A 72,089-nucleotide genomic window follows, 5' to 3' on the forward strand; every position below is an offset into this window, starting at 1 on the left:
CGCAAAATTTGGTGTATGTAGGTCTCTGGATTCCAGAGACAAGTTTTCAAAAATGTTCTACGGTTTGGCGGCACATTAGTTTTGTCGCGGAATCCACAACGAGTGGCAAACATAGCTAGTTGTTCCGGATTCCGCAAATGTAAGTTGATTCCGCAAAATATAAGCGAATTCCACAAAAATTCATTTTTCCTGGAATAAACAGTAAGTTGAACGAATGGCAAACTTACAACCAAATTTCAATAATCGAGTTAACTCTTTCCTTCAATTTTGTAAACCGGTGACAAGAAGACACAAAAGCAATGTTGAAAAAATGCGGAAAAACTGTAAGAAAAACGTTTGATCCATACAGTGTGTTCAATCCACAATGCTTGATGAGCATAGCAACGGATTTGGAAAAATTTGGTAACAATTTGGAAAAACTTGGTATCAATTTGGAAAAACTCAGAAGAGGCCTTTAACAACTGTTTTGTACATATTTTCAATAGGTATTCAGTTAAAAATCGAGAGTTGTCATCTATATTGCCTTGTCTATCTAATTTTGTCTGTTTTGTCTATAACATTTTTTTGACGGGACCAAACTTCTAAACGATTACCGTTTTCTCAGAAATTCTGAAGTATTAAAAATTAGTTCCAAAACTAATTAATTGAGTTTATTTTAAGCCATGTTCATATTACAACTAAGAACTCGTTTAAAAAATTTTCTCTTCGCTGCAGCTTGTTTTTTGGCTACAAGGGCTTTTTTTATAAATGATTTAATTTTTCTTGTCACGCTTTTGTGTTATATTCGTGTTATTTGTTTTACTTCCAAAAATAGGCGTAATCCATTAACAAGAACTATAAAATGTTCTATCAGAATTCAGAAGTCCTTCAAGCTTTTCCAAGCTTTGCCTCTGGAAAAAGGTGTAGATCTGAGGTGTTTTTTGACTTTCAACTTAAAACTATAAATTAAGCACAGTAGTTGATTGATTTTTGGAGCATATTTACCTTTTCAATCTTTGCGAAATAATTGTTTCATGAATCATATTAGGAGAAAAACATTCAGACTTTGCGTATAGTAATTTTTGACATGCACTTCTAAAACGAACAACGTATGTAGCACAACGGAAAAAAAACATAAATAGAAAACTAGTATTTCGGACCCGGTTTTGACTATTCGGTGAATATATCCATTTTTCACGCCTCAGTTTGTTCACTATTGTTGTAGAAACTTGTGCTTATTTCGTCCATACTTCGCAAAGGGCTGATTGCATCACGCTCTTCCAGCACTGCAGCTTCGCCTTTGTATCCTCTCTCTGTGTTAGATCGAGTGTTTGAAAGCTTTTTCGACCGAGCGGCGGCGCTGATTTTCCTTTGGTTCATCATGACTGCATTTGCGTTACCTAGTGCACGTTGCTCCTGGCTGTGTTTCATGTATAATTTTAACCCGACAAATAGCATTGGGTTGATTAGGGAGTTCAAATGAGTCAGAGCTATTGCAGTCCGGTCGATGTAGGTTCCAACTCCGGTCGGTTTGATCCAGTGGTACACGTGCAAGCCAGTCATTGCATCTACACTCTGGATAAACTTCATATTGTAAAATGGGGTGAAGCATACCCAACAGCTGATACTAACAACACTGGCATATAGCTGCAGAAACACGTGCGCCAAAATATTGCCCGGATTATTGTTGCTGCTGTTGTTTGTGTTATTGTTGTCACTGACTTGGTTGTTGTTGAAGTTCATATACTGAGCTGAACTTGTGCTTGCTACATTTGACGGCGTCGGCAGCCGATTGGGAGATCTTGATTGCTGAATTTCGATACGGTCGGTCGTGGAACTTGCCAAGCACGGATTTATATCTGAAGCAAAACAGACTCATTTTGTCTCTAGCATATTCTAACAGCAAAGTGTTGTGATAAAAGCAAATTTAACCAATTCTGCGAAATTTAGCATGATCGATAAGATAACATCTGCATAAAATCATCAATTTCTATTAAAAAGCTTATTTTCCAACTCTTTGATAAGTCGAAATTAATCGACGGTTTTATAATATTGAGCGCAGCTTTCAGTTTTTTGAATGCCAGGGCAACTCAATGTCAATGTCAATCAAAACATCAACCAAGTCAACAAAATTTTCAGCCAAAATTTCGTTTATTTCGAAAATTTTGGCAATAATTTTTTTTCTTATTTACTGCACAAATGAAAATCAAAATTGAAACGAACTTTATTGATTTCACTAGTGAATTAAACTCATTTATTGAAAAAGTGACTTAAAATGGTTTGAGTCAAGAAAACATTAAACATCAAATGTAAAAATTTCGAGCATGGCAAATTCCAAATGTTACATGCTTTTTTATCGAAAGTGATTGTATCAAGGCAAAACCCTGAATGTTGAGACTGCTTTTTAACGTCATGGTGGAAATAAATGATTCAAAAAGATTGATAAAACGTCCAAAAAAAAACAAAACGTAAAATTTTCTGTCGTTTTTCCGTTTACCAACGCACATGCTCTGGAAAACACAGGAAGAAACATTTAGCGTCTGATAACGAATTTAAAAAAATTGCTTATATGAGTGCTACATCAGATGTTCGAACTTGACGTTAAACTTGAAACAATGAAATCATTTTATAAAAAAATATATATGAAAAACAATGTTATTGAATATGAAAAAAAAAGTTTAGTTTATATTTTTTAATAAATATTTTTGTCCACCTACACGCTATTCACCTGAGCTAGGTAATTATAAGTGAATGGACAGTAAAAGTTTTCAAGCTTTTTCAGTGACCCAAATCAATTTTAGCGCTCCTCGATTTAGCGCTCCTTCTAATATTAAAAACACCCAATTGTATTCTTGCTGTTAAAAAAACTTCATTGAAAAGACCCTATGTTTTTGTATCGCGCTAAATGAAGCATCAAAACAATTTCCAACGTTTTTAAAATTTAACCTAAAATTTAAAGTATTTTTGCACTTTATTATTGACTTGAAAAAATATTTGCTTCACATGGCTTCATCATTTTTGGTTTTTTAAAAGTTATGGCAAAATTAGCGGATCAATTACTGGCAAATTATAGCAAAATGCTCCTCTCCTGTAGCCCATTCAGTTTTTAAAATGATGCAATCTTTGAAGTTTTGTATGAATAAAATTAGCCAAAATCCGTTATTTTCACGACATAAAACAACAGTTGTTTAATTGAAATTAATTTTAAAACTTTTGCTCAAACTTTTTGGAGATTTCAGCATCCTAAAATTTTGATGGGTTACTCAAGAGGCTTACTTTGGTCTTTGGTATAGTAATGTCCGCAATTAATCTGGTTCTTCTGGTGTACATTTTGATTAACTAAAAAAAGCCAACAATGACTGGTTATGGAGTAAAGGTTTGGGCCTGAATTTCAAAAAACAATGCTAAAATTCTAAACAAGTTCTGTCTTCATCATTTTTTGTCTAAATTTATCCTATCCCAATTTGAGAAAAATTTGCTCATCATTGAAGTAAGTTTCATCCGTTATGCACTATTTTGAGATATTAATTTTTGGCTGACTGGCCCTAAAATTTTTTAAGACGCCTTTAGCGCCAAAATAAAATAATTTTGAAGGGGGAGAGCGCGCTGAAAAAAATGCATTTTTTGGTCCAAATTTTAAAAAAAAAATTAACTAAAAACGCTTTTTTGGCCGCTTTTTCAAAGATCTAAAAGTTTAGTGCAACAAAGTTTGGTCAAAATGAGGTCTTTCTATTAATTTGAACTCCGAAAATCAATTTGGTCGACCTAAAAACAAGAGAAATTGACAAATGTTTTGATTTTTTGGAAAATCCGCACACCAAACACCAAGCCACTGTTTAGGTTTGCTCAAATTTTTTCTTGGTTAGCATTAGGGGCGCATCTAGGATTTTGTCGAACTTTTTTTTGACCAAAATCATTTTCCAAATCACTATAAGGAACTCATTTTAACCAAATTTGCTGCACCGCAGGCAATTTTTTTAAAAACAAACAGCCCCCCCCCCCCCCCCCCCTCAAAAGTACTATATTTTGGCGCCATAGGAACCTTTAGAAAAGTTTTAGGTTCAGTCAGCCAAAAATGAATATCTCAAAATAGTTTATGGGGACCCTTTCGGTCGGCAGGGGGTTGAATCCCTGAGCTGATGGTGGATAACATGGTGAATTAAAATTTATAGGAGCCAAAAAATATATATTTACAAAAAAGCGTTTTTTTTGCACTGAGTTCAATTTTTGAAAAATGTCCTCATTCAAAAATTGTTTTTTGAGTGCTTATTTACGGCGGTATTGTTCCGACGTTCGTAACGAAAGTAACAGAAGTTTTTGAGTGCTTATTTACGGCGGTATTGTTCCGACTTTCGCAACGAAAGTAACGGAATTTTTTGAGTGCTTATTTACGGCGGTATTGTTCCGACTTTTGAAACGAAAGTAACAGAATAGTAGCGGAATACAACGGAAGCTTTTGCTGTCCTAAGCTTGAATTCAAATAAATATTTCCCCTGTGATTATTTTTTCTAAAGTTATGGGGGTTTGAACTTTGCCATTTTGGCCATTTTGGCCGATTTGGGACAATTAACGGGCGATATGTTTCGCTCTATTAACGCGTAAGCGAGGTTTAATTCGTCTTAGAAATCGTTCCAAATTGGTTCAAGTAAGCTTATATGCCATATTTGATTTGTTAATTGGAGCAAAATCCATCACTTTGTGCTTAATGTGGCGTGTGGGGGTGATGTTTTTTACAAAAAAATCTCAAATTTTTTTACAAAAAAATCTCAAATTTTTTTAAGAAAAAAAAATTAATTTTTTTTATTACATTTAGATTTTTCATGTTATTACTGCTCCATAAACCTTAACAGGTAGTCGAGAACATTCAGGGCTTTGCCCTGATACGAGCAGTCTTGTTAATAATCTATGTTTAGACACGGATGAATTTCCATCAATCTGTTGATGTAAAGGATATTTCACTTTTTTAAAAAATAACACCTCCTTCTGATATTTCCGTACTTCAGATCTTAATGAACTGGTCGGAGAAAGGGGAAACTTCTAATGGGAATAAATTACTTATTGCTAGTTCGGTCAAATCTGTTTTTCCTGAACTAGAAAAGTGAAGAAAGAAAGTTTTCACACAATAAAATGAACTAAATAAGTCAATATTTGCCTTTAAAATTGCCAAAAAAGTGTTTCAACAATTTATTGTAACCCTGAGAGCCTAACTTAATTCTACAAACTATATAAAATGCAATTTTAATTGGTTTTTGTTGACCAACTAAATAACTAAATTTCAAATTCTAAATATGAGGTGTTGTAATAATTTTCAGTATCTTTTGTCTGGATTAGAAACATATTTGAGTTTTCAATGAAAATTTGCAGAAAAGGCATGAAGTTTATAAGCTGCAACAAATAGACAGACTGCTATAGCTTGCAAAAGTAATTGAATTTAGTTGTTAAGACAGCAGAGTAATTTAGATTTAATCCAATTTGATGCACTACGTATTGGCGTTGATTTATTTTTAGGTCCTTTTGTAAAGCAAAATGAATTTTTCCTTCAATTTATGGGTCAAACTTCTTTTTAAATTAGGCTTAAATGGATTCCTCACCATTTGGGTTATTTGCCAGCGGGTGAGCCGCCGATTGATTTCCTGGAACTGTTTGCGGTTGAGAATCGGCGGGGGGTATGCCGTTAGGTATCTGAATGCTGGCGCTGTAGCTCACACGTCCCCCTGTCCCTGTCCCTCGCCCACTGCCCCCTGTTTGATTATTGCCTCCTCCTCCCCCGCCCGACCTGCGTCTGACCTCAACTGTGAAGTCCCAGTAGTATTTAGTGACGAGAACAGCTGGCACCAGAAAATCGATTATGTACACAGTGATGTTTGTCAGCAGAAATTGAAGGTCGCCCCTAAAAGATACAATCAGAAATACGCAATCATAATCATAACCTTTGATCAAATTCTTAATTGACCACTTACTTACCATAAGGCACACTTACGATATCAAAAAAAAATCAAACCATAGCAATACAATTTCTACTTGATGGCCACGATGATGTTATTGTTCCGACTTTCGTATATCATGTAAAAAGTATTGTTGTCCTGAAATTAAATGTTATCAATTTTCGTTAAGTTATGGGGGTTTGAAGAGGGCCATTTGGCCAATCTAGGACAATTAACGCGCGATATATTTCGCGCTATTAACGCGTAAGCGGAAATTTGATCCGTCTTAGAAATCGTTCCAAACTGGTCGAAGGAAGCTTATTTGCCATAATTGATTTGTTACAAGGAGCGAAGTTTATCACTTCTTAGTTTATATATCGCGTGGGGGGATGATTCTAACAAAAAATGTCAAATTTTGAAAAAAAAAGTTTCCCATTTTTACATTTAATTTTTTCATGCAATTACTGCTCCATAGACCTTAAAAGGCAGTCGGAATATTCAGGGCTTTGCCCTGATACGAGCAGTGTTGAGTTTATTTAACTTACAATCGCGAAATTTGCAGAAAGTTCGCTCATTGCAGATTCGGGCGACACAAATGTGCCGATAATTTTTACGTTATTAATTTTGCTTGTGGATTTCGCAAAAGTTTTTTTAAGTATGTTCCGTTAACAATTTGGCACACGTTAAAAAACTTGTCTCTGGATATCAACTTCCTTCACGCCCAAAACCGTAAGCGTATCCAAAAACAGTTTGGCCTCGTAACTTTTTCGGAAAATGATTTACCAATTCTGAAGTAAGACACCGGAAGAAAACAGCGATATTTTTTCTAAGATGAGCATTTTGGACTCAGAGAACAAATTGACTGAACATGCAGTGAGGTAGTACTACAAAAGTATAGACCTCAAAACTACCTTGATTTATTTTATAAATTTGTTTTTGATTCATAGCAAACTATTGTAAAAGCGGAATTTTCCACTTCCTCTCCTAACATTTGAATTTCTATTTTAAATTTAGTTTCCTTTCAAAAGAGTTATAACCTAATTCCTTACTTCCTATTTTTGCAGAAGTAGCGAAAGATTATGTTGCTCAAAACTAGCTATCTGTCAAAATTTCCCTGAACAGATTAAATTCAAGTCTGAACTATAATAAAACAAGACTGTTCGTATCAGGGCAAAGCCCTGAATGTTCCAACTGTCCATAAACTGGTCTCGAATAAACTTTGATTAATGAAACAATGACAAACTATGAATTTCAGGCTGCATATTAAGAATCAGGCTGAGTATGGAATTAATAAGATCAATTAGTCTGCCTCAATTGAATTTTTAAAGACTTGGTCTGAATAAAAGAAACCACCCCGGGCAATAATATTCTTTACTTCTTTCGAAAGTCGGATCAAAAACACACGCTTTCAATTGTAAGTAAGAAAAATGATTATATTTTTGATTCACGAAGTCATCGTTATTGCTTTCCTTAGCAATAAATTTGAAAAAAAAACAAAGAGTTTAAATAGAGCATGAAGTTTTACAGATTTGACTGGAAGCGCCAGCTTAAGTAATTCCTGAAGAGGAAATCCTTGTAGTGGACAAAAAAACGAAATAAAATTACTATATGGATGATACGAGTGTTTTTAAGGCAATTTTAAAATTTCATGGTCTAATTATACCTCTAAAAATCTCGTAGCTTATGGAATCGAGAATGATAATTGAAATTGAGAACATTCATTTGTGTTTTTGACAGGCACCTAAAAAACGTGTTTGGCTCTTTTTCCTCCCCCCCCCCCCCCCCACCTGAAATTTTTTATATTTGAAGTTGCTGTTCATTTTGTCCGATTGTCGTGAAAATTGACATGCAGACTAATTAGGCCATAACAAGCATATTTGGTCTACATAATTAACCTTGTAAAATCACTCGTTAGACCATAAAATTCATGTTTGAATGAGGTGGGGGGTAAAATGAAAAAGAGCCCCGTGTTTTTATTTACCTTTCAGACTTCAATAACAACATTTAAGAAAGAAAAATTTGATGATAATTTTTTCAAGCAACAAAGCTAGTCTTTCGTTGAATCTGCATAAACAAACGAAAAAACTGAGGATTATACCTCAAAATGTTTTGAATATTGAAGCAATTGAAATTTTAAAATTTAAATTCAAATGCGCTCTTTCATGTTGTTTCGACTTTCGTAACGAAAATAACGGAATATTTGTGCTCGGGTGGGTTTTTTTTCTTCAGACAAATTTCGACTTTTTAACTAGTCATTTTTGACAGAATTTTAGCCATTATCATTCAAAATGTATTGTCTTGAGCTTAAATTTGAAAGTAAGTCTTAGAAATTTTTCCAAATTGGTTGAAAGAAGCTTATTTGTCATATTGATTTGCTAAAAGGAGCAAAATCTATCCTTTTGTACTTTATATAGCGCGTTGGGGGATGAATTTTACAAAACATCTCAAATTTTAGAAAAAAAAGTTTTCCATTTTATTTTACAACACTTAATTTTTTCTATGTTATTACTGCTGCATAGACCTTCAAAGGCAGCCGGAACATATTGCTTAAACAAGGAAATGCGCCGGAAGAAAGGGGGCGGAATGGCACCAAAGATAGAAAACTGGTTGAAAATCTGCGGCATTGCTAAAAAAAAATTATGTATCCGCCTCGGTATGACCACCTGACAAAATAAAATACTGTTGTTGCGAGCAACCTTAGAATGACATTTCATTATTGACTGCATCATCATGGAAACCCGAGCCAGCAGCTAAAATTGTAGAAAACTTGAACATTTTATTCAACTTTCGACTTTTCAAAAAAAAAGATGTGTAATTTACCCTCTGATAAAACAGGCAAAACTGGGTGCAAGTGGATCTTCTTCTACGGGCACCTCGACTTTCTTGTATTCGTAGAACACCCCCATCGGAACACCCACCACTGCAGATGAAGCCCAAATTCCCCCCATCTGAAACAATCACTTGTGATCCAATATAAAAACTAATCTGACCTGGAAAAGTTGGTTGCTGTGCAAATCTTGAGAAGCATCCGAAGACAGTTATATGCAAGAAATCTTTGGCAACTAACAAAAACATAAAATTTGAAAAAATTGAAAATCAACTTAATTTAATTTTGTTTTTAAAATATTTTAACATCTTTAATACTTAGTGTTTAAATTTTTATAGTCTCTACTTGAATTTACTGACAAAGAAAAATTGGTTATGACAGAAGGCGACGCCAAATGGCTTTTTCCCAAACACTGACAAAATAGCTAGTGAGACACTTTTCAAAAGACCCCCCTCATGGCCTAATTTACCAAAATGTTTCACAGTTTCATCTGAATTTGCATGAAAAACAATCACAACCTAATCCAATCGTGATAATAATAAAAACTAGAAGAATCACAAAAGCAATGGAAGCAATAATAATTACATAGTTATAGAAAAAATAATAATTTCAACAACGTAACAATCAAAATAAGGTTTGTAAAATATTAGTAACACAACTTTTGAACAATGTGAGCAATCCAGGTTTCATACTCAAAAAGGCGTCAACCCAAAAACTACAGAGATGAATGCTTTTCACGAAATTTCAGTGAATCGCATTTCTTTTTTGCGAGATGAGCATCGGAGGAACTGATAAGAAGACGCAAAGTTTTGAGATTTTCGCACCGTTTTGACAAATCAGGTTGGTGAGTTTTGCTATTTTCCTGGAAATGGCAATGTGGAGTTTCGGAGAAATCAATTCGCTTCCACAAACAGTTTGCATCAATTAGCTTGAGCTGGATTAATTTTCTCCATTTGATACACGTTGTAAAATGCTGGAAGTTTTACAGGCAATATTTATACCAAATTAACTAAATTTGGCTTCATTTTCAAACCGCGTAAATTTACGAAAATTGAACAAGACTGCTCGTGTCAGGGCGAAGCCCCCTGAATGTTCCGACTGCCTTTTAAGGTTTTTGGAGCAGTAATAACATAAAAAAATAAAATGTAATAAACTGAAATGATTTTTTTTTCTGAAATTTGAAATTTTCTTTAAAAATCATCCCCCACACGCCATATCAGGTCCTAGTAAAAAATCCTAGTAACAAATCAATTATGGCAAATAAGCTTCCTTTGACCAATTTGGAACAATTTCTTAGACGGATTAAATATCGCGCGTTAATTGTCCTAAATTGACCAAAATGGCAATCTTCAAACCTCCATAACTTTACGAAAAATAATCACAGGTGAAATTTTTTTAAAGCTATTTAAGCTCAGGACAACAAAACCTTTTGAATGATATGTTAGATTATAAGTTGTTCCATGATTTATCGTACAGATGCAAGAAACTGCTGAAAAAGTTCCCAAATTTGGGGAAAGCACTATCAAAACATGCAGAATTTTTCCTACATCGCATTCGTCAAATAGGGAAGTTTTGATAAATTTGCCTAAAACTCTGATCAAATTCTTTAAAAAGCGTTACAATTTGGATTTGGTTTTCGTAAATGTTTTCCACGATAAGACAAAATTTATTTTTGGCTCACGTTTTTGATCCAAGTTTCAGCCTTTCAACTTTTAACCTTTCAAATTCATCAGTCATGTGGTGCTCATCCGTATGCTGTAAAAGTTGCCGATAGCTTAGATAATTTGTTTTTAGTGGTTTTGGTGGCACAATTTCATTGATGGAGTCCATGAAAAAAAAATGTTTATCATACAGTTTCCATAAATTAGATTGTATTAGGGGCGGATCTAGGATTTTCTCGAGGGGGGGGGGGTGGATTTCCGAATATTGTCGGAAAATTTTATCGACGTTTTCTGTAGGTCGACCATATTGATTTTTCGAGCACTCCCACAGCACTGTTTTGTCCATATTTTGGCCAAACTTTCTGCGCCACAGGCAAAAATTTAAAAAAACAGGCCAAAGAAGGCGTTTGTAGGCATTTTTTGGAAAATTTTGACCAAAAAAACGCGTTTTTTCTGCGCGCGCTCCCCCTCAAAATTAATAAATATTGGCGCCAAAGGCGCCTTAAGAATTTTTTTAGGATCCATCACCAAAAATGGATTTTGGAAAATAGTACAAAGAGGGGACAAGTATTCAAAAAATGAGGAAAAAGTTTTTGCTCTCATTAACATACAAACATTTTCCAAAAATTTTTCGCATGCAAAATTTTCAAATTTTAGCCTGTAACGTAGTCCAGACTCAATATTTTTACACAGAAGAATAAAAAATTACAAAAAAGGTTTTTTATGATGTCTGAATTTTTATTTTTGATTTGAGATTATAACATGAAAGCCTATGTATGACTAAAAATTAGGACACATCTTCCATCGTTGGAGATTTGAGAATAGAGGCCTCGACGTTATTTACAAAAATTGCTATTTTTTTCTTGAAATATTCTGTCAAATTCTACAGATCAGCTAAGTTGGCATATCTCAATACGTAGTTTATCTAGCGATTTTGTTGCCGCTTAACCTATTGGTTGTTCCATCTGGAGAAACCTTTGGTTTTTGGGTTTCAGTGCAAAACACAAATATATCAAGCGAAACTAACATCTATGGAAAAAACTCTTGTCACACAATTACTTTTATGAAAAAAATGCTGTTTTCATACAATTTTTTTTTCAATGGAATATCATGGATTGTTTTTTTTTTCCATAAATAAGAATTGTATGACTAGCATTTTTTGTTATCCCTGGGGAGGCATGTCTCAAAATTTTGTGTCATTAGTTTACACGGGTGAAAGCGGTGTTAATTACTAGAAGGGTTGATTGGCACCTAGAATTTTTGTCTCGGAATTTACTCTTTTTAATAGTCTTTTTGGGGGTTTTAAATTACCCAAATTAATTTCCTGAAAATAGTCTATAACATCCTATTTATGGATTTTGGTAATGATAAATTTAAGTGCTGACAACTAAAAGCGTCCGGATAATTGAAACCAAAAACTCAAAAACCAGGAAACGCTAACTTTAACCCAAAACAAATGATTTTTAAAAATTGTTGGCTGTTTGAGTAATGTGACGCATGAATTTTTTGTTTGCTCATGATGAAAAGTTGAACTTGAAAATATTTCACATAAACTTATTCTGATTTACAGCTTGCGTATATTTTCTGCTTTCTTTAGGATGAAAGTAAATGAGCCATATACACCACTAATGTAACATTACAATGGTAGCATGGCACAATAATATACAATGTAGGAACAAGCTTACACGGATGTCACTTATTTCCATTCACTTTTTCCGCCACAATAAATAACTCTGGCACAAAATTTAATTATTCAAAATCTGGCGCAATCAAAATGTATCTACCGCGAACTAAACGTAAAAAAAATGTATTCTATGTTTGACATTAATTGCAAACTCAGCCTAAGAATGCATCACTTTGCGCTAAAAAAAGTACAACTTTATCCCTATTCATCATTGGATTTAGGATTTCTATCCATATTGCTAGATTTAGTTCACTTTTTTAATGCGATAGATATCATTTTTGTGAAAGCAGTATTACTTACAATTTACAACTTGGCAGGCGGCATTAATCAGTAATCATTGTTTAAAAACCGAAATTCTATGGATACTTAAGTTTGACAGCTAATCCTTCAGAAATACAGACTTTAGTTTTTCAAATGTTTTCTCGTCAAACTTCAGGTGCAAAACAAAAGCTCATGCTAAGTTGATACCAAGTTGATAAGTTTCAATAAAAGCCGAATGGGCGTCAAAAATTTACGGTTTGATTATTTGTTTATCGTGAGCGCTTAAAATTGACTCTAAAAGGCGTTTTAACTAATGCGTTTTCTACCCACGGTTTTGAAGTGCAAATCTTGCAAGATTCATGTGAAAGAATAAAACCGTTGCGATAGACCTGAAAGAGTCTTGCAGAATTTTACTCTGTATTTGGAATGCAAATTCTTGCAAGATCTAAATTCCTCTGTAACTATCAAGGAAGTAAGAATTTTTTTTTATGGTGGAGTCTTTTTTATTTATTCCGCCCATAAAACAATGTTTCTGAACTGAAACTATTCTGCTTCAACCTGATTGGCTCAAATAAGCCAATCAAATTTCAGCACCGTCTCAAAATGTTTTTGTTCACAATATTAGGTGGACCGGAAAATGAGCCGAATTGGCCAAAAGTATAGAACTCTTGGTAAACTATTCGAATTTAGTTCAAACAAGCTGCAGATTTCCACCCAGACCGGAAAAAACACAGGAAAAAACTCCAGGGAAAAACGACAACCTTTACAAAATTCGTCCTTGTTTGAAACAGGCTAAATAATAAAGTGATCGCGTTTTTGTTAACCAAACCAAGCAAAACGATCAGTGAGTTGTTCTCTACTTTTATTCGTTCAATATTACAAAGTTACCAAATTAAGAAACTAGCGAAATTAGTAAGAAGACCCAACTGATGTAACAAAATTTTTCACGAATTTACAACCTAAGAGTTTTCCATTGGTTTTTCTTGAGAATGCAATACTTGCAAGAATCTTGCAAGATTTGCATTCCAATAACTACGAAGAATCCTTAGAGATGAACAATAATATATGCTTTTCAAGCAAATGCTTGAGCTTATTTTTATATTTTTTCAACTAGGTTTGTTTATTTTAAGATAAATAAGAGGTGAAAAAGTCCGATTCTCCAATCAAACAATTTTTATTCAAGCTAACTTTTATCAAACTAGTTCTAAAAGTTTTCCCAGTGTTAATTGCGCCATGGTGAAAACACCCATTCCCGGTAAAAGCCTATGATAATATAATGCTGGAGAATTGGTAAAACTATAATTACCTCTACGATTATCCAAGATAACGGAGAAAACCAGGTTAACCGGTTACTGCGCAAGTAGCACAGAATGTTCCGACCATCGAAGTCTTTCAAAAACTACAAAAAGTTTTTTTCGAGTTTGTGTATTTTTTCTGCGTGGTGCGATTAAAGAATCTGACGTAAAACTAAAAATTTGACATACTTGACAGTCATAGTAATAGAGGCAAACGGGACAAAAAAATTGTAGAAAATTGACTAGAAAAACAACAAAAATCGAAAAAATGTTCAAAAAACTTAAAAAACGTTTTTTTTTTCAATTTTTTTGCCGAAATTTTTTTTGAAGATTAAAAGGCACTAAAAACTACAAAAATCAATTTTATTTGCGTAAAACTAAGTTTTCATAGCTTTAGTTAGGCATAAATAAGCTGTTGTAAGCCTTCTCGCTCGCTTCTTTCGCTCGCAATTTAAATAAACAAAAATCACAAATTTTAAACCAGGTTTTCTCAAAATTGAGAAAACATTTTGAAAAATGTTTAATGTCGTTCGAATCACGACTAAATGCACAGCATTTGATCCTGTCCAAAGATTATTCCTCGTGGCTGATTTTGCGTTGAAAAAACTAAAACACACCTCGAATTTTTCAAATGGTCTGAACAATAATTATTCTGTAGAAACCAGCAATTTTTCTACTTCTTGCAAGTAGAGTGAAATTTTAGCAACAATAATTCAAAAATTTTTATAAATCTTGCAGGCCATATGAAGGAACATTAAGTACTTTCTGGAAAATTTTCTTGCCAGAATGTTTGCATCAACGATCATTGAGGTAAGCTTGCAACGAGTATTAGTTAATGGTTAGTATTGCTGTTGCAAACTGTTTTACAGCTTTGCGAGCAAAAATCCGACCTTTATCTTAATTACTCTGGTTAAAGTTAATCGTGTGTCGTCGGAAGTTTCTGTGCTGTCGTGAGAAGCTAGGAAATCATTCATTGATACTATTATTTAATTTGTATATTCCTAATCTTATTATATATTGGGCCTCGCTTCGGTGCACTCCTAGGATTTTAAAAAATGTTCTGATGTTTTTATGTTTATGGATGTTTGTACTGTTAAGTATGCTTTCAGAGGCTAGTGTGCATTCATGGTCTCCTTTGTTACAGCTCGCAAGGTAAGGTAGCTCGAAGACAGGCGAGAGTTCTTGAAAGCTACTTACGCTTTCTGATAGCTACCCCTAGAGCATTATTTTAAGCTTCTCCATGGCTTGTACATCATTTGCGCATCATTTGGAGGTACGTATATCCGGATAAAATTACTGTTCAAATTCTTGAATACCAATTCATTTTTTTATAAAAATCTTACACCTATATTCACATGCTTATAAAAACTTTACATCCAAATTCAAATTCTTATAATATTCTTGCTAGATAAATGCATTTACTTACAAAATTTTTTTAAAGAATTTGTATTTTAATTACACTCGGATTATCTTTTGAAATTTTAATTAATAAATTCCATAAAAAGAACAAAAAACTTTGGCCAAGATTCCGAAACTATTTTTTTTTACAGATATTCTTTTTTTTTTAAATTTTTAACACGACCGTTTTTGGTTTTGTGTACCATTCTCTCGCCACTCCGTCTTAATAGCTCTAACTTTTGCTTTTTATAACAGGAAGCGCACCTCAAGAAAATGCAAATGTGAGAATGAAACATAACCAAAAGGGCATAATTTACCTGTTTTTACCATTTTTCATCTGATCAGACTTTTAAAAATACCTTTCAAAGTCTGATTGATGTGACTGGCGCAAAATTCATTCCAGTCTTTTAAAACTCTAGCGCCACAAATAGCTAAAAACTAATGAAAAAGTGCATTAATTTTTGAGCATCGTAAAGTTCAATTGATTCAATTGACGACGGAAATAATCAATTTATCACGCCTCACGGTATCCCATCCCCCCCTCCATTCTTAACTACTTTTAAAGGGGGTAAGGTAGGATTTTAACTCAAAGTCAAGTTAAGCTTTCGAGGGTTGCGGGATATTTTTCCAGCGTGAGTGAATATTTATAAGCCTCCTTCTAATGTGATTTTTGAACCATAAATCTTTCTAACGCTAAGATTATTCTGCAAGGGCACAAATGCAAATAAAATGAACTGAATATGAAGGAAAGACAGACAAGCGCAACTTGTTGGTCAAAATAGTTTTCACATTGTCAGCATTGAGAAAATTTTGAAAAAATTCTCGACGTTTAAAAACTGACCATTTGGTCTAAATACTTTCCCTCAAGCTTCACATTGGGTTATACATTGCACCAAAATGTTGTACTTGTCTGATTATGAGCCTAAAAACAATTTATTATGATTATTATCAAAGTTTGGACACGAGTCGTAAAGCCCCAACTTCGGCCAAACTTCATCGCTCGCCGAGTTTGAATTCTTAAAAAAAGCTTGATCATCAGTTAAAATTATTTTAAAATTGCAAAAATGTGACCTTGAGAAAAACTTTGCGGTTGTTGAGACTAAACTTTTATTCATTTAAAAAAAATTTCGATATATTTATATATACCAAATTGAATAACTTCAAGGTTAGGAATCAGTCAAAAAAACTAAAACTTAACCTGTACATTAGAACTTGAGTTGAAAAATGATAATCACATTTGAAATTGCGCTAAATATAATATAAAAACCCAATTTTGTGTGAATTGCTGTGTTGTAACAATATCTTTTCACAAATATGTTTGTTTCAATATTTCTGAGCCAAAAAAAATTGTGTACTTCAATTTTTAAATCAAATCTATAAGTTTGAAGCAAGCAAAAAAAACTTCTCAAAAGTTTCTCAAAAAAATAAGTTGACGTTGTATATTCGATGTTCTAAGCCTCAAAAATACTTTATTTGAGAAAACAAGTAAGAATAAAACTACCTTTTCTTCATACTTGTCGACCTTTTTTTTTTTTTTAGGTCGACCAAGATGACGAGATGAATTTTACCTGAAAAGCATGAGTTACAATTTTTTCGAAAAAAAAAATTTTTCAAAACTTTTTTTTAAGCTGATTTGATTTTTTGAGCTGCTCTAAAATTCTAAAAAAAACCTTAGTTTTCAGACCTTTCGCAAAAATTTGATAAGCCAGAACTGAGAAGGGGGAGGGCGTCCCCTCGTCCGTGCTATATTGATTTGTACTTACTATGAGAATGCATCTCTGCCTGGAAAACATCTGGGAGTACTCGAAGGGCCACTTGATGGCAGCCAGCCTCTGAACACACACTGCCAGAGTAGTCCAGATGTTCACGTGCATCAGGGCAATATCATATCCAGGTAGTCTTCAGAACAAAAAAAACAGAAACTTTAATTTGAGCGATGGGTTTAATAATCTATTTAAAAATGGCTTCGATCAGTGACTGGCGTCTTTTGATCATAGAACTGGCTAATCATATGTTCTATTTTTAAAAAGTTAAGTTTAACTATCCTCCCTCGGCTATGGTACTTAGTAACAAATTGGCACCCCTATAAAGAACTAATTCAACGGTTAAGCATTTATGAGCATTTTGTATCTATAGTAACGATTCCCCCTCCCCCTTTGCAAGATGTGTGTGTGTGTGTGAAGGGGGGAGTGAAAAAGTTAAAGAGACCTAAAAAATGATATGAATGAACAAATACTTCTTTATGATATTGTCATGCAGTTTGAATGAGTTTGGAATTGTATAAGAATTAGACCAGCTGAATTTTCCGAGCATGGAAAAATACTGATAAAAATTGTTTCAATTATGTATACCGGTGTTTTTTGAGATTAATTGTTTGTTAAAATACAACTATTTGTCGCATTTTCCCCTCTAACACTCCAAGAAATACCCGGGTCTACTTTTTAGCCAACTAAAAATTTCTAAAGAAAACAAAAGAAATATTGAAAACGTATTAGTCAAACATCTGTATATCTATGACTGCAAAGAGTAGGCATAGTTAAATAGATACGAAAAACTTTCTGAAAAAGTGGATTTTGCTTTATTTTTCAGAGCCTCTAATTTAGTTCGAGATTGTTCTCAGTTAATGAAAAAGAAGTGAACTAAACCATCGGATTAGACAGATGACACGCAGATATAAATCGAAATCGATTTCTTTAATTTACCATGAACTTTATCACGCCTATCCAACTTCTAAGTTAACCTCTGTTCGTTCATACTTAGTACCGTGCTGAAAAAGATACGGGCGGATCTACATGAGTGGTAGATTTATTTCTTAAAATAAACTTGTTATATTTGTTAGTTTGTCCATTTCATTTGACTTTCGAAGAAAACGGAATATTTATGTTTGGGGCGGTTTTTTTATTATTCAGTCACTTTTCGGTGATCGAAATTATACTTTTTGGTCAAAAATTTTTATACCCCATTGATGATATTGACTCCCTGAAATTGAAAATTGTTTGCAAGGGAGTTTGAAAGTTGCAAATTTGGCCATGCTTTTGACTAACTTATGCGCATTTTCAAAATTTTATTCATAATGATGAAAGCGTGAAGCAAATTATTTATGCGTGGCGAATTATCGCGCTCAACAAAATCGTTCCAAATTGAATTGAGGCTAGCTAATTGGTCGTAGTAATTTCGTAAGACTCAAATTTTACACTTTGATTTTATCCAAAAGGTATAGCTTTTCATTATTTTCTTTTCCCAAAAACTATTCGATAATGCTTAAGGGGCAGTCGGAACATTTAGAGTTTCGCCCTGATATACGAGCAGTCTTGTTAGACTTGTTTAAACAAGTTTTATAATGACCCGTCTGCCCTTTACTCGTTCTCCAATAGTTTTTTGTAGAAAAAATACTGAAAAACTACAAATTCTGGACAATATTGATGATCAAGTGTGAAAATATAAGTCGCACAAATTAGTACGAAGAACTAGCTTGCCTTAATTCATTTTCAAACGATTTTGTTGTGGGATAGTTCGCGTTACGCTTTCAGCTTAATGAAAAAAAATTTCAAAGTGCGAACAAATTATTCCAGAGCATGGTCAAATTAACTATTTTTAAACTCCCAGAACTTAGCAAAAAGTCATCGGAGCTTAAATACTTGACCTTTTGATTCAAGGATTTGATATTTTCATTTGGGGCATAAAATTTGGTGTTAAAAATATTTTTTTGATCGCCAAAAATTGACTGAGCAAAAAACCACGCCAAGCATAAATATTCCGTTTTCTTCTAAAGTTGGAACAAAAAAAGAATCGATGCACTATAAAAATTAGAACCCTAGAAACATTTTAGACTACTTTTTTTGAATAACTAATGGCCCACTGAAGCTTTCGAGGAAGAACGCCTTACGCAACTGTCTGGAAAGAATGAGTGTCAATTTTATAGCTAAAAACCTACGTATCTACTTGCCAAAAAAAACAGAAGCCTCATATACAATCTATTTTTACCAATTTCAACCAAAACGCGGAATGGGTTTTTGGGTCATTCAAGCCTATAACTTTTTTTTTACTGTTTTGACATAACGTTCATCATTGATCCAACTTTTTCTTTACTCTGCTAGGATTTGCTTTGCTTACTCGGTAATCGTTTTAGATTGTATTTATTTTTAGAGAATTTTTATAACATCGAGAAAATTTTGATCTTCATATGTCAGAATAAAACTCATAAAGGTTTTGTACGTACGTTTGTGTTTAGTTCCGACTTTCGAAGAAACTGACGGTATACTTATGCTTGGTTTGCTTTTACATTCATCCATTTTTAGGATTCATATTCTATGCATTACAAAAGTTTAAAGAATTATCTTGAGTTTAAAGAATTGAATTAATTTTTGTTAAGTTATGGGGATTTAAAATAACTAATTTGGCCAACTGGTAATAATTAACGCGCAATATTGAAAAATCTGTATTTAAACATGACTTTTAGATGATCAAATGGTTCCTCAAAAAAATTATTTATTTTTTGTTTGATTTCACTTTTACAAGATCTCTTTGACACAATTCTCTTTAATTAATGCTGCAAAAGAGGGATTTTTTGCTGTTATTTTTCCGATATTTTGTTTCTTCTCCCGCGCTGATTAGCAATTACATCCAAATTGCATTCCTTTATTCTTTGAACTAAGACCCAATTACCGTTGAAAAGATCACATTCGAACCTTTCCTCCTTATTTCAAAGAATACTCTGTCATGTGCTAGGTTTGAAGTAAGATGAAGGATCAAGTTAATTAGATTTTCAGAGTACTGTTTTGACTTTCGGCGGAAGAATTTCGACTTTCGACGGCGTTCGTTTTCTTTCTGAAAAACTTGAGTTTAAATTCCTCATTCTGATAAAAATTTTAACACAATGTGAAACAAAAGGCTGCTTGCAGTGCTTAAAATTGAACACTTTTTTTTGGTAAGAGTTTTAAAAAAATATTGGGAAATAAAATTGGGACTATTCTGAATTCTGAAGCAGGATTTTTTCTTTTCTTTAGCACAACTATTTGGCGAGAGTTTAGTTCTTCAAAGTCCGAATTAATACACAGTTTGGTTTTGGACTTCGTAATGTTTAAAAATAATTTTTTTTAAGTTTGTTTGGCTTCTTTCTAAGACCGAGTTGCAAACGCACCTTTTTGAGGGCATTAACATCTCTCATAATTAACCACCTCTTTCTTACCATGTGGCTAAATTCAGTCGAAATCGACCGAACTGAACGATTTCTAAAGGTTACTATAGAATCAAAACACCCACATTCTGGTTGCACAAGTTGAAGCAGATGCCTGAAAAATGCAAGAAAACTTTTCAAACTTTGTTTTTTTCTCAAAGAACCGCAAAGAACTACGTGTGGCAAAAATTGACCAAAGTGCCCGGAACCGTCTTGGCATGTTGTTGATGTCAACTTGGGGCCTTTTTGTGGCTTAAGAAACCAAATAAAATGTTTCAAAAATAACGAATTTTTTTCTGCTTTTCTTTTAGACAATACGATAGCTCCTACTTTTGCAAAAATCCCAGCTCAGCCCTTGGCTATACCACCTTATCAAATTAGGGCAAATGTGTGTCAGGACTCGTTTTGTTGCAGGCTTACAAATTTATTTTAACCCGAAGCTCTGAATTCATAAAATTAGGACAACACAATGAATGCTTTTTTTTACATTCGAATCAATGAAAAAATCAATTTGTCTTGTCTACCTTTCAAATGACTGTAAGCGCTGTTTTTTTAAATAGAAATGGTGAACCCCGATGAATGAATTTATCACATTGGGGTTCTCATGACCGCATCTTTTGTTTCAGAAAAGCTTGAATCAAACCCTTCTTTTTAATCAGTTGAACCAAAGGGTATCAAAGGTTTATCCTACTAGGGCGTTTAATCTAAATGAAGTAGCCATCTCTACACTGATATCGCTCTCAGGTTCAAAATTACGTATCGACTTACTAGGTAGACCAACAATTTTGTTTTAATTTATAAAAAAGAAAGGTCGATTCTAGAGAGAAATGTAATCAAAGATTCTCTATGCCTTCCTTATCTCAGCCTACGCCGTTTGTAATGACATCTGGTTTCTTTTAAATAATTTATTTTGTTTCACTGCACTGTCATGTTTTTCAAATGATGTTAAAGCGACTAAATTTAGAAAAAAATATCAATTGTGACTGTTTTTATGAGTAATATGAGACTTGAAAGTCGAAAGCTACGACCTTTGTAAGCCTAGTCAATCAGGCTGATACTGCGGCAGGTTGTTTCAAATCTTCAAAAGAGAATAGTGTAAAAAGTAATTGGTTGATACTTTCACCTCTCAAAACTCACTTCAGATCAGAGTGTTTTTGTAATGATTTAGTTAATCTCTGTGGTTACCAAAAAACAGAAAAAAGCGGGAAAAAAATACTTTTTTGATTTTTTTTCTTTAAAACTAATAAAGCTATCAAAAAATATGGCGAAACGTTTGTGCTCGACATTTTTTTCAGACATTTTTCAAAAGTGATCATGTTTTCAAAATATTTGGAGGTTTAAAAACTACCATTTGGCCAATTAATGACAATTAACGCGCAATTTTTTTCGTGCGATGAGCAATTAAGAGGCAAATGTCGTCTCAAAATCCCAAAATAACTAAAAGACACAATTTGATCTAATTATTGCTTTATTTAATGCTATTTATATAAGTCAGTACTTAAAATAGCGCGTGCATGAAACATTTAAATTTGAATCAGAAACTATCACAAAATTTGAATCAGAAACTATCACAGAAGCAGAAACTATCACAACATTTGTTTGAATTAGTTCGTCAAAAATTAGCTCATAGACGTTTAGTGAAAATTAGGGTTTCTCCCAAACAGGAGCAATCTTGTTACAAATATTGTAACTATTATAAAATTTTCAACACTGCGTAGTTTCAACTCATCGATTATTTACAAACAAAATTTTCCATAGTTTTGAGCGATTGGTATCCAAAACAACCTAATAAAATTACTTTTCACCTAAGTTTGATTATTTTAAACTTTTTTCAGAATAAAAAATGGCTGTAGAATTCCCCGGTCGACCTCCATACACCAAAAATGCTTACCATACAATTGCATACACCGAAAATATTTATCATACATTTCTCAGCAAATGCATGATAAAATGCTTCTCATACATTTTCCATATATGGAAACAAGCTTATCATAGAGATTTCATACAATTTTCTCTACATAATGAGCTAAATGGAATTGTATGTTAAGAAGTTTTTCACTTCAGGAAATTGTATGGTACACATTTTTTTTTGTTTTTTTGGTTTTGTTTTTTGTACGAGCTATGTCTCTGAATTTTTTCTTCAATCTAATACTGGTATTAAAAAATGCTAACAGTCAAGTTATTTTGAAATATATTGAACTATGGCAACTTAGATTTTTATTGATACAATTAAAAATTAATTAATATGAAGAATGTAAAATTTTGTCAAAACAGGGTATATATATATATATATATATATATATATATATATATATATATATATATAAAGATACAGGGGCGGATTTAGGGGGGGAAGGGGGGGTATCGGACGCCCTCCTCTCAGGGATTCGACCCCCTGCTGACCCAAAGGGTCCCCCCTTTGGTACTTTTTAAGAAATCCATTTTTTGCCGACCGACCCTAAAAATTTTCTAAAGGCGCCTTAGGCGCCAATATATACTAACTTTGAGGGGGAGCGCGCGCCAAAAAAAACGCGATTTTTTTGTCAAGATTTTTCAAAAAGTGCCTAAAAACGGCTTTTTGACCTGTTTTTTCAAAAATATGCCTGCGGCGCAGAAAGTTTGGCCAAAACAGGGACTTTTTAGTGCTTTAGAAGAGCTCGGAAAATCAATTTGGTCGACCTAAAAAAAAAAAAAAAGGTCGTCGAAATTTTCGAAAATTATTGAAAATCGGCCCCCCCCCCCCCCCTCGAAAAAATCCTAGATCCGCCCCGGTATATATAAGTTAGTCAACAACAAAAAAATTGTATGTTAAGAATAAATGCCTAATGCTTTTATCAAACAACACAACATTTATCAGGGATTTTGTATCAGTTTGAGGAAAGATACATCTGGAGCACCATGTCAAGGAAACATTTGAATTAAATGAATCGTATACCTGTTTTTGTATGTATGTTTGTTTTTTAATTAATAATTAGATAGTATTTATGATCCCCAATATGAATCTTTAATATAGACAACGCTGCTTCTGAACGAGAGGTTTGCAATGATACCAGACATCTAAACGAGTACCTCAAGGTGCTTAATAAGTATGCAATCAGATTAAAATTAATATTTATAATTTAAAGTGGGTAAAGGCGGGTGCTAAGATGTTTAGGTTTTTTTTTGCTCATCGGCCTTCTTGCGAGTATCCTAATTTGCATAGCAAAACATCGTTAATCGATACAGAGGCGAATTTAGACGAGGACGCGGACGCTCCATTCCTCAGGGACTCAACCAGGGGTGAAAAAACGCAATGTTATGATCAACAATTTCCACGAAGTTCCCAAAAGCGCCCTTTTTGAAGTTTTTTCTCCAAAAGCTGGGCTATTAGTGATTTGAGAGAGCTCATAAAATCAATATGGTCGAGTATCTAAAAAAAATCTTGAAAATCACCCCTCCGTCCTCGAGAAAATAATGGATCCTCCCCTGAATTGATATCACATAAAACCAGCTCTCTTTAGATGAACGAGGCGAGTCGCCAGTATTGTTGGACTATATAAAAGTTCAACTTCAATGTTTCCTGTTAAACCATCTGGCAATGGTTGATTAGCTTTTTAGCTTTTTTAGTTCAAATTTTCTAATCAGCTTATTCTACAACAGAGGACATGAACAGACCTTTAATTGATTTCTTTTTGCCTATTATTATCTCATTCGCATGTGTTTTGATCCCTTGAGATCATTGTTTCGTGTTCACAACCGTTTTTAAGCAAACAAAATACTCGTTAACTTCTTAAAATAGAATTTATTTGTTTGTATATACGTCCTTGAAGTTAAAATGAAACTAATATTAGATTATTGAGTTTTGTCAAGTATATTCAAAAACTGAATTTGATTTTCTCCAATTTTTCTATTTATGCAGATACGGAGTCTTTTTTTAAAGGACTGATTTGTTTTCCACGAAAAATTTGATTTATTTTTTGTTTGATTTTTGATTTGTGAGTTCTCTTTGACACGAATAAATTCAAATGGTCCTGCGAATCAGAAACAACCGGGTAAATAATAGCGGCTCATCTTTTGGCTGAAGTGGGTCGATCGCATGCCGAAAAAGAGTTTGATTCAGAATCGCCGGTCGAGCAATCTCTATAGACGCGCTTAAAGTCGAAACATAAACTCGATCAATCCTGGACTACGCCTGTCCAGCTTGGTCTTACGCCGCGAGTGATACATCCATAACTTGAACGCATATGAAGCAAAGTGCAGCTCCGCGGAGAGTGACTGCGGGTACTATGATGAGCCCCATTGGCCACCTTTATTCAGAGTGCAAACTAGTTAACGTCAAAAATCACCACAAACTTTTTGCCTCACAATTAGTCCAGAGGACCTACTTGCAAAAAGGTCCCATCCATTTCTACCATACTCGCCCCCAACCGTCAGCAACGAGTGATCATCTTAAATTCTTATAAAGAGGAACTTGAAAAAATTTTACTAGAAGCAAACGAGTGTGACTCTTTTACTGATTTTTTTTGGCTTCGTCTATGACTTTCTGCACTCGGTTTTTGATTATGTTCGTTACAAGTATTTTAAAATTGCTGTTTATGAACGCTTTAAGGTGATTATTAAAGCGTTCATAAACAGCAATTTTAAAACGCTCGTAATGAAAATACACACAAACCAAGTACAGAAAGCCAGAGACGAAGCCCCAGCGTCAAAGTTTCCCCCCTTAAGACCCCCAGAAGTTTCAAAAACTGAATAGACCCTCCCACGCTCGACTAGGCGCAACCTCACCTAAATAAGAAAAAAGATCAGGATACAGCCCCTACTTAAATTCTTATATGTATAGGATAGACCCAAATGTCCCTCCAAACTGTCCTTTCTGCCTTTCTCCCCACACATGTGCGCATTACTTTTTTAACTGTCCCCAAAACAGCACAAACTTCACCCATAATACTTATGGTTTCGGCCGATGGAGGTCGAAACGTCTCTCGAACTCGGCGAGAGGATGACGGACGCGCCTCAAACAACAAGCTAATAATAACAACAACAACAAACTTTAACTCGAGCCGGTCAAACCGTAAAAAGCAAAACAAGTTCGAGTTGGTTGATTCATACAACCCACCGCAAAATCGATTTTGAAACAAACAGTGAAACACAAAAACAAAAAAAAACAGAAAAAACTCAAATCCGAGACTTAAGTTGGCTCCAGTCAAAACATAAAAAGAAACAGAAGACAGTTTTGCCAAGAAAAAAAATTTATTTTAGAATTTGCAGAAAAAACTGTGAGCAGATAGGCATATAGCAAATTGATTTGGTACTTAAAGTGATCTTAGAAAACTACAAAACTGAATCAGAAAAGAGAATTCTATAGACTTTTAGGGTACTGCTTAGACTTTCAAAGAAAAAGACAGAATGATAAAACCTTTTTTGGTAAGTTGTTATGATTTGTATTTGTCACTACTAGAACTTAAATGGGATGATCAAAGCGCTTGAAGTTTTCTACTATTATTAAGTCGTAGTAAATACAGCTAGTTAACCTTGCTCAAAAATTAGTTCAAATTGATTTTATGCATAATAATTGATCCAAACAAAAAAAACAAATGCAAAATGGATCACTTTGTATTTAAGATTAAAATCAAGGGAGAAACTGTAAATAAACGAGCCTAAAACTTTTATCGGCTTAACATAATTGCGGTTTTGTCCTTATACAATGTATTATTGAATTATAGTAATTGCTCCAAATGTCGAAGAAAGTGAGGAATATATATGCTCAGAGCAGCTTTGTTATTCTGACCACTTTACAAAACTCTGCTCTCTCGGGTGACCGATCTATTCATATACATTCGGCCAGCCGAGTGTGCACACCACTATAGTAACTCGCCATGTTTATGTAGAAACTGCTTGTTTTATAATCCCTCACTACAAAATCGTTACAAATTGAATTGAGGCAGCTAATCGATTTTATGATTTCCAAACACAAGTCACAATTGTTTTTGAAGTTATCAGCCTAAAATTCACAGTTTTCCCAATTTTCAATTTACCAAATTATTCGAGACAAAATAAAGGGCATTCGGAATATTCGGGGCTTTGCCCTGATACAAGCAGTCTTGCTTAGTTTTTTAAGATCAATAGGCTTGTCACGAAAATTTTAACCAATACTTGTTGAAATTTGCTTTGCAACATCACTTTGACACAAATCTCTTTAATTAAATCTGCAAATTAGGGAGACTTTTTTTGTTGTTGTTCCAATTTTTGTTTGTTTCTTTCTGTCAAAGAAGAGGGCTTACAAATTTTCTCTAACTAATCTTTGAACTAAGACCCAATTACAGTTTAAAAGTCCTAATCTGAAGATTTCTTTCCAGTTTCAAAGATTATTCTGACATTTGCTACCTCCCAAGTATAACCTCGTAAGATAAAAGATAAATTTCATTAGATTTTCTAGATTATTCTGGAATTTAGGAAACGAATACCATCAATAAATGACCGTTGAAAACATCAATTTCGGGTCAAAGGGCCGTGTTTTTTAGTACTTGGTACGTGTTTTTTTTACAAAGAAGTGCCGCAGTTATCGTAAGCCCGCCAAAAAGTTCCATGGATTTTTACAAGTCCGATAGAGCAAAATGGCACAAAATTTAAAAGCCACTAGTAAAAAGAGTGACATCTTCTTAATGGGACTTAAAAACAACCACAATCAGTTTTCAGAGATGACAGAAAAACAAAAGGATATTTTATCCAAGACAACACGTGCATGAAACTGAGACAGCCCTGTAAAAGATATTGTGTTCGAAGTATATAGGTTTTGGTTTCTCTTTCTTATGGATCGATTACGTGCTCGGCATTGGCAACTAGAGGCTGCCTGGTCCGCTTCGCTCCGCTACGTTTTTTCTCGCCTCTAGTATTACTGTTTCGGAGATTGCTATTAGCTAGATTTTGTGAAAAATAATTATATCAGGACTCACTAATGGGTTCTATAACAAGAATTGAACTTTTTACAAGAGGACTCAGATGGGAATGAAATAAGAGAAAGTTGCTTCTGTTTCAAAACTAGCGTAGTTATGACATAGCTGGGTATGACAAAAATAGTTTTTCAATGCTAATTGAAATTTATTTTGTTTTATATTTCAGTCATTCTTAAAAAATAGGGCAGATGTTATGGCAATTTGCACTGTTTTTACCCTCAATGAACTACTAGAGGGATATGTCATATTCAAGCAGTTTCAGTCGTAATTCGATTCCTAAGAAAAAAAAACTAAAAAAAACCATGTATCTAGAAAAGCTGGTCAAAAATTCCTACATTTCTGAAACAGTTCTTACAGGCACGCAAATATCTATGATCCACGCCATTGTCGCTAGAGAGTGCATTTCTTGCCAGATCTTGCAATATCCTTGCAAATGAGAGTTCTCTAGCAAGATTTTGGGCAAAATTTTTTTTTTTTATATCAGATCATACTTGTCCTGCGAAACCAAGAAAAAAATTGCTCACCTTGCATGAATAGTGTAAGACTTCTGCAAATGTCTAATAACTATATGCCACAAAATCTTTCATTAAAAATTAAAATTCAAAAACTGAAAAATCTGAAGAACTGCTCAAAAATTGTACAAAATCATGACTAAGGATGGAAATTGATCTTATTTTTTTTCGTATCTAATGACGCGAATTTTTCAGGATTCGCGTCATTACATACAGACGCGATTGCAAAATGAAAAGAGATTGGGCTCTAAATGCCAGGCTGAAACTTTTCAAACGAATTTCCTTAAACATGTGTTTGGTTTTTCTTTCAATAATTCACTTCAAAAAAATGTTTCTTTTTTTTCGCTTTCCTCGCAAAATCAGCTGCCACAAATAATCATTGGAAAGAGTTGATAGATATATCATATTAAAACCCTTACAATTGTGAATCGAACAAAATTTTACAAATTCAAAAAAATCCCAGTCTGAAGAAAAACCGGTTGGAGCGAATAAAGCGAGCGAGCAGACAGACTTACAATAGTTTAATTTAATGGCTTAAAAGCTTACAGTATCATAGTTTAAAACAAAAAAAGTAATTTTCTCGAGTACCATTAGTTTTTGACAAATTTAGCGCTTTTTTGGAGCCAAAAAAAAATCAAAAAAACTGCGAAAAAATTTTAAATTATTTTAAAATGTTTTAATTTTTTTTTTCGTTTTTCTAGTCATTTTCTACAAAATGTTTTTCAATTTGCTTATTTTACTATAACTGTCAAACATGCTGAATCTCTATTTTTTCATTCAGCTCGTTCTATCACACCGCGCAGAAAAAAAACGACACTAACTTGAATTTTTTTTGCAGTATTCAAAGACTTTGGTTGAAGATTCTGTGCTACTTGCTCAGTAACCGGTTATCCTTGTTATGATTTCATTTTTTCTTTCGATCTTAAAATAAAAATGATTGCAGACATTTTCCTCATTCTCCTTTAAAACCAATATTTTCGAATTCTTGGTAAAAAAAATTGATATCTTGAAAAATGAAGAGTTTTTCTGAAATTTTTAATCATTCTAAAGAATATGCTTCTCCTTATAAACAACCTTTCAAGATCAATTTGATCTTTTAGGGCAAAATTTTATCAAAAAATATCGAACAATTATGATCCAGATATTATAAGCTGAACATAGGTTGCTTTTTTATTCTAAATCCGTGTCTGATTAATTGTGAAAAACATCTTTTTATAAAAATCGTTTTTTTAATTTTTTTTTGCCATGGTAATTACTCAAACCATTCTATGTCACTTGCAAAACCAGCCACCATTTTCTACGCTTTTTATGCATCAATTGTCGATGTGACAGTCAGTTAATTGAACTTGACTACTAGCTTTTTTACGGTTTGCTAGTTTTTATCCATTACGGCTGTATCTGGAATCTAAAATAGGAAGTTCTATTTTTGAAGTAGAAAACCTGATACATTACATTCAATGAATTTCTATAGCAAGAAAGAGAACGAAATTTCACGCATAATTTAAGTGAAGCTGTAAAAATTTTCTGAAGACTTCGTTAAATATTGAATGCGAATAAATCAAAAATCATTTAGTAATGTCGCTCATAAATTTGAACGAGGCGCCAAAATAACCAAACGCTTTCAGAAATGCATGTTTTTTTTGTGACGTTTTAATTGGTGGCTTAACATCTTTAGAACCCGCAAAACATTTCACTTGATACGACTGTAAACAAATCAGATGAAAAATTTTAAAAAAGGTGACCCGTTTGACCACACACCTCTTGATTCTATTTATACCATTTTTAATATGCAGTTTAATAAAAAAACAGGAGATACACGTTCGTCAAAACAATCAAATTTTTCATAAAACAGTCAACGGTTTTATATCTTGTCAAAGTGAAAGCTTGGCGTCTCAACACGCTGCTGTTTCCGTTTAAAATTATTTTTGATAATTTTTAGTTGAAAGGCTAGAAAACGAAATACATTTATTTTGTATTCCGATTTTTGTCACTAAAAAAGTGAGTTTTTTGAGACCAGATGTGTTATCTTAAGCTTTGTGTTATCTTAAAGCACTTCTTTGTTCAATTTGGATCCCAAAAAGATGTTACAAAAATGATTCGAGTAAGGATTCCTTTTTTGTTTCGGCTTTAAAAGAAACGTCATGATGGAAACATCGCTTTTCTTCGGAAGTACCTACTGATCGTTTGTGACCGGATTCTGGTACATCAAAAAAACATTTCATTGAAAATTGTCATCGGCTTTTTTTAAAATAACGGACATTCAAAATTTGTAAGAATTTCAAAAATTGAACTAAACAATGTCCACCTCAAATCCACATTTGTATGCTGGCAATGCGTAAGCAATGGATGAAACCTTAGACCTACGTCCACTCAAATTTAAATAAGATTAATCGATGCTGATAGGTTTTTTTTATCAAACTTATCAAAAACAATTACCATTTCAATAATAACAAGAAATTTATTTCACCGCCTTTTAAGAGTTAAAATTGACTAATTCAAATTAAATGAATTATTCTTATAAGCAATTGTAAATTTAAACGTTTGACTGAAGACGAAGTGTCCAAAAAATATCGATTGGATAAATTATCTGATAGTAATTGGACAAATTGTCATTTTATAGTCAATCTCTAAATGTACAAGGTTTTTGGTGGCACTAGAGGCCAATTTTTTCCATTATAATTAATTAACTGTTTAGCCCTGTCTGGTCCACCTTTGTAGTTTGGAAGGGAAAAGTTTTCTCAAAATTTCTGTTGAAAAAATTTTTGATTTTTGTTTTTCAATTTGTTGATTTTACTATGACTGCCGAATATACCTAATATCCAGTTTTTTGTTCAGCACCTTTTATCTCAATACGCCGAAATAAAACGACAATAATTTGAAAAAACTTTGTTGTATTTATTAAGAATATGGTCGGATCATTCTGTGCTACTTGCACAGCAACCGGCTATCTTTTTTCAAAAATAGATTTAATTGGCTTTCAGAGAAAAGAGCTTTAATCTTTTCAACACTTTTTTGCTTGAATTTCTCTCTAAAGATTTGGATTTGATTTGGGGTTCTGCTAGTTATGACACGTAAATTAACCTGTAGGATAACTCCAAGCTGTTTGAGAATCCATGTCTCTAGCTCTGTCAAATTTAGAGGTCTGCCGTTCCTGGATGATGCCTCAAGGACCAATAGAATTGTTACTTTTTCAGAATTGAGCTGTGTGAAAAGAAACCTAATGTTGAGAATGGCAGAATGTTAAGAAAAAGGCCAAAAAGCTTTCCTCGCAGTATTTTTGGAGCTAGTTCAAGGCTACATCATACTAAAAAATTGTTTAAATAATCATAGTAACATCTGTCTTAGAACCATTTGGTTGCTTTCAAATTGTACGTTGCTTTCAAATTGTATGAAGAGTAAAGAAGCCCAAAGAAATTGTTTTTGCCAAGTCAAAAAACGTTTGTTTGAGTACAAAAATCATTTTGCGGTTGAAAAAAAAACACAAAAAAAAATTTTGGGGCAATTTCAAAAATACTGTAAAAATTTTTGTTTTCGCCATCAAAAAAATGCTAGTCATACAATTTCCATATATGAAAATTGTATGACTAGCACTTTTTTGACAAAAAGTTTTTCTTTTTTATTTAGTAAGATACACCAAAATTTATGCCAAAACACAATAACTTATCTGTAAAAGTCTACCTTATGGGACATCTGCTCGATGGGCCTTAGGGCCCGTGAGTCGATCCCTGTGAGTATCTTATGACTGATGCTTGTTATTTATATTTGCTCACTAAATAACTCAAACTCAAACTCAAACAAAACAAGAGAAAAGTTCTTCGAAAATTCGATGGCACCATTTTAGCAAAATGTATGAAATTTGTATGATTTTTTTTCTTTCATAAACTTAGTTTATGGAATTGTATGATTAGCATTTTTGGTCTATGGAGGTCAACCCGAAGTACTAGAAAACTCGGTTGCGGAATAAGTAGCTCAAAACGTTTTGATCACACTGGTATAAACAATCAAATTTTAGAGACAAGTTTGGAAAAATTGGAATAGTTTTTGTTTGCATTTACTTAGGTCTCAAATATTTGATAATCACTCGAAAGTGATATTGAATTAGATGAACAACCGAAAAAACTCAGTGCTAACAAAAGCTAACGTAACATTAAAAGTATCTTAGAATTGTGTTGTAGAACTTGTTTATTTAGTCTGAAAACCAAAAAATTATTCAGACCAGTTTTTCAGACATAATTGTGGAGTTTTATGGACTCCAAAATTTTCAACTTTTTTGGATTCCATATTACGGAAAAACCTTCCATATGAAACCACAATGGAACCCTGCTCATTTTTAGGAGGTTATTTGGGAAGAAAAACAATGGCAGAAATTTCGCCTTAGTTCCTTCCGAACGAAAGTAGTGTGGTCCTCCTGCAAACATGCAAACAGCACTTAAAATTTTGAGCATAATTAGTATTTTATTTCTCCCAAAAACTTTATTAAGATTCTATTTTGTTGAATCCTTATTCGCTTCATATAAACAAAATGCCCCTTTAAGCAAAACATATAAGCGATTGATCAGTATGGTATTTAGAGTCATACTAAGATCTATGAATTTATCACATCTTTGTCCGTAGAGAAAATTTATCTTGCAAGATCTAGCAAGGTTCTTAAATAAGAAGAATATTTTGCAGGTTTATGATGAAAACTTTGCTAGTTTTCAAAGATTTTGGTTATTGGTTACTTTGGAATAAAATCACAACTATATGTTCAAATTCATTCATTAGAAAAAAACTCTTAAAATTGCAAGCTCAGCAAATTTGCTCTAAAAATGTTTCAAATCAAGATTAAGGATAAAAAACAATGACATTGAATTGCGCCCATGGATTTTAATTAGTTAATGGATTTCTGAGACGAAAAGAATCCATTATAATCCATTACAGATGTAAAGCTCATCCATAATCCATTATAACTCATTATATTCCATTATTTTTGGCTCTGAAATCTATTTTATTTGTCAAGGTAACCGAATATATTGTCTATATTTAAATTAAAAATCTCTAATAGACCATTAAAATCTATTTTAAAGATTTCAGAAATAAGTTCGATTGTTTTGCAGAAATTTTGTAAGCTTTGCAAGAAATTCTATGCCCAGATTTTTTAAAATTATAATTAGCAACAAAAAGATTAAAATTCAAATCTATTACCGCATCATATTGTTCACACCCAATGTCCATTTTCCTCCACATTCCTTAAATTACCAACCCCGCCCTCCGTTCAACCATCAACAACCCCCCTCCCCCGCAGGAACGTGAGGGGAGGGGTTCAGCGACTGGCAATTTTGGTACAAAGAATTAACGTTCCACCTAAAAAATTGTTTATGTTGCCGCCAAAAGAGGATTCAAAAACCTTTTGACTGATCGACCAAAAAAAAGATGTAAAATAGTATTAACGGAGGGGGGGGGGGGTGTTTATGAGTATTTCGGAGGTCCTTTGGAGTTCGGTGGGAGCGTGCTACCTTTTTTACTGCGCGCTAAGTAATCTGTTTAATAATACTCACTGACAAGAGAAGATGTCGAACACCATGAAATCTTGCGTGACATGTTGTATTGCATAGAGAAACGCCAAAATCACAAACAGAAAGTCACAAACTGTCAAACTGAGGATGAGGATTCCCGAAGATCGCTCGTAGATCATTTTCCGGAAGTTGACCAGGAGATAAATTATAACCGAGAGGTTGAGAATTGAGCCAACAACAAAACAAATGAAATAAGCGATTCCGGTGGCAAAAAGATAGGGGTGAACTTCTGCTGTTGTAAAGTTGCTCTCCTGGTCTTTGGAAGTGTTCATTTTACTCGTTTTTAATTTCCTGTGTGGCTATAACTCTCAAGTAAGTTCAATTGTATAAAACGACTCAAAATATTTTAATATGGTGAAGAATTAATACTTAAATGGAAATCTGAAAAAAAAAAATTGGATGTAGAAACAATTATGGTGTTTTTTTCTCAAAGATCTCCAATTTAACTCTACTTGGTCAAGAAAACCCCATTTGGAAAATTCTCAACTCCTTTATTTTTTTGATGAAATCTGGGAATGTTAACCGGCAAGAAAAAATGGTTAAACACAGGATGCATCATTTTGTTGTTCACTGATTGGACAGTTCTTTTGCAGTATTTTGTTAAAAATACAGTTGAGATGGTAAATGAGGAGCCGTACTAAGGCAATAGAGCCTTATATCTTTGGTATAATTGAGCCATTTAGTCATTTTGTGAAGTGTGTTCTCTCAAAGTCATCATAAAATGAATGCTGCAATATGGTTCACCGAAGCGCACTTGTTTTTTCATTCGCAAGTGATTATTTTCCAGCGAAGTGTAAGAAGTATCAATAAATGCTAAAAATAGACGACTTAAAACAGAAAACGGTGATTAGGACATCTAGCTACCAGCGTTCGAGAACTTTGAAGAAAAAAATGTAATTTCGAACCATAAAAGTATCTTGATTTATAGAACACCGCGTTTTTGATGAACTCGTGGAACAAAAGTCCATATATGGAACAAAAATTAACATATGATATGGAGCAAAATGGCTGAGAATATTTATGAAAAGAGGCTGAGAATGACCTAAGAATCAAGCCACAGCCGATTTAGGATTGCTACACCGCTACTCGAACCTAATGTAACAAATTTTTCGCCGTCAAATTATTTTACTCTCGCGGATCTTTTGATGTAAAGTGCTGTTTTGGGTGTTCCTGTGTTTGCCATCATGGAAACTAATGCGCTACCATACACATCCTTGCATGGTTTGTATGGAAAAGGACAAATCACACGTCGCACAAAAAAAAACTCCATTCTCAAAATAGCTGTTTCACTGACAAAATGACCGGAGAAACAGTTTTGTGCAGTTACAGGATTTTCAAAAAACTTTCGAAATTTTGTCGAATTTTTTTTTAGGTCGACCAAATTGATTTTCCGAGCTCTCCCAAAGCATTGAAAAGACCCTAAATCCACTGGTGGGGCATTTTTTAAAAAAATGTAAATTTTGTCAACCTTTTTTAGGCCGCCCAATTTGATTTCCGAGCTCTCGGAAAACACTATAAAGACACTTTTTTTTTAAAAAATTTCTGCGCTGCAGGCAAATTTTTGAAAACACAGGCTAAAAATTACGTTTTGCGTTAAACAGGTTAAAATTGCGTTTTTTCGGCGCGCGCTCGCCCCTAAAATTTAGTTATATTAGCGCCCGAGGCGTCTTAAGACATTTTTTGATGTTGACCACCCAAAAATGGTTCTCATAACACTATACCAATGAGGTACCCTTTGGAAAAACTTGACAAACAGAACTGAGGGATGCAGTACCCCCCTGCATCCCCCTTGGCACGCGACTGCCTACCAGAATTTCAGTAATCATTTTACAAACAACATTATACACACACAACAGCCAGCATCACAATCATTTTATTTTGCTGAACACTTCAGTTTGTAGGCGTATGATTATTTTGGAAAGCTTAAGCTTCATAGCGATTGTTTGTTTGTTTTTCAGTTTATGTTTCATGCATATCAAAAACAAACGGACTTGATCAGCCCCCTAAATTTTTTTTTGAAAGTAAATTGATCAGCCAAAAAACAATACTCAAAAGGATATCAAAAAGTAACAAGATTAGCCAGTTACTGTGCAAGTAGCACAGAATGTTCCGACCACAGTCTTAAAAAAACAAAAAATTGTTCTTTCAAACTGGTGTAGTTGTGATAAAAAGATATGAACGAAAAAAAACTTAGACGTTTTTGAGAATCATAGAAAACAATTTTTCAAGAACCAAGGCCAGAAAAACGAAAGAAAAAAAATTAAATTATTTGAGAAAATTTTTTTAGGAATTTTTTGAAATTTTGATTACCAAAAGTGCACTAAGAAACTCCAAAATACCTTTATTTAAAGAAAAATAAATTTTTCACGGCTTAAAATTACCTTAAATAAACTATCGTAAGCCTACACGGTCACATTATTAGCTCGAAATTAGATTAAAAGTCAAAAAGTTCAGACTTTTGTTGTTGACACTGTAAAAAATCTTTCAAATTTTGTTAATGTCGTTCGAATCAAGACTAAAAAGGCTTCAATATGATAAACCATTTGACCAATTCCGATGATTATTTGTGGTACCTGATTTTGCGTGGAAAACAAAAAAAAAGAAAACCAGAGAAAAAAAATAAAACACATCCGAACACAAAGCATCCCCTCCCCATTTTCAATGGCCACATCAAAGACTTTTCCTACGCCCCAATGTTCTGGGAGTTAACTTTTTCGTATATTCAAAAAAAACTGACATGATGAATAAGATGGCTACTCCAAACGTAATTGGACCTCCTGTATTACTTAGTAAAAACAACTGATGCAGAGGAAAATTGATGTTATACAAGGCGAAGGGAAAAAGAGCCAATGACAGTCATTGTAGATATGATAAAATTTATTTCAACGGTTAAAAGTTTTACCCTAAATCCTAGAATTAAAAACTTAAGAAAAAAACAATTACTCCAGAAAAATAGGGGCATATCATATGCGACTTACTAGTTTTGTTTTTGAGCGTATTTCTTAAAAAGCGTATGTCTTTTAGAACAAAAAATATCAAACAAATGTTTTAGGGCTCCCAAAGAAAGAAAAAAAAGGAGCCAACGTCTAAATAGATAGCTGTTGTCTAAATAACGATAAATATGTAACCCTTGCTGCACATTTTAAATTTTGCAACAGTTTTTTTCCTTAAACTGCTCCGACTTTCAAAGAACATCCAAACTCATTATTCCGATCTTCGAAGAAACCGGAATACTTATATTAGGTGTGTTTTTTCAGGTGAATTTTTAAGAATCAAAGTCATAATTTTCAACAAAAAACTTTTTTGCCCCATCAAAGTTATCAAGTTCTAAATCAAAGTGTATAAAAATATTTTACCTCCAATTGTCTTTTGCAAAGTTCTGCTGGTTTGAAAATAGTCAATTTGGCCAAGCATGGTCCAAATTATTAATGTTTTGATGCTGAAAATGTAAGTTAATTAACATATTTATGGCGGATTATCCCGCACAACAAAAATATTCAAAATTGAATTGAATTGAGGCTAGCTAAGTGGTCGTATCATTTTCGTACGACTTATAATTTCGCACTCGATCTTCGGTACAATCCAAACAGATTTACATGATTTTTTTTAACCGAAAACTATGCGATATGGATTAAGAGGCCCATACATGAAAATGCTTGAGCCATTTTCCTGCATATAATTCTATTAAAAACTTTTTTTGATGATAATTGTGTATGGAATTAAGTATGGAACTCTTTGTATGGAATTGTACGAAAATAATCATACGATTACAAACACAGAGTTGCGTACACAATTCCATGCACAATTGTTTTACAAGTCTATACAAAAACAAGGTTAGCGATTTACTGTGCAAAATGTTCCGACCATAGTCTTAAAAAATACAATTTTTTGTTTCAAATTATCGTAACTTTTCTGCGGGGTATAAAAAAAACGTGAACAATAACAAAAATAAAGCAAATGCTACAGTCACATGCAAATAGGTCAATTCGAAAACACATTTTTTGCAGAAAATTGGCTAGAAAAGGAAACAAAAATAATGAAAAAAAATGTAAATATTAAGCTTCTCGAGTAAATCTCAAATTTCACGGCTTAATTTAAGCTCAAATAGGCTATTGCGAGCCCGCACCTCTCCTTTTTTGCTCGAACTTGGACTTAAAATCAAAAAAAATTCAAGCTGGTTTTTCTCGCAACACTGTGAAAAAAAATTCAAAATTTGTTAACGCCCTTCAAATCACGACTGAAAGGTTTTTTATATGATATATCATTCGACCAAATTCGATGATTATTATAAGTATCCGATTTTGAGTGGAAAACGAAAAAATAAGAAAAACAAACAAAAAACTAAAACACATCCGAAATCAAAAACCCTACCCATTTTCAATGGTCGGAATAAAAAGTTTTCCCCAATGCTCTAGTATTTAACCTTGTCTCATCTTCCTTAAAAAGAACCGACATGCTGAATAACATGGCTACTCCAAACGTAATTGGATTTCATGTTTTACTTAGCAATAAAAACAATTATTTGATTCATCCGTTGATTTTTGGTGGTACCTGATTTTGCGTGTGAAACAGAAAAAAAAATTACAAACCCGAATACAATTTTTTTTCTCTTAATTTCCAAATAGTCGGAACTAAAACAATTTTCAACAAATCCAGAAAGGAGAAATGTTTGTCATACATTTCCATACACATATTGTATAATAAGTTTTTTTCACATGCCTTTCTACAAATCCAAACATAGTTTTTAAACAAACCTGTGACTCTCGCGTCCAAAACGAAAAACTGCTACTTTTTTGATGATCACGACTGTAAAATTATATAAAAAGTGAATTTTGCAGTTCAATAAAAAACCATAGTAGAAAATCAACAAACTAAAGTTGAGTGTTCAAGGAGAGTCTCGAATCAAAAAGTTTTAGGACTCACAAAAAAATATGAAAATCCGTTTTGTTCCGCCCCTCCGACCGTTAAAACAATAAATTATGTCTGGCAAGTTTATGAGTAAATTTCCGCCTCAATTTTTTCTTTTGAATTTGCTTTTTTGTCCAACATTGTCAAAAGTGCTCATTTTTGTCGCGCCAATTCACTCCATCAATCCAAAAACTTTTTACTCCTCACTTTGCAAGAATGCCTCGATGAAATTTTTAAGGGATCACTAGTGTTAACTTTTCATTTGCAAGCAAGCAAGCAACAAAAGACCGTACAGTTTGTTCATAATAACTACCCTAATTATTCAAAATCTTTGAATCAATAGAACAAGTTTTCGAGCAAGCTTAGCTCAAACCACGATATCCGTCTGACACCAAAACCATTAATTGCAACTTCACAAAAAAGCAAAGTATCATTTAATGTTAATGTACAATGTCAAAAACCGCCACATTGTTTGGCTAATTAGTTCAAAAAAAAATTAACAAAAAGAGAGGCAAAACTTAGAAAAAAACACTAGTTTTTACATTATATTAATTCACTCTCCAGTTTTCGTATAAAAAAATTACGAAAAAATGGCGATGTTTTTTTTTCAGTTTGTATAAACTTCTCAAAAAATTAAGAATCATCAATCAGGAATTAGGAAGCGTATTTTGGAAAAAATCACGAAGGTCGTCAATTACAGAATTTTTAAAAGCAACTAAAACGCATAGTTTTTTTCGTAAGGTATATCTGTCACTTTAGTGTCTTGGTTTGATATCCTTCGGTTCTACAGCTCTGGAGGTCTTGCAGTGGTCACCTCTATTGGTATCAGGCATTCTTTAGATCAAGGTTTTTTTTGAGAGCCTTAGATGAAGAAAGTTGACCTCGGTCAGAAGGCACTTAACTCGCTAGGAAAGTACTCGAAGAAATCCAAACCAAAGTTTCAAAGTTATAACTAAAAATAACAGATTAATTGGAAATGAAATATACAAGAAAATGTTCACAAAAAATTTAGAGTAAAGTGACAAACTGAGCTCCCTGTCCATTCAAAATAACAATTCTGCTTGTAACCTACCTTCAAATAAAACTTATCGGGGCACAATTACAACAGAAAACCAAGAAACCTTAAACCTAGCCAAACATTATTTAAAATCGAAAACAACAGATTACCAGGAAATAATTTTGCACAACAACTGCATGCGTTTGATTCAAAGCGACACTTTCACAGTGCTCGAAACTTTAAAAAATTACTTCGAGTGTTATCAAAGAACAGTGTAACAAAGAGCAGCAGGATAAGCAGCAATAATCATATACTAGTCAACTTAAGTCCAGAAGCTAGCCAAAGTTACTATCGAGGAAGTTGAATAACTAGAGGACGTTTCCAAAATCAGGACGTTTCCAGAGTTTTATAGGAGCTGATCAAAACTGGCCCTAGCACTGGCCCTTTTGAATTTTTGAATTAAACAGGATAGCGCTAGAACTCAGATGAACACGCAGTTACCAACTCAAAAAAAAATTCCGTCAAAAATGGCTAATTAAAAAGTGGAAATTTTTCTGAAGATAAAAACCACCTCGAGCACAAATATTCCGTTACTTTCGGTACAAAAGTTGGAACAATTGGCTCAATATGACCGAGTTTATTCTCCGGGTTTTCCAGTTTTACGTTAACTTCGGTAGAAATTGTGGTGAAATTCAGTCTTCGATTCCCCTGACTAGATTTGTGTTTGGATGACAATTTTTTGTCATTTAACCAACAAGGAAGTCAAATTAGCATAAAATGTCTGCAGTCAAGTTGAGATCAAGATAAGTAACACAAGGAAATAAAGAAAAAAGGTTATCAATCAATGTCATTTCACCCAAAATGGTGTTGATGGAGACCCTTGCCCCCGGGAACAACAGCTATCTTCGCCTGTCAGAAAATCCTGTAAACAAGACTATTCTTGACAATGAGGAGTTAAATTTCCTGCTGTGTAAATCAATCAATACTTTCAACAATAGCGACAAGAAACAGTGTAAATTTTATTAAAAATCTTCAATTTCGTCCAACATTTGAATGAGCAAAAAAACATTGACAAAGTTATTTGAAGCACATTTTGTAAATTTGCAAATTGTTGTAGCTTTTCATTCATGTAGAGTTGTAAAGGGAAAAAATAATGGTTACTGGCAAGGGCAGATCTAGGATTTTCTCGAGAGAGGGGGGATGTGATTTTTAAAAATAGTCGAAAACTTTGTAGACATGTTTTACAGATCGACTAAAATGATTTCCCGAGTTCTCCCAAAGCAGTAAAAAAAAATCGGTGGTTTGGACACATTTTCCCCGCCGCAGGCAACACTTTTTTGGCACACTTGAAGGCACACTTGAAGAAAAAAAGGCGCTTTTAGGCCTTTTTTGAAATTTATTCAAAAATCGCGTTTTTCGAAGCACGCTCTTTCCCCTCAAAACACGATAATATTGGGGGCCAAAAACGCCTTTAGAAAAATTCTAGGGCCCGTCAGCCAAAAATGGAAATCACAAAATACTAAAAAGGCGGCACAAATGGGGGACCAATTGACAAATGTCCAAACAACTTCAAATTTAAAACTTAACTCAAATTTGGAAATAAAATTTGCTACAATGTACCGTCGTCTTTGTCTTCCGGCTGGAACTGTTTGTAAACCTCCTGCCCCTGAGTCATTCCTAACGATGATTGTCCCTTTTTTTCTTCGCCCGACAAGTCCTTTCAATAAGCCACAAAAGTTGCATGTAACTCCTTTCGCTGCACATTATTTCATTTGTTCTCTCGTAAATCCCGGTTAATCGCAGTTGTAGCACATACCACCCGCCATGGTAGTTCTCCCTCGGAATTGTCCTCGCCCTCTGATTGAACCACGTCCTCACCCTCGGCTGTTCCTGTATCCGCCCCTGGTTGTCCCGACCGGTTCCGTGTTGATTTGTAGTCGTCCGCCCGAAAGTCCGCTTGTAGTTGCTCCGCCAACTTCGAGACATACGTCTTTGTGTACTTTTCCCCCGCTCGTACGACAGCGCTATTCGATACACTTCCTCTGGTGTTTTTGACTATCTATATGGCTCATTTAGGGCTTCACGAGTTGTCGTGCTCACGATGAACACGTCCCCCAAAATCTGGATTTCTAGTGTTCCGAAGTTGCAACTCGCCGCGAGACCGCTAAGCACTGAGTGAAATTGCTCCAGAGCTTAGCCGATCCGCTGTTTTAGCGATAGCAGTTAGAATACCTCATAGTTCTCGTTCCGTTTTTTTTGAAATCTCCCTCGGTCGATTCCAGCACCCTTGGATAGCGTCAGGCCGCCAAATCTAAGTGCGGTCCCCCTTTATGCACTTTTTGTCCTTTTCCCGCAGGAACCAGCAGAGATTTGAGTTCAATGTTCGCGCCGATTCCATTCTAATTTTCACGTCCACGTCAGCCGCTGAAGCCCCTATTTGCGCCGTAGTAAGGGTGTCCGCAATGTAAAAACGTGCTGGGTTGATGAAGTGTTTTGCAACCATTCCCCAAGCAATTCATCCAGAATTTTCAGAGCATCGGTGGTTCGGCGTGTTTCGGTGACAAGAATGACGTAATCCCAAGTGTGTTTTCCCCCGCTTTATCCTACTTACTGTGCCATGTTGAAAAGCTTTATTCGATAAGTCTTATTAAGTCGCAAGGTACTCAATTGTATCTATGATCAAAAAGATAATATTTTAGCGGTTACCCGGCAAAGTCAGACACTCCTAAGGCTAGTTCTTGTCAACAGGGCTAGCATGGAAGAAAAATTAAATCATTGACAGATTTAAAAATAGACATGAACTATTTTGATCTTGAAAGACGAATTTAACGTCTGTGGCACGTGTATACTTTTGCATTCTCCAAAGTAAATGATAATGTTTGATTAATTGTTACAAAATAAATTAACTTTTGGTTTATTCACGACTGAAGGTTTATTTTTTTTTGTTTTAGTTTTCTGTTTTTGTGGTGACGATTTTGTCGTTGCCTCGGAAAATTTGCTTAAAGACTGTTTCTGAACAATGTGTAAGCCATCTCGTGACGATCCTGTATTTGATCAGCAAATCTGATGGCCTAGCTAACTGCGCATTCAAAACAACATTTACACTGAATGGTTTTGCTGTATGCATCTGTTTTGTGAGAAAAAAGATCCGATACAAATTCATTTCTTAATCTGCTCAACTCAAGTTTCGACCATGCTCAAGGTATGTTTCGACCGTGCTCGAGATATGTTTTGACTGTGCTCGAGGTATGTTTCGACTGTGTTCGAGGTACGTTTCGACCGTGCTCGAGTTATCTTTCGACCGTGCTGGACTGTGCTCGACCGTGCCGACTATGCTCGAGGTAATATTTCGAATTTATGCTCGACCCAAACTCCTGTCTCGACTATTCTTTTGCGGTCGAGCTCTGATATGTTCTCGACTTTGAAAGAATGTGAGAACCTCGACCTGGGTAGTAGCGCTTAGATGCGACCATTTACCTCTCTGAACCAAATGGTGACTGAGTTATCTTTCACCCTGATAACAAATTAAATTAAAGCTCGCACGGGTTAATCCAAATTAGTTGAGTCAGAGATCCATATGTTTTTAATAATGTCCCCCTTAACCTCAAACTCAAACGGATATCAATGGCGCATGCACGATTCTGCATTGTGTAACATACGAACGAAGTTTCAAAGAGGTATTTTTAAAATTCATACAAAAAGGGTGGAATTAGAAGGATGTATTTTGAAATCAATTTAGCAATTAATACAGCAGTATAGTCAACTATTTTTTAATTAGGATTGTTTCAGCAAACTTATTTTTGCAAACAGGAAAATATTCAACACAATGACCGAAACTAGTTGGTATTCTTTTGGTAAATTATACAAGTTTTGAGTAGACAAGCTGTTATAATTTACTTAGTGACAAAACTTCTACAACTACCATTTCACCAATGTGGGTCTAATTTAAAATGCGGACGAATCTCAAAAGTTCATTACAAACAATTTATAAACCTGAATGCGGACTTCAAGAACGGAACACTCAAATTTAGCTCAACTCAAGCTTACTAATAATTTTTTAATGATTTCTGTGATTTCTAGAGGATATATACAAGGCTATACTAGCCTGTATATGGATAGTACCATCCAAAAAAAGCCAGGCTTTGGTAGCCATAATTACGAAGGTCAATTGAGAGCTATTGCTATGGCAGATTATCTGAAACATGATCTGACTATCTCTAAAAACTAGGGATCTATGTAAATCAATTTGCTTTGAAACTTGACATCCGAGTTTATATTGGTCTCGAAAAGTTTTTAAAATGCTGTGTTTGAATAAACTCAGAGCAAATAAAATCAGAATAAACTGGACGGTTTTCATAATTTTGTCGACCTTTTTTTTGGGTCGACCAAATGGATTTTTCGAGCTGTTTTGAAAAATTTTGAAAATGTCAATTGAAAGCTCAAAAGGCCAATTGAGAGCTATTGCTATGGCAGATTATCTGAAACATGATCTGACTATCTCTAAAAACTAGGGATCTATGTAAATCAATTTGCTTTGAAACTTGACATCCGAGTTTATATTGGTCTCGAAAAGTTTTTAAAATGCTGTGTTTGAATAAACTCAGAGCAAATAAAATCAGAATAAACTGGACGGTTTTCATAATTTTGTCGACCTTTTTTTTGGGTCGACCAAATGGATTTTTCGAGCTGTTTTGGTCAAATTTTCTGCGCCGCAGGCAAAACTTTGAAAAAACAGGCCAAAAAAAGGCATTTTTAGGCAATTTTTGGAAAATTTTGACCAAAAAAATTGCATTTTTTCGGCGCGCGCTCCCACCTTAAAATTGAGATATGTTGACGCCGAAGGTGTCTTCAAAAAAATTTAGGCTCTGTCATCAAAAACGAATATCTCAAAATAGCACAAAAGGGGACTCGTTGGGTCGGCAAGGAGCCGAATCCTTGAGGGAAAAGCGTCCACCCCCCCCCCCCCCTAATTCCAACCTTGATAGCAAAAACGATGTTTTTAGTTCGTCAGAGTGGCCAAAGAAAGTCGCATGCGCGGATGATGTTGACTTCTTCAAGAGAGGCGGTGAGTGAGTATTTTGTATGAGGTCATATAGTTGGTAGTTATTTTAAATTGAGAATGTTTTCTAAAAAGGGTATTTCTACAGGTTGGATGTATTCATGCGGGATGATAAAGGGCCGGGAGTCTTAAATGGGGAAGTTGTTAGTGAGAGGGCAAAAAAATACATTTGGCGGACTGGGTCATTGTTCTGGAGGAAACCGTGGAGGTTAGTTGTTTTAATACAAAAAGTAGAGTTAAAAAAATAAGGAGAGGTATTTTTTGAATTGTTAAACATATAACGGTGGTGAGAAAATCGTGAGGGAGATCTTTGTAAAAAGTGTCGTTGAGTAAAACGAAGAAATTACAAATAGCAAACAATACCCCTCGCTTCTATTGCTGAGTCGGATTGCGGTTGAGAAATTGCTTCCATTAGAAAATTGACTCCAACCATTTTTTTAAGGTGGCTTTCATGAAAAAGCATTTCTTGAGGCAAAAAATTAACGTAAACTATTGAAAAACATGCGTATCATTTTCAACATAGTTCTTACATAAATAATCTGCGACTCTTTATTTAGAAGCAAATTTGTCTCTTTTCAGTTTTAGTTGATCAATTTGATTTTATTTATATATTTATATATATTATATATATATATATATATATATATATATATATATATATATATATATGTGTCTGTGTATCTACTTTGTTTTATTTTTTTTAATTTAAATGAAAATAAAATTGGATCATAATAATCAAAAAATTAAATATATATATTTATTTACAATAGGAAAAAAAATGTGGGAGTGGGTTTGTCTGAAATCTAACTGGTAAATTGATTGGACGACCGCAACGTCCTACATTTTTGTGCAAAGAACAGCAAGAATGCTATTGGCTGTTTATTCTTGTAAACTGCCTTTTAAAACTTTTAAAAAAGTACAAAAAGTTGAAATGTAGTTAAATGACTTCATTTTTGTTCTGACCATTGAAAATGGGGAAAAACACTGGACTCGGGTGTGTTTTATCTTTTTTTCACGCAAAAACTTCATTTAAGCTTCAACGTATCTAAGCTTCATTTAAGCCGTGAAAACTTAATTGCACTCAGGTAAAGGTAGTTTTTGCAGTTTTTAGCGCAATTTTGGGAATCAAAATCTTGAAAATTCAAAAAAAAAATTATTAAAACTTTGAAAAATTTTCGAAATATTTTTCAAATTTTTTTTGTTTTTCTAGTCATTTTTTTAAAAACTGTTATTCAATTGCGTTATTTTACTGTGACTTTCAAATATTTCTATGTTTTGTTTCCGTTCAGATTTTTTAATCAAACGCAGAAAAAAAACGTTACCGATTTGAGAAAACATTTTTGTATTCTTTTAAGACTTTGGTCGGAACATTCTGTGCTAATTGCACAAATACCGGCTATCCTTGTTTTAGTATATTTCCATTAGATGTTTAAGTATGAGCAGTGTGCGTTTTCGTTTTTTTTTTGTTTTACACTTAACCTCTTCTATAATCAATGTTAGTGAAATATTGCTAACATTCAATTCTACAATTCACATTCTAAACTTAGAAATTGAGGTAAGTATTGAACTTTAAAAAATTAGAACTTTTTAAAAAATAAACAATTTTGACAGTTTATTATTTAAATCCAACTGTTGTTTTTTCTTATAACCGGTTTTTCGCTTATTGATGTAAAATTTTATATAAAAACTGAGCTTGAAATTAACAGCACTGCTTTTCTTAGTACTTTATCATTTTTGATTGAGCGATATTTTACTCCAACCGTCTTTTTTTAACTACAACGATACACCTATTCTACAACTTTTTACACTGTTTATTGTCGCTCAGTTGAAAATCTCTTACAATGCACGATGACATTTTTACAGACATGCATACTTCGTTTTCTTATAAAACATTGCAATCAATATTAAAAAAGGATGCAGGAGAGTAGCCCGGGTTGACAAAAAAAGCTTTACATACTATTTCATATTATGAAAAAAATACTTATCACACTATTTCATACTATTCCATAGACCAAAAAAACTATGAAAATAGCATGATAAGCATTTTTTCCATACTATGAAATATTATGATAGGCATTTTTTCCATACTATGAAATCTTATGGTAGGCATTTGTTCCATAAATGAAAATACCAAAAAAAATATTTGTACGAAATTTTGTGTTTCATCCGAAACACTAACCCTGGATTTTTTGTCATAAACTGGCAGTCTTCTATATCAAAAAATTATATGATACGCATTTTTTGACCAAAATTAAAATTATGTATATTCATCCAGAAACATCGTTAAACTAATTTTGAAGATTTTTTTGACCAATATTAAAATCATTTTTTTATTGAGCAGAAAGATTCAAAAGATGAAAATTGAACAGAAGTTTTTCTCTTAAACGTTTAATACAGTTTTTAAATTTAGTATGAAAATTGTATGATAAGCATTTTTTCCATAGTCGCCATATATGAAATTGTATGATAAGCATTTTTCTTTTATGGACGTCAACCCGGGAGTTCAGTTTTAATTTTTTTCTCCCAAAACTAAGAACCTAAGGCGTGTAACTTGATTTACTAATTTAGGTAAGGAGAAATACGTAGGTAAGGCATCTATTTGAACTGCTGGAAAATGTTTGTTGTGAAATTGAGCCAATTGAGCTAAATAAATAATAAGTTGTACCATTACTCAATCATTTAAGGGGAGAGTCTTTGATGAAAGAAAAATCTTTGATCTTCTAAACATATTTATTCCGACTTTCGTAACGAAATAACGGAATATTTGTGCTCGGTGTGGTTTTTGTTTTCAGACAAATTTCGACCTTTTAACTAGCCATTTTTGATGGAATTTTTAATCGCTCAAAAGTTATTGTTGTCCTGAGCTTAAAATGGAAAATATATTTCACCTGTGATCATTTTTTGTAGGTCTTAAAGATTGCCTAGTTGGCTAACTTGGGACAACGGGCGATATATATCGCGCTAGTAACGCGTAAGCGGAGATTAAATCCTCTTTGAAATTGTTCCAGATTGGTTAAAGGAAGCTTATTTGCCATAATTGGTTTGTTACAGGGAGCTTTCACCCATTGTCTTCACCTATTTAATTTGGATTGCGATATTCAAAATGGTCAAAATGGGCGATGTTCATGAATATTTTCCATCTCTTCCTCTAGGTGATTCCTTCAAATTCGGAGCTGAAGTTACGACTTTTTTTCAGACAAGTTTAGACTTTTTGCTTAAAACTGTGACGGACTTTTTAAATCATCTGAACAATATTGATACATTGAGCGCAAAAAATGTTTCGCCTCCTCGCCATTCACAAATGCGGCAGTCAAAAAGTCAAATTATGCCATTCATTTAAGGAAAAAAACTCCAATTGAACCCAAGCAAGCTGATTGATCTTAATTTGGCGTTTTCTGAATTGCTTTTGCCAAAAACAGCATCATATTCATAAAAGGCAGTCGGAAAATTCAAAGCTCTGCTTACAAAAATGATACAAAAATGAGCGATGAAGCGTTTACCAAGGATGGATCGTTTGTCAACTTAACATGGAATATGAAGTTTTTTCTAATTCTGGATGCTTATTTTGGGAATCTGGCCAAGTATTTTATGGTAGCAAGGTATTGGGTATCCATCCTCATTGATTCGATCATGTTACACGCAATATCCTTCTGAGAAATTCTATTTTGGTCGATTAATCTTCTATCTTCTAAAATTTTTCGCTTAATTGTCATTTGAGGTCTCTTACAGACATCCGAAATCACAAACGCTCAATTTTGGAAAATTAGACGTAATTTCGTGACGTAGAAAATTGTTTCCTTTGCCGGTTTTTGGATTTATAAAAAAGTTGTTATCGTATATGAATGGTTGTTATGTATCAAAAAACTGCATTTCGAGTTCAACTTTTGTGCAGCTAATATTTTAATTTGGAAAAATTTTGGTTTTTAGGGATTTTTTGAAAACGGCACGGAAGTAACACTAATATAATACAACACAAAGTAATTAGAACTATATTACTTAAAATCTTATATTTTTTTCAAATTTGCCTAATTTTCAATTTTGGTGACACGATGGCAAATTTATTATCTTGTGCGTACCGCTTCTATGAGTCGTTTCTGTAAGTTGCGCCTGAAACTCGCTATCCTAGAACTTCAAGTATCAGATTAGATCAATATTTTATAAAGCTCTTAGAGATTGTTAAAGAAAAAAGACCTTTTTCTCATAAGAAATGTTTTTCCAAATAGAAAAATGGAAAACTTTTTATTATCAATAACAAGAATCTCCGCATTTTCAGTACAATTCTGAAAACCTCCTGGAAATAAATGAACCATTCGTCATTTGATATAACCCAATCAGGCGCATTTGAGTGCCAAATTTTGTTAGTTAGTTATCAGTTGCTTACTAGTTTAGTACTTTTTAAACAATATGCACAAAATACAAAACAGCCAAATTAACTTTCAAAGGCTAAAATACTTTTTAAGGAGAGTTCTTTATTTTTTTCTGGAGTTTTCGTTTAAAATGTATGTTTTTATAACCTCACTCTGTAGAATTTTGCATGCATACAATTATGAAAATCAAAAAACTAAACATTATTTTTATGCTTGAAGACATTAAAAAACATCAAATTTTTTGTTTTTTGAAAGCATCCATTTTTTTTGCTTTTTTCGTGGTCTATTAAAAGTAAGACTTTGATGTGTGTGAATTTTTGAGACCAAACTAGAATACTAATTTGACCACCATGAAGTTTAAAATTTTGTGCAAGGAAAAGGAAGAGTGCTATGGGCTTGTTGGTTACTTAAACTGCGAGCAATTGTTTTTTTTAAAAAAAAAGACTAAAACTGGTGGAATTTAAGGATGAGACTATGTTTTTTGTTCCATATATTTCAATTGTGTAGACGTGTAGAATTGAGCATGTGCGTTTCTAAAATATTTTGATCAATTATTTCGATTTACTTTTGTGCAGCATCAAGATAAAAAAAAACTAAGTGTAACTTCAAAAACAATGGCTTCGAAATCGAACTTACCTTTTTAACTATATCTTATGTCGATCGTTAACAAAGGGCAACCGAAGCAGCTTCAGCAAGATAGAACCACACTTTCGATCGGGACCTGAACAAAAATCATCATTAGTTTCACATCATTTTAAACAATTTCTGACTCTATATAAAACGTATAATTCTTACATATATTTTAACTAAAAAACTATAAAAAAAATTTTCTGATCATTTGGTTGGAAATTTTTTGAAAAATCATATATGTGAGCACTGGATACTTATTGAATAATATCAAACAAAAAAGCCTTGTTTATGAAAGCTTGATTCTCGTTGGTTGATTTTTAGTTAGCAAAAGCAAATAGAAATATTAAATTGAAAACAATCGTTCCTAGCAATTGTGTAATTATTTTTTTATTCAAAATTTTGACATTTTAAATAGTTGTTATCCTCCAACTAAAACTATTTGTTTATGCGATTGATAATGGTTAATTTTTCAAAATACTTCGAGTCTAAATATGTAACATTTTCTCAGATGCCGTCACTGAAGCAAAATGAGTGAATTCAGTGAAATTCAATTGTAAATGCGGCTTATCAATCTTTAAAAAATTGAATTTTTCGGCTCTTTTCAAGTTCCCTCCCCCCCCCCTTTCAAATTCAATTTTGAAAAGTCGATTTAACGTTGTCACAATGCAATGAAATTTCGCGTGGTGAACAAATCGACAATTCTGAACCAATTTGTTCTTTATACTTTACAGCGTAACATCAGGCATTTAGCCGTAATAACACGTAAAACAAACATATAACTCGGTATTTTGAAAGGGGTGAACTGGAAAAGAGCCCAATTTTCTTAAAACGTGTTGAGATGACTAACTGAATTTTTTCTACATCGTCTACAGTCAAATCAGGAAAAAGCCATTCAGACGCACTCTTTGCACCACTTAGAAATCGTTCCAAATTGGTTGAAAGAAGCTTATTTGCCATAATTGATTTGTTACAAGGAGCGAAATCTATCCTTTTGTACTTAATATGGCGTGTGGGGGGATAAAAAAATTCAGATTTTAGAAAAAAAAATTTATTAAATGTTATTACTGCTCCATAAACATTAAAAGGTGGTCGAAACATTCAGGGCTTCGCACTGATACGAGCAGTCTTGTTGGTTTAGAAAGCCCTTGAACTTATTTTAAAATGACAAGTAAGTAGGAAACTTGTCAAAATCTTGAAATCAGTTGGCTACTTCTATCAGTTTTGAATGAGTTTCATTGAATAAGTGCCACAGCTTCCCATCTTTGTCTCCAACTGCCTCTCAAATTTTCTCAGATTTTTGCTTTTGGTAATAAATTTGACAAATTGTGAATTGTAAATTGTAAAATGAAATCTTTTTAGCAATTTTTTTTAGCAAGTGGTTGGAAATTTTTCAAAAATTGCATTGATTTGTTTAATCTAAAACCAGATACTGATTTTAAAATTCTTTTACATGAATTAAAGTAAATACTTAGCAAAAACTGAGGGTAAACTTCAATCGGATTAGTAAGAATGATCATTAATTTTTTCTATGAAAAATGTTGCTCACTAATTTGACATCAACTAGATGAGCGATTTTGCGAGAAAGGTCATCAATTTTTTCTCTAATTATTGTTGTTCACTAATTTGAAACCAACTAAGGAATCAAATTGGTGGGTTCTCTGTATAACATAAGGTGATAAGTACAAACGGAAAGACCAGTTGACAGATACTAAAAACGTTTTGTCAAACCATATATATTTTTCAAAATTTCCCTAGATCAAAAGTGTTTTTCCGAGAACTCTTTCGAAAAAATTATCTGAGCTCTCAACTTTGTTTGAGCTATGTTTCAACGTAGTTTCAGCTAATTTTAGCAAAGGCTCCAAAATTCACTAACTTTATAAGGCATTTGGCGCTCCAATTCGAACAATTCTCACCATAATTTAAATTGTACATATAAACAAAATGTAGGAAAAAAGTAACATAAACCATAAAATCTCTCATCATTATATCTTCCCGAAACCAGAAAACAGCATAAATGAAATATTTAACTCGGTTAAATGGGTAGAAGAAGAAAAATCGCCGGAAAATGAAGCCGCCATATTGCCTACATTAAGCGCCCAACCATCGTCGCAGTCACCTAAACGGCGACCTCTCATTCGGGAACGTTCGCAATTAACTCCTCCGAAGGCGCCATTCTCATCCTCGCTGGATAAAGCTCAGGACGAAAATTGATTGCAGCTAAAACTCATTGTCAAACTCTCAACAAAACTTCGTATCTATCTTTATCTTTGTCACCATGCATTTTTACGGGATAGGGGTGCTATCTAATATTAATGCTTAGGGGTGCAGTTTATTTATTTAACTTTTGAACAATTTTTGGTTTCTCCAAAAATTTTTCCTTTCCGCGGGGAATGTGATGAGGCGACATTTAGTACCTCATTGTTATATCGCCTTTTGCCAATGAGGCGACATTTAGTACCTCATTGTTATTGCCTTTTGCAGCTATGCTGCAGATATATTATACCAGTCCGCTCAAGGTCACTGGCTTGGCTTTTCTGAGTGACACACTGTGTGTGATTCACTCTTATGTTCTTTATCATCGCTTGTTAGATGTAAACTTTATTCAACACTTTTGTTAAACATATTTCTATTAGTCAGAGTCTGACTAACTAAATCTAAACAACCAAGAATCTAAACAACTAATCAACTAATTCACTATTACGAACAACCTAGTTTTGTCCTTTAAATCTCGGCAAATGTCATGGCGCAGCCAGCAGTTCCTGTGAACGAAGACAGGACTGACCTGTTGGGTTTCCTCCGTTTTGGGCAAAACCTTCGATTAACCCGCCTTTTCTTTGGGAATCTTGGATTGGACAATTCTTCCTGGCAGTGGGGTTAAAAGATAATCTGAACCCGCAGGATGTATTAGCAGAACCCGTGGAGGTTATAGACGAACCACCTCCAAGTGCTGAGACTGTAGGTGCAATGGAAACCGCTGCGGAGACCGATGCACGCCTCCTCAGAGATCAGGCAGCGATTCGTCGTGTTAATGACTTCAATACCGAGCGCAGAAGGAAAGGCCCTAGAATAGGCCTCAACTGGTTTTATCACGAAGCAGAAGCCCGCCTGAAGTCACGTCTGTTTTTCGCTCTAGGAAACGGAGGAAAGCGACGCTTCGCGGATTCTTACCCGCATACGGACATTAGTGTTACCTCGTTTCGGGATTTTCACTAGGCTTGCGAAGTACTATTCAAGATAGAACGCGACTATACTGTTGAGCGCATTAAACTGTACAATAACATCTTTATGTTGGAAAATGATACATTCTCTTCATTTTACGCTCGTCTCAGTGCTCAAATTGCCTTGTGTAATTGGCCACGTGCTCAAGAGAGGGATACTCTGAAAGATCTGTTCGTAGGACGAATTCGTGATGTGGATGTTCAACAGCAATTGATTAAAGCAAAAGCAAACTTAGAGGATACATTTCAACTCGCTCTGGAGTGTGAAAAGGGGGCTAGCACGTCGGCCCAGTTCCAAAAACTACTCCCGCATAACCAGGTTACCGGCATCAAGGTAAAACAGGAACCCACTTTCTAGAGGAAAGCGGAATACTCCTCAGAACAACTATAGTCGACAAAACACACAAAGTAATAAAAGCAACAAAGCATGCTATTTCTGTGGCAATCCTTTCAGTCTGGAACACAGAAAGTCGTGTCCCGCTCGAGAGGTTACATGCAACCTTTGCAAAAAACGAGGTCACTTTGCAAAATGTTGTAATTCATCAAGACGGCGTGTCAATTTGGTAGATGATAGTGAGGCAGTGAAAGACCCCTCAATCGACTGCAACTTTATAGATGAAGATTATGATAGCGAACCTGAATACAGTGTGTTACAGCTAGAAAGTGCGGTTCAGATAAATAGCATTGAGCTCCTCAGATCAAACAAGGGAAAACCAAGAAGTCTTAGTACTCAGCTGCGTACGGGATTGAGTTTTTTCTATTCAACTATCGACACTGGAAGTCCGGTCTCGTTTATTAATAAACGTACTTGTGATTTAATATTACAACGCAACCCGTCTTTCCACTTTCGAGATGTGGCACGGTACCCTATAGACACTCTGTATGTCGATTACAATAAAAAGCCGATTCGCCTCCTTGGCTCAGTGTGTCTCCCGGTATCGTCTAGTGGTTGGAAAGTGGAAGAGGCTTGTTTCCTTGTCTCTGAGAACCGAACAAGAAATCTGTTGGGTCTAGACCTGCAAGAACAACTGGGTGTAGTGACCACCCAAATGAGGGCCGAACGTGTACAGTAACTTGAAGTTCAGAGTCAAGATCCTATCTCTAATTATTGGAACTCTTTCTTCGCCAAAAAATACATGCATGTGTTTAATCGATTAGGAAGATCAAAGAACCACAAAGTGTTTACAAATTTCAAGTATCCTTTGGTACCGCGTCAAGTGAAGGGACGTTAAGTCCCAATTCACATCCAGGATAGAGTCGCTAATGAGATCAAACAATTGGTAAAACAAGGTCACATCGAGAAATTGGATAAATGTACAACCGATTACTTCATAGCACCCATCGTACTGACCGCCAAGAAGGACGGCTCGATAAAACTCGCCTTAAACGCTAAACCGATGAACGCGCAAATCTGGAAATATAAATACCAGATGCCAAATATTCATGAACTTGTCGATTTGGTGGCCCAAATCATCACTAAAGACGTACCTGGCACCGTCTGGTTCACCTCGTTAGACTTGAAATATGCTTTCAGTCAGCTGCCGTTGTCATCATTTACCAGCAGTCACTGTAATTTTAATATTTTGTGTGGAGATGCTACGGGGACTTATCGATTTAAGACAGGGTTCTATGGGTTGACTGACATGCCGACTGAATTTCAAAAGGCGATGGATTGTACCTTGCACGGATTAGAAGGTGTAATCTGTTACTTGGACGACATCTTAGTAGTCACGAAGGGAGATGTTCAAGATCACAATAAATTGGTCGAAAGAGTGATGCAGCGACTCGACGAAGAAGGCTGGGCATCGAAATTCAGTAAGTGCGAGTTCTCAGTAAAGCAGCTAACTTGGTTAGGTTACGTTATAAATGAGCACGGGTACTCTCCAAAATTTTCAAAAATTGATACAGTCCAATCACTGAAACCCCCCAAAACTTTAAAGCAGCTCCGCTCCTTTATGGGGACGTTAAATCACTTGCAACGATTCCTACCTGACCTACACACCTATACCGTTCATTTTCGAGAATCTTTAAAAGCATGCAATAAACAGTCTTTCCGTTGGGGGGAGGGACAAGATAATGCCTTCAAGAGTATTATAAACCTGTTGGCTAACATTCCAAACTTATTCCATTATGACTCTTCAAAAAAGTCTCGGGTAAAATGTGACGCTAGTCATAACGGGTTAGGAGCATGCTTGGAACAGGAAATCGAGCAAGGGGTTTGGGCTCCTACAGCGTTTGCCTCACGCTTCCTCAATAATGCTGAATCAAAATATAGTACGAATGAACTTGAATTTTTGGCGATCGTTTGGGCGTGCGAACATTTTCGTACTTATTTGTTGGGAAATCGTTTTCAAGTACTAACTGACCACAAGGCCATCATTTCGGCGCTAAGCGAAAACTATAATAACAAATCATATCAGTCGCGCCTTTCACGTTGGGCGGACCGGTTACTACCCTTTGACTTCGAAGTTATTCATAAGCCTGGGGTTACGTTAGGCATTGTGGACTACCTTTCTCGACACCCAACCTTCTCAGCTCCAGCGCCATCAATATACGATGAACTTTTTGTTGTAAAGTCTATTGAGGCTTTTAATTCGGCCTTATCATTTATTAATGCATTCAATATACTTGATTCGGCTAGTACAATACGTTCGCCGTCGCAAGAGGTCGTTGTGCCTCAAACTCTGAAATCAAACCGTTTTCTCGGCCAATCAAATCACGTTATGCAAATTCGCGCGTGCGGTCTCTCACCGAGTGAGGGCGTTAAATCATGTTGTTACGAAATTGACCAATCAGAAACCGGTATTCTAATTAATAATCGTAAACCAAATTCGCTTGACTGGAATCATTGTCTCCGACCTGAATTGTTAAAAGATAGTTGCAAATATTCCTTCTCATCTTTTTCTAATTCAAATCAATCTTTTTTATTTCACTCATCTCATCTTTTTCACTACAACATGAATCCATCTAATCCTACTGGTTCCCATCCTACTGCATTACCCCATTCTGCTCTTCAACATACTAATGATACACCAATAACTCAACCAACTAACATTACTAAACCACATCCGTCACACAGTTCAATGGAGGATCAAACAGAACTTCCCTCTTTCGTCGAAAATTTCACCTTGAGTTCTCCTAACTTTCGAAGGCCTAGCCCGCGCCCTTCAGTAAGATCTCGTCAAGTAGGACAAATCTCTTGTTTGGACCAGGTGCGCCAACGTAATCGGACACGAGAGCGTGCGGCGAAGACTCGATTTGTGGCTGCCAGAACTGCCTCTAGAAGGGAGGGACACACTCAGCTCTTGGAAGCTATGAAGAAATGCCGATTATCAAGACCGGGGAGAATTCAACTTGCTAATAAAGTCGGTGTGTATGCCATCAATGGTGGCAAACCAATCGTCTCAGAGTCGAAGAAAGAAATTGTGGGTCTCCCAGGTTTATTCGATGCCGACCTCTTAGCTGAACTCACTGAGGAAGACCGATTTCTGGGCCCGATGAAACGAGCCATTAACAGCAAAGACGTTTCCAGTTTTAATAAGCTCGGATCTTACATGGCCCAATTTTGGTCCAAAGCAGCGGTTGTCAACAACTGTGTGATTATTGACAACAAACTGGCCATCCCAGAGGTTTTGAGACCAGCCGTCCTTGCCCGACTTCATCGGTCGCATCCTGGTCAAGAGGCCATGATGTCCGCCTCAGAGTATATTTGGTGGCCATTCTTGAACCGGCAGATAGTTGACACATGCGAGAAGTGCCGCGAGTGCACACTGTATGGTAAGAACCAAAAGCCCGTTAAAACTTTTCATACCGCACAATCTTTGCCCCAGTTGACGGGGCCGAATCAGGAATTGCAGTTAGATTTTGCTGGTCCTATTTTGGATGACAAAGGTGTGAAAATATTCCTCTTAGTAGCTATCGATCGCTTCTCGAAATTTCCTTCTGTACTTATTACTAAAACTACTGGGGCTAAAAAGGTTGCGAAATTTCTCGAATCTTATATCCGAATTCATGGGTTACCTCATTCTATCAGGATTGATCACGGCTCTGGGTTTAAAAACGACATGGTACAACAATTTTGTTCTAGTAAAGGTATCAAGCATATCTTTTCTCCAGTCGGAGACCATCGTGGCTCTGGTCTCGTTGAACGTATGATACAGACTATAAAACGCAAGCTAGGCACTGAACAACTGGACCCTAACTTCGGTAATTTTAAAGAAGTACTTCATCGAATAATAGAAGATATTCGTAAAAATAATCATTCTACACTTAAGAAGTCACCATTTGAAATGCATTTCGGACGTAAGCCCAATACTGAATGGTCCCAAGCTTTTCTTAATATAGTTAATTCTGATTCTTCAGCACAAGGACTTGAACGAAATCTCTTAACGCCGGACCAAATTGCCAGTCAGGACTATAGTCGAGATCGGGTCAAAGTGGTGCCGAGGGGCAGTCTCAGTCCTCAGATAACTCCGCGCTTCAGTCCAATGTTCTCACTAGAGGGAAACATTGCCGAGAGTGAACCATACAAAGCGCTGGCTGATCTTGCCCGGGCGGCTAATGTATGGACACAACAGAAGAGGAATTTTCCGCCAGATGGGGGAAAACGGAGCTGTCGAGTCGACATTCAGATTTGGCCCAGTCATTGAAAACAGGCCTCTCTCGTAAAACGCTATGCTTCGCGGAAGATCGTTCAGCCACTACGCCTCCAGGGGCTCCGAATACTGTTCATCGTTTACCGACACTTCAACCCCGTCGACAGTCAAAAACAAGTAAACTAGAAAAACTTCTTTTATCCGACCCTAACCGTGTGAGAGTGTTTAGAAAAATTATGGATCGTCAGTCTGGCAAACCACTTTTTAAGCTTGCGAAATTCAAAATTACTCGCATCACCGATCACACCTATGTTACTGACAAGGGAAAAGTTTATCGAAAAACCATGTCTGCCTTAAGCCTAACTTCAATAATACCTTTTCAGCAACACTAGGTGGTCGTCTTCAATCTTCTGGAACATCATCAAAAAGTGGGGGAAAGAAACTTGTTACTCGCGCATCTCATCCAACGATGCTTGAAAAACGGCCAGCTAATACGAGCGTGTCACTGCCGGCGGTGGTAGATCTTACTGTTGATTCGTCCAATGAGAGTCCTCCCGACCAACACGCTTCGCACGAAACTCGGCTATCTACTCCAAGGGAAAAACGAATACGGTTGAATGACGAGTCACCGCCTGTCACGTTTGGAAACTCATTCCTCACACCGGGTCAGTCTTCGATAGATACTAGTCTGCCTCTACCGCCCATCACTCAGCCTGTGGTCCCTACAACTCTGGTTCACAGCCCTACAACTTTGGCCACAAGTCCACATCAACTACCACTTGACGTCGTCGACCCCGAGGGTCCGGATCTTCCAGCTCGTCCAGTTATTCAAGCAAACCCATATTCGTCGCTTCCATCACTCTCTCTCCCAGCTCAACCGGCTACGGATGATTCAGAGGGAACTCGTACTTCATCTCGAAGCAAAAAGGCTCCGAAATTCTATGGCGACCCACTACGACACTCGGTTAAATGGGTAGAAGAAGAAAAGTCGCCGGAAAATGAAGCCGCCATATTGCCCAACCATCGTCGCAGTCACCTAAACGGCGACCTCTCATTCGGGAACGTTCGCATTTAACTCCTCCGGAGGCGCCATTCTCATCCTCGCTGGATAAAGCTCAGGACGAAAATTGATTGCAGCTAAAACTCATTGTCAAACTCTCAACAAAACTTCGTATCTATCTTTATCTTTGTCACCATGCATTTTTACGGGATAGGGGTGCTATCTAATATTAATGCTTAGGGGTGCAGTTTATTTATTTAACTTTTGAACAGTTTTTGGTTTCTCCAAAAATTTTTCCTTTCCGCGGGGAATGTGATGAGGCGACATTTAGTACCTCATTGTTATATCGCCTTTTGCCAATGAGGCGACCTTTAGTACCTCATTGTTATTGCCTTTTGCAGCTATGCTGCAGATATATTATACCAGTCCGCTCAAGGTCACTGGCTTGGCTTTTCTGAGTGACACACTGTGTGTGATTCACTCTTATGTTCTTTATCATCGCTTGTTAGATGTAAACTTTATTCAACACTTTTGTTAAACATATTTCTATTAGTCAGAGTCTGACTAACTAAATCTAAACAACCAAGAATCTAAACAACTAATCAACTAATTCACTATTACGAACAACCTAGTTTTGTCCTTTAAATCTCGGCAAATGTCACCCTGTTGTTTCACAAAAAGCAAAAAAACTTTTTTTCCTACCACTCTTAACCATGGGACTTATAAGGTAACTTTAGTATTTCTATCTCTGATCTTTTTACACTACAGAGTACATACCGTGCCTTAAAAAACAGCGTGGCTTACCAAAAAGTCTACAGTGTGTCTTAAAAATGGGGTCAGCTGCACACCCTCCAGCTCAACCTGAAAAATAACTATTCATTGACTCTGAACAACAAAAAAATTCCAGACAGTAAAGTGATAATTTTTAACATTGACGGCTCTTAGTTCATGCGACGAGCTGAGAATCAATAAATCTTTACCAAAATTTAAATTATATTTTTTGATTCTGAACAATTTTCGAGAAAAAGAACTGATTCAATTTTTTGGCCAGAGTTCATCAGGGGGATATAGCTGACAATTTCTTAACTTTTGAACAAATTTTTTGATTCTGAACATTTTTTTCTTGTTCGTGATCAAGGTCATAATCTATCAGATTTTGAGATTTGAAAATCATGTGTTTTGACCAGGGGCGGATTTAGGGAAGGGGCGGACGCTCCCCCTCAGGGATTCGACCCCCTGCCGACCCAAGGGTCCCTCCTTTGATACTTTTTAAGAAATTCTTTTCAAAACAGCGTCTTTTTAGTGCTTTAGGAGAGCTCGGAAAATCAATTTGGTCGACCTAAAAAAAAGGTCGTCACAGTTTTCGAAAATTTTTGAAAATCCGCCTTCCCCTCCAGAAAATCCTAGATCCGCCTCTGGTTTTGACTATGATGACACTAGCTTCGTTGAAGTCAAAAAAAAACAATATTCATTTTTAGACATAGTTTTTGTTTTCGCTGAAGTTTTATGTCTATCAACATGGCAAAAACGTTAAGCTAAACTTGACAGGTTCTAGGTTTTCAGTCTTTGATTGTTTGATTGTGCACATTTTCTCATGATTAAAAGAAAGATCAAAAATTTCTTAATTAAATAATAGCAATTAGATTTTTTTCCATTTATGATTCATAAGATGAGGTAATCCTCAGCAAATTTTCAAGTTTTCAAGCATAGGTTTTGATTATGTACCACCTTCTGGTTCAAAGCATGAAATAAATTGATGGTCTGTGGGATAATTGACTGACGTGTTACGATCTTGGCAACTCAATGTTCAAAGGACACAACGAACTTTTGGCGTATAATTTTCAGCTAATAAATTAAATTGGCATCACTATGGCGGTGTATCGACTAGCATAAAAATCCAAATAGAAAGTTTAAACAAGGCTGCTCGTATCAGGGCGAAGCCCTGAAAGTTACGACTACCTTTTAAGGTCTATGGAGCATTCATAAGATGAAAAATTTCAATGTAATAAGAAAAAAAAAATTTGAAAAAATTTGAGATTTTATTTAAAAACATCCCCCCACACGTCATATTAAGTACAAAGTGATAGATTTTGCGCCTATTAACAAATCAATTATGGCATATAAGCTTCCTTGAACCAATTGGAACGATTTTTAAGACGGATTAACTATCGCTCGCGCGTTAATAGCGCGAAACTTATCGCGCGTTAATTTCCCAAATTGGCCAAAATGGCAAACTTTAAACCCCGATAACTTTACAAAAAATGATCACAGGTAAAATATCTTTTCAAATTCAAGCTCAGGAAAACAATAGCTTTCGAATAATATAAAAAAATTCCATCAAAAACGGCTAGTTAAAAAGTCGAAATTTGTCTGAAGAAAAAAAAACCCACCCCGAGCACAAATATTCCGTTACTTTCGTATCGAAAGTCTGAACAACAAGCCCCTTGCTCTCGCAAGTGAAACAAATACCGGCAAAAATTTATTTAAACCATGAAAAACTTCATTTTATCAAAATTTTAATTTTTGGACAATGTGTATACACTTAACTCTTAACAAAAAAAAACACATTTCAACCCTTTTTATACCACATTTAGTTAGCATATGATTTTTCGTTAATATTTTATTTGTTTTTATTCTGAATTCGATCTGTCAAAATTTGAGAAAATTTTTCCGAGTGACTAGACACATTGCCAAATCATTCGTCCAGCTGTTTTAGAAAGCATGCAATACCTATCAAACTGATTGCAATCAGTTTGTGAGATGAATGATGGACTGGGGAATTTGCAAAGATCGAAACTTGCCATTGATTTGCTTGGGGCAAAATATACATAGTTATTTATGCTTCTAGAAAGATGAAAAACTTTTGAGTAAAATAAGTATACAAAATTTTAAAAATTAGGTGGTTTTTTGAATTGTAAGGAGCGGATTCTGCAACAAAATTGCTCTCTTTGAGCTTTTTTTCTTCTTTTGTAAGGCTTAGGTACAATTCAGTGTACAAGAAAGTGAGTAAACAAAAGAAATGGCCAGGTGAAACAGGTGGAACAACTTAAAATTGTTCTGATCAGTTATTTGCCAGCGAATTTATTGTTTCTTGAGATTTTTCTGCTGGTGATTTCCTTTTCAATGAGATTTATTATGTGTTTTAGTCACTAAAACCCAAATTTGCATATTTTGCTGAGCTGATGTTGGAAGTTAAGTGGCAAATACTTCATAAAGTTGCCTCTCTTATGCTGAATCTTTTACAGTGCTAACTTAAGCTGTCGGTTAAAACGATCTGCCACGGAAATTTTAAACGCATTTTCTAAAACCGGGTTAAGAATAGAAAAAATGAAGAGAGCAATGTATCAAAAAACTATATTAAAATTAAATTGGTGGAGTTTTTTTTGCAAATTTTGTAACCAAAATTTAACTAAAAAGGGGTATTAATCAAAAAACAGTTTTAAATTTGCATGAATTATTGATTAAGTTTGAGAATTTGCTTAAAATTTGTGCAAATTTCTTAAAACTATTTTTAAGCAAGAACTGAGATTTATAATGTAAGACTGACGGTTTTGGCTATCAAGCAAAAACATATTCTCGAACACAAGCTTTTGAAGGCTACACTCTTCATCAGTCCTCCTTATGATGGGCCAAGTAAGAGGCTCTGGTTAAAATGATTTGCTCAAGAATTCACGTGAGAGTTCAAGCGTAATTCTTGACTACTAAAGAAAAAGCAAATTGACCTATTTTGGCTCCAAATTGTTGCTTGCACCACTTTAATTTTGATAAGTTTCTGAGCAGGCTTAAAAGTTTTGCCGAATAATAACCCATTTTTTGGGAAAAACTCATCCAAAGTTTCCAAAAGTGTTTGTTTTGTCTGAACAATTTAAATCAGCAATGTATGCAATTTTGTTCCGACCACGTCACAGCTATGATGATTGGATTTTTTGCACGATGTAAGAAGCACTAAAAAATCTGAGGGTTATTGAGTGCTAGATATGAATGCCCTGTTGATTGTTAGATTCCAAAAACAGTTTTCACGAACAAGTGTCTCAGTATTTAGAAAAGAGGTCTCATTTTTTGAACACTTAGCAAACTAAATCTATAAAATGTTGATTGTTTTCGAGGACTACACGATAAGGTTTAAAGGGTATTCTTTTGCTTTTTTCATACTATTTTTTGTGACTCAATATAATTTTTGAGTTGATTTTTTGTTTTTCAAAGATCGGTTTTGCTATGAGCAATTGCTAGAAACTTATCAGATAATTAATTTCAAACCGATGACAGCAACATTTTATTAACACGGAACTTTCAATACCAAACTTGTCAAAGTCGAATTATGAGAACCTATTGTGTCTTAAATCTCTTCCTTTATGTCTTATGCTGGGCTAATGACAACATTCACCCTGAGACCAGACTGCGAGAAGATTTATTGACATTTGATTGTCATCCGTTAAGTCGCCCTATTCGAAATCTAACCACTGTTACATTTGTGGAGTATATTGGGGGTATTTATCAACTTGTTGGCTTCAACTCAATAGATCAGTCGATAGAGCTGTTGATGTTTCAAACATTGCGCTGGCACAGTGAGTTCTTGAAATGGGATCCAGCAAATTATTCTGGAATTGAGAAGATCCGAATATTTCAAAATAACATTTGGAAGCCTGACATTCTTCTGTATAACGAAATAATTAATTTCGATTATGAGAAATTCTTCTTAATTGAGCCTCTAACTGTTAATTATTCCGGTGCTGTGAGTTGGTCTCAGCCAATTCACTTGGAAACTACATGCTCGATGGAAGTGACGAACTTTCCGTTTGATTCACAAACTTGTGAAATTGTGATGGGATCATGGCAGTACACATTGGCTGAATTAAGACTAGTTTGTGATGAGCTGGATTTGAGAAATTATATACCTGATAGTCTATGGGTCTTGCAAGGTATGATTGAATAAAAATTAATTTAGGGGGAGAGTGGCACAATGGATATCGATTAAGGAAATAATTTTGCCAAATTTTAGCTGGCTTCGACTCCAATGAGTTTTTGGCAAGAAGATGTAACAAAAGTTCGTTTTGTTTAAATAGTTTGTCTATATTTTGGTTATTTTTATCCAAGGTTTTTTTGTGCTTAGAGGCTTCGTGTCGAGAGCAGTTTATGGGAGCATTCAGTGCCGCAGTAATAACCCTGACCTTCAAACGACTTGAAACTTTCTTTGTGATCAATTTAATAATTCCCACTGTTTTACTCCTGGGAATCAGTTCCCTTACTTTCTTCATTCCGGGAGAAATTGGCGAGAAACTCAGCTATGGTGTAACTGTTACACTATCGCTTTGTGTCAACTTGACAATTTTCACAGATTTCATTCCAATGACGTCAAAAACATTTCCCAAGCTGTTCACATTCATTCTATCCAGCATTGTTCTGTCGTGCATATCAATGGTTTTGGCAACATTCTCTGTTAATTTTGATGAGATCAGCAGAAATAGCACAGATGAAAACAAAACTGCAGCGTTTGAATCACAATCTAGTGGTATGGCGTTGAATGAGCTTGCACATCGTGTTTGCCCAGACAAAACTAAGAAGATGACTCAGCTAAGAAAAGTTGACACAGTTATTGGGTTTATATACCTTATGGGAGTTACAATCTACTCTGTGATTTTTTTCATATCTATGAGTCTTTGAATGATCCATGATTGATGTTAACTATAAATATATTTTTTTCTTCACGGGTTGATGTGCACAAATTATATATCAACCGTATGCTTCGACCAAATATCTACTTCTCAACACAAGTTATACAAGTCAAGCAAAAACTGATCCAACATAAGAGTCGGCCAATGATCATGGTCGACCGGGTCAGATAAATAAGTGGGCTGTATATCAAGGGTTGCGAGGGGTCGATAAATGATTCGATCATGGTCGATACATGAGTTGAAGGGGGGTTGTTACTTTAATCAAGGGGAGAATATACTTCATTCAAATGTGTCGAGGGAAGTCGGAAAGTCAGGGTCGATCATAGTCAACACATGCGTCGAGGAGGGTTGATAAAAGAATCGACCAGGGTCGATAAATGAAGGGGGGATTATATGTGTCGAGGAAAGTCGGTACATGATTCAAGCAGGATCGATTATAGTCGTTTGGGTCAGGTTAACGAATTGACCAGAACTAATGCATGAACCAACTAGGATAGATCTAGATCAATTCGCTCAGATAAATGAGTCAACCCGGATCAATACATGAGTCGACCAGTATCGAAACATGAGTTTAAGAGGGTCGACACATGAGTCGAATGAGTGCGTCAGATAAATGAGTCGACACTAGTCGACACATGAGTCGAGGAGGGTTGATAAAAGAATCGATCAGAATCGATCAGGGTCGATCGGAGTCGATAAATGAGTCAAGAATGGCCGATACAAAAGTCGACCAGGGCTTCAGCATGAGCCGACAAGGGTCAGAAAAATCAATTGAACCGGGTCAATACATGGGCAAATGATAGTCGATACATGTGTAGAATTGGTTCAATATATAAATCTAACAGTGTTGCTTCATAAGTCAAAGGTGGTCGATACATGAGTCATAGAATTGAACGAAGATAAAACTCGAGAAAATTTTTTTTTATTCTAACTAAATCTACAGCTTGTAACCAAGTTTCAAGCAAGACTCTCAATCGCTCAAAATCCCTGAAACTGTTTTCAAAAATAAATGATTTTTTAATTACAAAAAAGTATTTAATCATTTAATTACAAAAAACTATGCATGGACAGGATAGTTTTGGTTTCTGTCAGCTCTCAATTTGCAATTAAACTTTTTGAGCAAATTAAAACTCGTACCTGAAAGTTGGAAATAGGTAAAAAATGTTGATCAATTTCCAATCTAATTCAAAATAAACCTTGGAAGACACTTGTTCACTTGCTCATTTTCTGTTCAAAGGAGTTTTTTGTGCAACTCAATTTTAAAACCAAAATATTGAGGAAACTTTGATTCAAAACTCTTTTTAACTTTTTTCCTAGTCATCTAAAAATGACCAAAACTAGAATTAGGGTAGGAAAATTAATACAGATTTTGAAAAAGTTGCATTGAATTGTTAATTTGATATTGAATCATCTTTCACCCAGGAAATTAAAAAAAAAAAGTATCAACGTTGGAAAAAACGTGGCCAAGATTTAATTGTTTTTATCCAGAACTGGTAAATTTATTTAAGCAGCCTGGAAACTATTGTTTGTCAGCCTACTCGCTTTCATCAGCCAGTGTATTTTCAGTTCATATCAAACTGTACATCAACGAGACCTCTCGAATCAGGGCAAAGCTTTGAAGGTTCAGACTGTCTTCTAAGGTCTGTGTTCTTTTTTTTAGAAATGATGAGTTTTTCGCAAAAAAAAAGAAAAAAACTTAAAAAAAACATTGACTTTCTTAAAACAATCGCCACGCCATACAAAAGACAAAGTGATAGACTTTGCTTCTATTAGCGTAGAAATTTTGACAAAAAGACCTCAGCCAACTTGGAACGATTTTTATGTGGGATTAAATTTCCGCATATGCGTTAATAGCACGAAATATATTGCTCTTTAATTGTCTCAAATTGGCACTATTGGACTTATTGTCCCAAACCATCACAACGTTATAAAAATGGATGATCATAATAAAATATCTTTTCAAATTTGAGCCCAAGACAACAATACCTTTTGGCTGATCTAAAAAAAAATCAGTCAAAAATTTCTTTTGTTAAAAGTCGAAACTTGTCTCAACTAAAAAACCACCCCAAGCACAAATTATGTATTACTTTTGTTAAGAAAGTCGGAACAATGATGTATTTTAAGACGCTCTTTGACTAGGTCTGAAAAATAATTGCTTGTCGGCAGAAGTTATCCCAAGATTTTATTTCAAATTGCTCATAGGAAATCATTTTTTCTAATGCTTGTAGCTTTATTTATTTACTTCAAAACTGTCCTTTTCTATTATCTTTTATTGCAAACGAACACCATTTTGCTATTAATTGAATCAATTTTCTCCCAATATTTTCTCCAAAAACTTTCCTTAAAAGTTTTCCGAATGAGAGAGAAGTGAAAATGAACGAACAAAAAAACCACAAGTTATGGCAGAGAAAACCTTATGGCTGAGCTCATGTCAAGTATAACATCAAAGATGCAACTTGCTATTTTGAATGTCAGGTTAACCTATAACAAAAAAAACAATTTAGCCAATATTGTTCCGAAACCATAATTGCATCCATTATCTTAATGCCTGATCATTTTCAAACAGATCTTTGTTGTTATTTTTGCTGTTTGAACTTCAATTAAAATATGCATTGAAAGGAATGTTTTAGTTTTTGTTCTAAATACTATCTTCTAATGTTTTTGAAGTAAAAAATAGGTGACAAATTTTATCATTACGTGAAAATAGGTGACATTTTACTTGCAACAAACTGAAATGAAACAACCTCTTGAACAGTACTTTTTGTTCCGACTTTCGCAACGAAAAACCGGAATATTCGTGCTCGGGGTGGTTTTTTTCTTCAGACAAATTTTGACTCATTTTAACCAGCAGTTTTTGACGAAAATTTTTTATGTCATTCAAAAAGTATTGTTGTCCTCAGCTTAAAATTGAAAAGATATTTTACCTGGGATCATTTTTCCTGAAGTTATGGGGGTTTAAAGATTGCAGTTTTGGCTAATTTGGGACAATGAACGCGCGATATATTTTGCGCTATTAACACGTGAGCGGAGATTTAATAAGTCCTTGAAATCGTTCTAAATTGATTGAAAGAAGCTCATTTGTCATAATTGATTTGTTACTAGGAGCGAAGTTTTTCACTTTGGCCTCTATATGGCGTGTGGGGGGATGATTCTAGCAATAAATCTCAATTTTTTTTTCGAAAAAATTTCCACTTTTTACGTTTAATTTTTTTATGCTATTACTGATCCCTAGACCTTAAATGGCTTTGCCCTGATACGAGCAGTCTTGTGTTTATTTAATTAACGATCGCGAAATTTGCAGAAAAAATGCTGCATTCGCTCATCGCAGATTCCGGCGACACAAATAATGTGCCGATAACTTTTATATTATCAATTTCGCTTGTGGATTTTGCAAAAGTTTTGTAAGTGTGTTGCGTTAACAATTTGACACTTGTTAAAATGCTTGTCTCTGTATTTAAAATTCCTGCACGCACAAAACCGTAAGCGTATCCTAAAAATAGTTTGGTCTTATAACCTTTTCGGAAAATGATTTAACATTCTGAAGTAAGATTTTTATCACTTGTACTTTTTATGGCGTTTGGGTGGATAATTTTCACAAAAAATCTCAAATAAAAAAAAACTTCATTTTTTTTACTACATTTATTTTATGTTATTACTGCTTCATAGACCTTTAAAGGCAATCGGAATATACAGGGCTTTGCCCTGATAAGAGCCGTCTTGCTTAGGCTAAGAAATCGTTCCAAATTGAATTGAGGCATCTTATTTATTTTATTCATTAAGTTGCTGTAGTTTAAATAGCGAAAGGGGGATGGACCCAAAGCGAAACTGTTTAAGCCAATCACTTTCACTTCGAGCAGTCGGAACATTCAGGTAGTTGACCTGGTACAAGTGGTCTTGTTTTAATACACGCTAAACTTATTATTTGAAGAATTAAATCTTCTTTATTTCAATAAACATCACTTTGTTTTCAACGAAATTCAATAATTCAAAGATATTACAGAACAAATAGAATATCTGCCCTGTTGAAGTTCCTTTCAAATTGAGCACTACTCCATAAATTTTAATTTGCAGTTAGGAAATTCAGGGCGACCCTCTGATACAAGCAGTTTTTTTTTAAAATTTTTGCTCAATTTATCAATTAGTACTTTTTTTCCTTTTTTGAAAGATTCGTCAATTTTCTTAAAGAATTATTCAAAGTTTCATAGACGCTACAAGACAGATAGAATATCTGCCCAGTGCAATTTTCTTTCAAAATGAGCACTGCTCGATAATTTTAAATTGCAGTCGGAGTCTTCAAGCCGAGGCCTTGATATGAGCAATCTTGTTTTAATTTTTTTTTTCACTTTTTTTTCAAAAATACATAACATAGGACAGAAAAATAAATAGAAAAATTTTCAAAATAAACCTTAACTGTTAATTACTTTTTCTTGAGAGCTGTTAGGCATCAAAACTTTTATGCTAGTCCCCTGAAATTTTCATTTAATTTATTATTTCCAAGATTTTTCATGTTATGACTGCTTCATAGACCATAAAAGGCAGTCAAAAATTTCAGGGCTTTGACTTGATTCGAGCAGTTTTGTCTCTTTTTGGAATAAACACTCATTCTGGTTTTAAAACGTCGCAGGTTTATATGCTGGAACGTCCAAACGCTATTTCAACATCAAATCTTGAGATCTTGTAAGGTTATTTTATCAATTGGTTCACAACTGCTGTAAAAATACTTCATGCGATACTGGTTTTCCTTAGATAAAACCGTATTTCATTCATTTGCTTGATTAATGCAGTTCATATTAATGCAGTTCATTTTTTTAATCAGTTCATATTTAATCCATTAGAGGGTTTACATTTAATTTACGTTCAAATTGTGGAAGTTAAATACAACAAGACTGCTCGCATCAGGATGAAGCCCTGAATGCTTTGACTGACTTTTGAGGTCTATGGAGCAGTAATAACATAAAAAAATTAATTGTAATAACGAAATGAATTTTTTTTATTTGAGAATTTTAGGGGGAGGGGTGATGGTTAATTTGAGTATTTAAGATTGCGAGTAGGCCGTTCTGCAACTGATTCTGCAAAAAATGTTAAGAGTATAATCAATTATACTATATTTTAAATGAATTTCAATCCATTATAATGGATTCAAATGGATTAGGATTAAACAAAAGTAATCGATTATAATGACAACACAATCGTTTTCATGGTCTAAAATTGCAACAATAATGGATTATAATGACACCATTTTAGACAATATTTTTTCATTATAATCCATTGAACTCCGGTGCGGGAAACAATTAGCTAGCCAGTCTTAGCGATATGGTTATTCAGAAAAACATCATTCGCTTTGGATTTCTAGGAGCTAAACTGATGCCTTGATGTAAGATCTGCAGTGATGATGATAATAATTCAACTTTGAGCAGATATTTTATTACTCAACTTAAATTTCAGAAATTGCTAGTTTTTGCTCGGCGAAGTTTGTGAAAACGGAGATTAGGAAAGAAAGAAGTAGTGAAAAAGGTAGTAATGATCTATATATTTTTTCAAATTGACATTTTTTCCCACAGATTTTTTAAAGAGAAGTGAAAGTTACATTATAGAATTGGAATTTATACAACGTAGCTTGAAGCGCGTATAAAATTATAGTAAAACTGTATTTTTTCTTGAACAAGACTGCTCGTATACAGGGCAAAGCCCTGAATGCTTCGACTGCCCTCTAATCTATTTTGAATAGTGGATCAACTGTACAACCTCCCACCCTAAGTGACTAATCGTTGATATATCCCCCTACCCACGTATTTAAATCTACTGAATAAATAAACACTGAATCGACTGAATAAATAAGCACAACAAGCATTATTCCGTTTTCTTCCAAAGTCGGAACAACTAAGCAATCTCTACGGTTCAATTAGTACTTTTTTTCCTTTTTTGAAAGATTCGTCAATTTTCTTAAAGAATTATTCAAAGTTTCATAGACGCTACAGGACAGATAGAATATCTGCCCAGTGCAATTTTCTTTCAAAATGAGCACTGCTCGATAATTTTAAATTGCAGTCGGAGTCTTCAAGCCGAGGCCTTGATATGAGCAATCTTGTTTTAATTTTTTTTTTTCACTTTTTTTTCAAAAATACATAACATAGGACAGAAAAATAAATAGAAAAATTTTCAAAATAAACCTTAACTGTTAATTACTTTTTCTTGAGAGCTGTTAGGCATCAAAACTTTTATGCTAGTCCCCTGAAATTTTCATTTAATTTATTATTTTCAAGATTTTTCATGTTATGACTGCTTCATAGACCATAAAAGGCAGTCAAAAATTTCAGGGCTTTGACTTGATTCGAGCAGTTTTGTCTCTTTTTGGAATAAACACTCATTCTGGTTTTAAAACGTCGCAGGTTTATATGCTGGAACGTCCAAACGCTATTTCAACATCAAATCTTGAGATCTTGTAAGGTTATTTTATCAATTGGTTCACAACTGCTGTAAAAATACTTCATGGGATACTGGTTTTCCTTAGATAAAACCGTATTTCATTCATTTGCTTGATTAATGCAGTTCATATTAATGCAGTTCATTTTTTTAATCAGTTCATATTTAATCCATTAGAGGGTTTACATTTAATTTACGTTCAAATTGTGGAAGTTAAATACAACAAGACTGCTCGCATCAAGATGAAGCCCTGAATGCTTTGACTGACTTTTGAGGTCTATGGAGCAGTAATAACATAAAAAAATTAATTGTAATAACGAAATGAATTTTTTTTATTTGAGAATTTTAGGGGGAGGGGTGATGGTTAATTTGAGTATTTAAGATTGCGAGTAGGCCGTTCTGCAACTGATTCTGCAAAAAATGTTAAGAGTATAATCAATTATACTATATTTTAAATGAATTTCAATCCATTATAATGGATTCAAATGGATTAGGATTAAACAAAAATAATCGATTATAATGACAACACAATCGTTTTCATGGTCTAAAATTGCAACAATAATGGATTATAATGACACCATTTTAGACAATATTTTTTCATTATAATCCATTGAACTCCGGTGCGGGAAACAATTAGCTAGCCAGTCTTAGCGATATGGTTATTCAGAAAAACATCATTCGCTTTGGATTTCTAGGAGCTAAACTGATGCCTTGATGTAAGATCTGCAGTGATGATGATAATAATTCAACTTTGAGCAGATATTTTATTACTCAACTTAAATTTCAGAAATTGCTAGTTTTTGCTCGGCGAAGTTTGTGAAAACGGAGATTAGGAAAGAAAGAAGTAGTGAAAAAGGTAGTAATGATCTATATATTTTTTCAAATTGACATTTTTTCCCACAGATTTTTTAAAGAGAAGTGAAAGTTACATTATAGAATTGGAATTTATACAACGTAGCTTGAAGCGCGTATAAAATTATAGTAAAACTGTATTTTTTCTTGAACAAGACTGCTCGTATACAGGGCAAAGCCCTGAATGCTTCGACTGCCCTCTAATCTATTTTGAATAGTGGATCAACTGTACAACCTCCCACCCTAAGTGACTAATCGTTGATATATCCCCCTACCCACGTATTTAAATCTACTGAATAAATAAACACTGAATCGACTGAATAAATAAGCACAACAAGCATTATTCCGTTTTCTTCCAAAGTCGGAACAACTAAGCAATCTCTACGGTTCAATTAGTACTTTTTTTCCTTTTTTGAAAGATTCGTCAATTTTCTTAAAGAATTATTCAAAGTTTCATAGACGCTACAGGACAGATAGAATATCTGCCCAGTGCAATTTTCTTTCAAAATGAGCACTGCTCGATAATTTTAAATTGCAGTCGGAGTCTTCAAGCCGAGGCCTTGATATGAGCAATCTTGTTTTAATTTTTTTTTTTCACTTTTTTTTCAAAAATACATAACATAGGACAGAAAAATAAATAGAAAAATTTTCAAAATAAACCTTAACTGTTAATTACTTTTTCTTGAGAGCTGTTAGGCATCAAAACTTTTATGCTAGTCCCCTGAAATTTTCATTTAATTTATTATTTTCAAGATTTTTCATGTTATGACTGCTTCATAGACCATAAAAGGCAGTCAAAAATTTCAGGGCTTTGACTTGATTTGAGCAGTTTTGTCTCTTTTTGGAATAAACACTCATTCTGGTTTTAAAACGTCGCAGGTTTATATGCTGGAACGTCCAAACGCTATTTCAACATCAAATCTTGAGATCTTGTAAGGTTATTTTATCAATTGGTTCACAACTGCTGTAAAAATACTTCATGGGATACTGGTTTTCCTTAGATAAAACCGTATTTCATTCATTTGCTTGATTAATGCAGTTCATATTAATGCAGTTCATTTTTTTAATCAGTTCATATTTAATCCATTAGAGGGTTTACATTTAATTTACGTTCAAATTGTGGAAGTTAAATACAACAAGACTGCTCGCATCAAGATGAAGCCC

General features: G+C 34.5%; 2 protein-coding genes across 2 annotated transcripts; one reads left to right on the top strand and one right to left on the bottom strand.

Annotated features, from left to right (window-relative positions):
• Nucleotides 1–962: 962 nt before the first annotated feature.
• On the bottom strand, nt 963–39,206 carry LOC134848622 (uncharacterized). The gene is made up of 6 exons (XM_063866141.1): nt 39,185–39,206; nt 33,187–33,585; nt 16,793–16,928; nt 8,724–8,851; nt 5,571–5,869; nt 963–1,838 (listed from the first exon to the last, which is right to left on the bottom strand). The coding sequence occupies exons 2-6, from the start codon at nt 33,474–33,476 to the stop codon at nt 1,174–1,176; spliced, it is 1,518 nt and encodes a 505-aa protein (XP_063722211.1). The 5' UTR covers nt 33,477–33,585; nt 39,185–39,206; the 3' UTR covers nt 963–1,173.
• A 22,980-nt stretch (nt 39,207–62,186) lies between these two features.
• On the top strand, nt 62,187–63,639 carry LOC134848623 (neuronal acetylcholine receptor subunit alpha-6-like). Its single transcript, XM_063866142.1, has 2 exons — nt 62,187–62,897; nt 63,089–63,639. Exons 1-2 carry the CDS (start codon nt 62,297–62,299, stop codon nt 63,637–63,639), a joined length of 1,152 nt encoding a protein of 383 aa, XP_063722212.1. The 5' UTR covers nt 62,187–62,296.
• Nucleotides 63,640–72,089: the final 8,450 nt, after the last annotated feature.

Source organism: Symsagittifera roscoffensis, chromosome 6 (assembly GCF_963678635.1).
Source record: "Symsagittifera roscoffensis chromosome 6, txSymRosc1.1, whole genome shotgun sequence".
Taxonomy (NCBI): domain Eukaryota; kingdom Metazoa; phylum Xenacoelomorpha; order Acoela; family Convolutidae; genus Symsagittifera; species Symsagittifera roscoffensis.

What these genes read in the sequence shown, in the direction of transcription:
- LOC134848622 (XM_063866141.1), bottom strand. Translation starts at nt 33,476, where the DNA reads ATGAACACTTCCAAAGACCAGGAGAGCAACTTTACAACAGCAGAAGTT. An exon ending in TTCGACATCTTCTCTTGTCA is followed by an intron (nt 16,929 to 33,186) that starts GTGAGTATTATT and finishes TTTGTTCTGAAG; the next exon opens with ACTACCTGGATATGATATTG. An exon ending in GGCAGAGATGCATTCTCATA is followed by an intron (nt 8,852 to 16,792) that starts GTAAGTACAAAT and finishes TGATTGTTTCAG; the next exon opens with ATGGGGGGAATTTGGGCTTC.
- LOC134848623 (XM_063866142.1), top strand. Translation starts at nt 62,297, where the DNA reads ATGAGAACCTATTGTGTCTTAAATCTCTTCCTTTATGTCTTATGCTGG. An exon ending in TAGTCTATGGGTCTTGCAAG is followed by an intron (nt 62,898 to 63,088) that starts GTATGATTGAAT and finishes TTTTGTGCTTAG; the next exon opens with AGGCTTCGTGTCGAGAGCAG.